At 39.6% G+C, this 72,089-nt stretch overlaps 2 protein-coding genes across 2 annotated transcripts; both read left to right on the top strand.

The window, feature by feature from the left end:
* The first annotated feature begins 23,593 nt into the window (after window positions 1-23,593).
* LOC132223246 (small ribosomal subunit protein eS1-like) lies at window positions 23,594-24,434 on the top strand. Its single transcript, XM_059678464.1, has one exon. The coding sequence runs from the start codon at window positions 23,613-23,615 to the stop codon at window positions 24,432-24,434; it is 822 nt and encodes a 273-aa protein (XP_059534447.1). The 5' UTR covers window positions 23,594-23,612.
* Window positions 24,435-34,645: 10,211 nt separating this feature from the next.
* GRPR (gastrin releasing peptide receptor) lies at window positions 34,646-71,431 on the top strand. Its single transcript, XM_059679079.1, has 3 exons — window positions 34,646-35,374; window positions 67,773-68,124; window positions 69,754-71,431. The coding sequence occupies exons 1-3, from the start codon at window positions 34,980-34,982 to the stop codon at window positions 70,141-70,143; spliced, it is 1,137 nt and encodes a 378-aa protein (XP_059535062.1). The 5' UTR covers window positions 34,646-34,979; the 3' UTR covers window positions 70,144-71,431.
* Window positions 71,432-72,089: the final 658 nt, after the last annotated feature.

Raw genomic sequence — 72,089 nt, 5'->3', positions numbered from 1 at the left:
GAGCCTGAGACCACAGAATACCTCACTTGTTATCTTGTTCCCCACATCGCTATGTGCTATAAATGTTAATTGTTAACTATCCTGTACCCACCCATGTCAAAGAAGTGTGTCTATTTTTTTACTTTTTAAACAATCTCAGAGATTTCCCAGCTTTGCTTTTTTCCACCTCCATAATCTACCACCACTGCCCCCAACTGACATCTTCTCCTTTGATTGTGATGTATAAAATAAGGAGTAAAACTGTTATTTTCTGAAGCATTGTCTCAATCTGTTGAAATTTTGCATCTGGTCAATTATTGTCAGTTTGGCTCAAATAAACTCATAAGATTTTTAAGCTGGTTGTACTTTTGTCAACAGTATGAAATGAAAAGTTAATTTTTCTTCCTGATATATAAGAGCAGGACTAGCTACATAATTTGTGAAAATGCAGGGCCTCTTGTTTTAAAGACTTTCAAGACAACAACAGTTCATTAAACCAAAGGAGAATGAAATTTGCCCCTCCAAAATATGCCCTTTTGGCATAAGGATTATCTTTAGCTGATTATTTTCAATAAAGAGTAGGCGCAAGAATACCCTTTTGTAAGACATTCACACTTATAAGGGAAACCTCCATTTGTAGGGGTGTCTCCCTCTTTATATTTTTTTAAATTTTTTTTTATAGATTTCAGAGAGAGGAAGGGAGAGGGAAAGATAGAAACATCAATGATGAGAGAGAATCCTGCATGCCCCCAACTGGGGAGCAAGCCTGCAACCTGGGGATATGTCCTAACCTGGAATTGAACTGTGACACCTTGGTTCATGGGTTGATGCTCAAATACTGAGCAACACCTGCTAGGCTCTTTGTATTTTTTGTTTGTTTGTTTTTTATTATTAAAGATAATATTTATTTTATTTTTTAAATTTATTTTTCTTGATATTAATATTTTTTTCCATTTTATTGAATTTATTGGTGACTCTGGTTAACAAAATTATAGAGGTTTCAGGTGCACAATTCCACAACACATTATCTGTATACTGTCTTGTGTGTTCACCACACCAAGTCATCTTCCATCACCATTTGTCCCCCCTTTGCCCTCTTCCACCTCCTCCCAACCCCCTTTCCTTCTGGTAATCACCATACTGTTGTCTGTGTCTATGAGTTGTGTGTTTTTGTGTGCATTGAAGGGATTAAGCAAACACTATATTTTGAAGAAAAAAAAATGACCAAATCTCTACAAACTCTTATCAATACAGATGGCAAGGACTTAAATCTGCATAACAATCTTACCCTTGCTCTTCCTGATAACCTCTCATAACCAACATCTCCTTTTGTCTTTAGCTGGGGATGGTATTTAAGGTGGTGACTTGAGCCATTTTGGAGAGTTACTCAGTTTTCCTGAGTGTCTCTCATGTCTACAGGAGCTATACTGGTACCTGCTTAAGGAGTTCAGAACAGGCCTCCTCAAGGTGGCCATTTTGGCATGTAAATTATTTTGAACTAAAGGCCATTAAGGCCAATTATTTTGAACTGCAGGCTCAAGAGAAACGTTTACCTCTCTGGGTAAAAGGGAAGATCTTTTGAAGCTAAGTCAAATCCCTGTTTACATTAGAATCTGGGAGACTAAGGAAAACCTACCATGCCCAGACTGTTGTTCTTATATTTAACATTTGCAGTATTATTTAATACTAGAGGCCTGATTCAGGGATTCATGCATTTGTCAGGGGCATGGTCTGAGGGGATCGGCCAGCTGTGGAAGTGCTGCTTGGCCCACTGTGGGAGCGCACTGACCACCAGGGGGCAGCTCCTGCATTGAGTGTCTGCCCCCTGGTGGTCAGTGTGCGACTGGTCAACTGGTCGTTCTGGTCATTCCGCCATTGTCACTGGGCTTTTATATATATATAGATTAAAAATCTTTTCCTATTCTTATTTGGTTTTTAACAACTGCAATGTCATTATAAGCTCCTTTCCTCTAATTAGTTAATGTGATTCTGACAGCATGCCTCAGTTTTAGGGATTCTAGTTCATGGAGGTTAAAACAGGGTTAGATTTTTAACACCCTGTTATGTATATATCAAGTTTGTTTGTTATTCTTGCTTTTGTTTTGTTTTATTTATTTTTTTTAATTCACTAAGTCTTTAAAATAGTATCTATTTCTATTGCAGAGGGAAAAGGTATGATTCTTTTAAGTATCTTTTAATTTTTCCACTATATTTTTATTTTATTTATTAGATCTACTAAGTAAACACATCCAAGCAAGTTTGAGTTGAACCAAACTTAATTTCACTTGCTTATTTCTTAAAAGCTTTCAGGACACACCTTGAGGCAGGTGGAGAAAAATAGAAAGATTTGAATATCTAGGATTAAGAATCATTGAGTTAAGTCGACATATCAGATATTACAAAAGTTCCAAGTTAGAAAGTTTTATAGACCATTTGCTTTTTCTTGAATACAGCAAATGGACACAGCCTACTCTTCTGACATTAACTAGCTAACAGGCACATCTGTATATCTTTATCACAAATGGAGACATGTAGGTATTTGACAGGATGATACCAATACATGGTGAATCAACAGCATGATATAAAAAACGAAGAATTATATCTTTTGTATGGGTTATAGTTATAGTCTTGGATATTTATGGCATAATATTAAGAAGGGACTTAGCAGCCAAATAACATCACATAGGGTAATTTTGGTAAAACATAAGTATAAATATTCCCTTAATAAAAGACAAGCAACACCTGATGTTTATTAGTAGTAATGCTATCATCATAATTAGCTTGTTTATTAATATTTTTTGTGTTTATTAATATTAATAATAGGAAGACAGCAAAGGGGAGGCCAGACATTATAATCATGGTCTTCTGGGCAGCTTCACCAGGGACCTACAGCTTTATGTTCTTAAGGGAACCACCAGTTCATTCCCTGCAAATCACAGGGGGAAGGGATCAAACAAAGGGGGAGATGGGCACATGCACGACATAAGGAAGATGCTTGCCTGTCAGTCTAGCCTGGGTAAAAGATCATTAGCTAGAAATGAACAAAATCTTGGAAAGTTAAAATCCCCAAACGAAGAGTTCCCTCTCCCCTTTTCTATCTTGCTCTGATACCCGCACTCACCCGTGCATTCACCTGTTCTCTCTCCATAGTCATGTGGGCTTAGCAGCCACATGTCCCATGGCCATGCAGACCCCACACACATTGGACTGCACCTGAGAACACAAGCTAAGCTAGCCTGGTGATGGACTGGGCTGTGCTTTAGTATGGAGCAGAAACTATAGGCAGTGTCCTTAATTCTGGCCCTGCTAAAGACAAAATTGGATTTCTTCCATGGCAAGATGGACAGAGATGAGACCTTGGAGGGGAATCCCCTCAATTTTATATCATCAATAAATCTTTCCATGAAACCCCATCCTCCAATGAGGGCCTCAGGAAATTCTTTTCCCCACAGAACCCCAGGTACTCCACTTCCACCAATAACAGTAACATGAAATTTTGCATAATTTCCTATTGGGATTCTTTGCTTATACTCAAATTTGGAACCTCAGTGTTTTGTGTATGTTCAGGGAAAGTAAGGGCCATTGGCAAGGAGGGTTTTTTATGGAAATACTCCAGCTATGAATGGAAAGGGGAAAGAAAGCTAGGGAAAAACACATCCTGGGGAAGAAGTAGATGCATTTCTAATAGGTAACCAGTCTGAAAAAATGAATCTGCCTTCATTTGCCAGTTGATACATTTTAAAATTAAGATATCTGAAGATGATTTGAGCCCTAAGGTAAGAATATCATATTGAAAGATATAGAAAATATTCTTAACAGCAAAATCTGTGTTTTAAGAAAAAAAAGAGCAACTTGATAAAGTGTTGCTAATATTTCTATAAGTTTCAAATTTTGCTAAAATATTTTGCTTGTTTGGCACAACAATTATTTTGATAAAACTATTCAATTGAATCTAGCCCTGGCCAATGTGGCTCAGTTCATTGGGTGTCGTCCAGTGCATTGATATAGGTAGCCTGTTTGATTCCAGGTCAGGGCCCATGCCTGGGTTGCTGGCTCAGTCCCTGGTAGGGGGCATGCAGGAGACAGCTATCAGTATTTCATTTCTCTCTCTCTCTCTCTCTCTCTCTCTCTCTCTCTCTCTCTCTCTCTCTCTTTCTCTCTTTCTCTCTCTTTCTCCCTTCCCCTCTCTCTAACAATCAATACAATATTTTAATGTTAAACGGAATCTAATCAAATTTCATGGAAGTAAAATTTAATTTGGCTTCTATTAACCTACTTTCCCCAGCATTCTAAAACTACTATATCTGTTAGAACCTATTTCGTTGCATGAGGTAGAAGTGTTGGTTTTTAGCAATGATCTGGGAAGAAAGGAATTGATGATGAAAAGCAGTTGAAGCAGTCATTGGAGATGAAATAAAAGATAAATAATAGAAGTGGAGCACCAGAGTGACTCTACAGGGTGACTGAGGACACGTGCTTTTATCACACACAGTTATGGTCACATGTGTCAAGTCTGTTCTGGGATAAAATGATGCTGTGAGGCTTATGGGGAAAAAAAGGTGAGGGTACTAAAATGGAAAGGGCAGAATCTAGCTGGTAAAGGCAAACATCTTCAGGAGAAAAAAAATAGGAGGATCTGGATAAGCTGGCAAGACTCAGCCCACCAATCTTGTCCCTGTCCAATTATTTAATAAAATATATACAATCTGGCAATTTTATGACTTCTACTACATCGTTTTTGTGGGATGTTATCCAAATAGGGATAATTCCCATTCCTAAGAAATATTATCTGATGTAGCAGACTAGCCATTTTCAGTCAGTACAATGAATGGATCACCCACTAGGAAAATTGAATTACTTTAGGGAGATACTCATCTGTCTTTATTGAACACTTGCACTCAGAAGCTTTTCTGTTATTGAACTTTAAAGACATGCACTATGATACATGTCAATGCTGCCACACTAGAACCAAAGCAAGTTAATTATGTCTCCCCCAACACATGCCAATTGTTACCCTTGGTGTAGTTTTGCAAACAAAGCTTTTGAAACCTTATCTACTTGCCTGTATAGGAGGTGCTAATCTAGTCTTGTATTTGTTTCTCTATTTTATATGTTTTTAAATATTTCAGTGTGATTCTAGCCATGAACAAGAAGTATGATTTGCTCACCTGCAATTTCCCTGATTCAGTTTATTTATTTATTATATACCTAATATATGCTGGGCACTGTTGCACATGCTTTACAAATAATCACTCATTTAATCCTAAGAACCTCCAGGTGGGGTTATCATTAACCCCCTTTTACAGAGGGTGAAACAAAAGTTCTGAGAGTTTAAGTAACTTGCTTAGTGTCATACAACTAGCAAGTCAAGGAGCCACGTTTTAAACTCAGGAAGTGTCGTTTCAGAATTTGAGCCTAAACACTGTGTCCACTGCCCTTTTCTGGTCTCTTCTTCCTTGACTCTGTTTCACCACCACACTTGATTGTGATGTTCTGACATTTGTAATGCTGTTGTTAGCCCATTATTTTAGCTAGAGCAATTTTATCATAATGTTGGTTCTTGGCTTTTGGTCAGACTGGGAGGGTGGAGGTAAGATGGTGTAAGATTGCAGTGAGAGAGGTACACATTAGACTACAAGTCCTGGAAGAGCCACAGTTATCATGTAGTCATGGAAGCATGTTTTATTTCATAGATTGCTCTTTAATGTGGAATGCAGAGGCCTGGAATCCGGTCCTAGGGGCACCACTTACCACTCTGTGACCTTGCCTTTGTTGCTTATCTCATTTCGCATGCCCCTTTCCTACAAAATGGAAATTAATCTTAGTGCTTACCTCATGGGGATTGAAGGGGACAATGCATGTAAACTAATTAGAATATGTCTGGCGTGTAATAATTGCTCAGTAAACATTAGCTGGGTTGTGATTATTGTGATAGCTCTATCAATTTTAGGCATAATTTGTCATGTAAGACCCAAGCACCAGAGAATAAGCTGTGTTTAGTTTTCAGCTGAGGCCATTATGAGGCCAAATGATCTAAACAGTTGGTATGTGGTAGTAGTTTATTGATAAAGGAAATGGAAGGCACATAACCCTAAGAACAGAAATACGCTGCTTCTCTATTTTAATCATGAAAGGTCTCTCTCTAACATGTTGATTTGAAGAATAGGGAATAATATTTTCAGTTGGTATTGCAAAATGAGTCTCAAAAGTGCCTCACACATAGTAGATATTCAACAAATATCACCTACTTATGTCATATAACCCACACCCCTGCTTGTCATTCTTAATTTTCACATCCTAAAACCTGGATTTTAGTCAAATCACAGTCACTGCATTCTTGGTCTCGCTTTATGCCTTTGTTCACCTTATTATTCCTGCATGGAATACCCTCAATTCTTCCCATGCTCGCAAGACCTACACCTACTTCTAGGGCTAGATTAAGTATGGTGTTCTTCATGAGGCATTTCTGAGCCATACAAGCTGGCTTAGGGGTGAAGGTGAATTGAGAGAAGGCACTGTGTGAGCAGGAACTGAATGCACAGCCTTCTAGAGCCCCCAAGGTCAATTGTCCTTCCAGAAAGAACAGATGACAAGACATCAACAGGGAACACAGAGGAACTTAAGATTGTATCCTCCCCCTGAAGATGCTTGGCTGTAGTTCTCTACTGTATCCTTCAGGCTTTGGAATTAGTGCCAGAAAAGAGAAAGAGGGAGGTTGGAAGTAGGCTGAGATTCCGCTAATAATAACAAATTTGATGATGGAGTCACAGGATTGGAGTGAATTTACCTGAGACCATTCTAGAATAAGCTGATTGCCAGGGGTCGGACTGAAAGTCCAGAGTCATAAATCAAAGTCAGTCTTTAAAAGAATGCTTTTGCTTGAAGGAATTTTGAAGATTGAAACTGAAAGTCTATGCCTATTACTAATCAAATAATTTTAAACATAAAATTTGTTCAGAAAAATTATCTAAAACTTGGCAATAAGACTAAAGGATGACTCCATGTCCTTTCAATGACATATGGGAGCTTTTCCTACCAGGCCCATCCACGGATTATTTAATCGTAGAGAGAAATGTACCTTTGTTGGATTTACTATTTGCTCTTGAGTAGGGCCCATCCTCTGAGAGGTTAAATTATAACTTGAACCTTTTTTGGTTTGGTTGAGATGTACATAATTTCCTAAAGTAAAACAGATAACCCCAAAGGTCGCATTTTTGTTGCTCTGTAGGATGTTACTTTTGTATCTAATTTAGTCATCTTATTCCTGCATTCCTTCTTTCAGTTCCTCAAATTTTCCTTTGAACCAGCTTTACTACCTTGCTTTTCTCTTATTAATGAGATAAATAAATCTGTGATATGTACTCACTGTATATTTGTATGAAACTCACGTTTTTAACATTCAAAGTATTATACTTTGATAAACCCTGATCTGAAAGTCAGAATCTTTATGGAGAGGTATTGGTGTGAACTCAGTGTGAAAACTGAATGTGAAAGTCTTTCTTATTCTTTTTCTTTAAATTTTTTGTTGTATATATTTATTATTATTATTACATATGTGTTCTCATCCCCCCTTTCCCCCCCAACCCCCCTCCACTTATGCCCTTACCACCGCCCCCCCTGTTGTCTGTGTCCATTGGTTATGCTTACATGCATGCATACAAGTCCTTTGGTTGATCTCTCCCCCTTACCCCCACCCTCCCCTACCTTCCTACCTTCCTTCTGAGGTTTGACAGTCTGATCAATGCTTCTCTGTCTCTAGATCTGTTTTTGTTCATCAGTTTATATTGTTCATTATATTCCATAAATGATTGAGACCATGTGATATTTATCTTTCTCTGACTGGCTTATTTCACTTAGCATAATGCTCTCCAGTTCCATCCATGCTGTTGCTAATGGTAAGAATTCCTTTTTTTTTTTACCGCAGCATAGTATTCCATTGTGTAGTTTGAAAGAACCAGAGATAAATAGCCGGAGTTGCTAATGATAGTGAGTCCAGACAGGGCCATTGTGAATGATGCAAATGTGATAGTCAGAAAGATGAACTAGGAATGAAATAATGCATAACAAAGAGCTGATGTGAGTGATTCATCAGCCAGGTGCTCCCCCCCCCCAATTTGGGTTCATTTAACATTAAAATCTTTGTTAGTTTTGGATTTAAAATAAACTATTACTTGACAATTTTTCTAACCTAATAGAAACCCAGAAAAATGGATTAAGATGAAAATGCTACAGCTTTTTTTATTTTGCTTTCAGTAGAACTTTTAATTTTCAACAATCTTCTTGATTTCTTTCATTGTTTGCCATGTATTCATGAGTACGTGTTACAGTTTACAATTTACTTTGAGATACTACTTTCTTTTGCTCTGAGAGATTTGACAGTTTTGGGTGGTATTTTTCCTTGCAAATCTTTGGAAGAGACATTGGCGGTTCCCCATAGTGGAGATGTGTTGGAATTTAGGGCCTAGGCAGTAGTCGGCAAACTGCGGCTCGCGAGCCGCATGCGGCTCTTTGGCCCCTAGAGTGTGGCTCTTCCACAAAATACCGACTTCTGCGCATGGGCCACAAAGTTTCAATCGCACTGTATGTGCGTGCCCGCACATGGTATTTTGTGGAAGAGCCACACTCAAGGGGCCAAAGAGCCGCATGTGCCTCGCGAGCCGCAGTTTGCCGACCACTGGCTAGGGAGAGTATTATATGTTTGTGAAAAGTTCAGGCTCACTGGGTAAACTGGCTGGGTTCAAATTGCAGCCCTGCCCTACTATTCTCTACATATATTTCAATTTTTTAAACCTCGCTAAGCTTCAGTTTCCTCACCTGTAAAATGGGAATAATAGCAGAACTTATCAAACAGAGCTCTTCTGAGTTACTTGACAAATAGTAAGCATTTAATAAGTGGGTGCTGTTATTATTGTATGTGTGTGTGAAACACATAAACCTTTCCCATTTGTATGTGGTTCACCTTTTGGGTATCTCTTCAACCATTTCCTCTCTTTCTCTTCCTTACCCAGACGGGCCATAGTGAGAAATTAATAGAATTTGAATATTTATTTGTATGTATCCAGTAAAGTTTTTGCCCTATCTTATTTGAAAACAAAACAAAAATTAGAAAAGTTAAACATTTCATATTTCTGAAGGAGATGATTGATTACATTGTATTATTTCCCAGGAGTACATTCGTATTTTTTTCCTTGTGGACAATAATGCTCCCTCCACCCCCTTCATGGGATTGTTAGTCTTTTCCTGGACCTTCAAGTCCAGTCGTGGAGAAGAAGTCATTGCTCTCTCTTATTCCTACAGCAGCAGTCTGGATGTAACCTAATGCTGTAACCTTGCATGAGGAAGGAAACATCCACATCAGTCACCAATTGATCTCTGCTCCCAGCCCTGGTTTCATCAAATATGACAGCCTAATTATAAGGCTTCCTACATGAGTTACATAGGTAACCAAGATCCTCAGCCTGCTTTTGTGTCCTGATGCATGTCTCTTGTGTTGTAATGCAGTTTTTCCCCCCGGCATATTCAGAGAACATCTACACTAATAAAAGAGAAACATGGTAATTGGCGTACGACCACTACCCTTTTCATTGGCTAATCAGCGAGATATGCAAATTAACTATCAGCCAAGATGGCGGCTGGCAGCCAGGCAGCTTGAAACTAACATGAGGCTTGCTTGCCTCAGTGACGGAGGATCGTTGGAGGAAACCAACGTTACCCGCCTGCGGCTGCAGGCCTCTGAGCGGGCAGTTTAAGAAACATTGTAACAAATACCACCGGACTTCAGCCAGCAGATTCGCAACATTGTAAGCAAAGGCCAGAAACCTACTTTCAGCCGCGAAGGCCTAAGAGCTGGAGCCAAGCCTCAAGGTAAAGCTGGCCCAGAATAAAAAAGAAAAAAAGGAGCTGTTGGGAACTTCAGTCACTCCCAGCCTGAAAACAGCCCTCAGCCCCTCACCCAGACTGGCCAGGCACCCCAGTGGGGACCCCCACCCTGATCCAGGACACCCCTCAGGGCAAACCAGCCAGCCCCACCCATGCACCAGGCCTCTACCCTATATAGTAAAAGGGTAATATGCCTCCCGGCACCGGGATCAGCGTGACAGGGGGCAGCGCCCAAACCCCCTGATCGCCCTGCGGCTCTGTGTGTGACAGGGGGCGGGGCCCCAACCCCCTGAGCAGCCCTGCTCTGTGCCTGATAGGGGGGAGCTCCCCAACCCCCCCCCACGGGCCCTGCTCTGTGTGTGATGGGGTAGAGCCATAACCTCCCCATCGGCCCTGCCCTGAGTGTGAGAGTGGCGGCACCCCAACCCCCTGATCAGCCCTGCTCTGTGGGTGATAGAGGGCGGTGCCCCAACCCCCTGATGGGCCCTGCTCTGTGTGTGACGGGGGCAGTGCCCCAACCCCCTGATTGGCCCTGCTCTGTGCGTGACAGGGGTTGGCACTGCAACCTCCCCATCGACCCTGCCTTGAGTGTGACAGGGGGCGGTGCCCCAACCTCCCAAACAGCCCTACCCTGAGCGTGACTGAGGGTGGCATCACAACCTCCCAATCTGCCCTGCTCTGTGCATGACAGGGCAGCACCCCAACTCCCCAATCGGCCCTGCTCTGAGCCTGACCAGGGGCTGCACCTAGGGATTGGGCCTGCCCTCTGCCACCCGGGAGCAGGCCTAAGCCAGCAGGTCGTTATCTCCCGAGGGGTCCCAGACTGCGAGAGGGCACAGGCCGGGCTGGGGGACCCCTCCCTCCCCCCCGAGTGCACAAATTTTTGTGCACTGGGCCTCTAGTGTCTATATAAGACTAATCTTTCAAAGGTCTCTGGGTGATTTTACCCCAAATTTCCTAAAGTTGTCTATGATAATCTACTTACAATGGCAATTGCAGGAGCCATGAGTGGTTTATAGAGGAGGAATTCTAAAGACGCTAGAGGAAGTGTTGATGCTAAATGTAAAGATTAACTATGCTAACATGAGCAACAGGATGAGAGCATTCAGGGTTGATAGGAATTCATGAGAAAATCCTGCCTGGTAGGGGCAAAACATTTTGTTAATTGCAAGCCCAACCTGAGCCAGCCGTGTGATTCAACCTAATGATGAAATAGACTAGACTATAATTTGGTGTTTCCCCTAGCTGAAGCTTAGTGGTCATCCACTGTTGTATGGAATTTTCTGTCATCGAAATAGAGGAGATTAAGATAAAATGAACTTCAAGTTCCTTTACAGGTGTAAATTTGGATGCTATTATGTTTTTTCTCTCAATATTCTTGTTTAAAGTAAAGAATAATTTACTTCTAATGACGCAGATATTAAGTGTATGGTGTTTGATTAATTTTGACAAAGATATACACTTATGTAATTCCCTCCCCATTCAATACATAGAACATTTTCATCGCCCCATAACGTATTTTTAAAAAAATATATTTTATTGATTTTTTAACAGAGAGGACTGGAGAGGGATAGAGAATTAGAAACATCGATGAGAGAGAAACATCGATCAGCTGCCTCCTGCACGCCCCCCACTGGGGATGTTCCCACTACCGAGGTACATGCCCTTGACCAGAATTGAACCTGGGACCCCTTAGTCTGCAGGCCGACGCTCTATCCACTAAACCAAACCAGTTAGGGCCCCCATAATGTTTTTTGTAATCCTTTACTACCCATATACCCTCTCTATAGAAAATCACTGCTCTGATTTCTATTAACACACAGTCTAGAACTGCATATAAATGAAACTATATAATATGTGCTCTGGCTTCTTTCACTTAATGTAATATTTTGAGATTCATCCATGTTGTTGTGTGTATCAGTGGTTTGTCTTTTTTTTTTTTATTGCTGAGTTGTATTCCATTGTACGCATATAAAACAATTTGTTTATCCATTCTTCTGTTGATAGACATTTGAGTTGTTGGCTATTGTGGATAAAGCAGAATAAATATTTTATATGAATCTTTCAGTGGGTATGGTTTTGTTCCTCTTGAGTAAATATCTAGAAGTGGAATTGCCTGGTCACAAGATAGGTGCTTGTTTTAGCAACTGTAAATTGAGTTTCATGATATTTACAGTTGGATGCATTCCCAATTGATACCTCCTCCATGGCATAAGCTTCCCTCTCCCCCATAATGTTTTAATATGATTGCGTGATGAACCAAAGAAAAAAATATTGAACCTGTCAGAAAAGTGATAGAAAGTAAAGCCTTGTAATAATTGAATCAGCTTTGTAAATTGTGAAACAAGCTTTTGTCTATAGCAGCATATGCATAATAATGTATAGAAACAGACAAAAAGAAAAGTTACAGCATTGCTTGCAGTGTAGACTATTGTTTAGCATATATTAACTCCTTCCTACCTCACCTCTTCAGAACTTCAAGGGTATATTTCCCTCCCCTAAGCTTGGCCATATGACTTGCTTTAGCCAATTGGATGTGGGCAGAAGTGATAGTGTGCTAGTTCTGAGTCTAAGCCTTAAGAGATATCATGTGTTTCTGTTCTACACTCTTACACATCTGCCATAATATGAAAATAATATGCTTTGAGTAAATTGCTGGCCTAAGGAGGATGAGGGACATGTGATATAGAGATTAACTCAATCCATATCCAGGAGCCAAGCCCAGCCAAGATCAGACAAACTCTAGCTGACCCCAGGATGCATGAGTAAGAAATAAATATCTGTAACTATACATCATTGGGTTTCTTGTGCAGTGTTAGTCTGACAATAGCTAACTGTTACAAAACCCTGACAGCATGATCTCACAAAATAACAGGTTATTTAAAATTTAGCATTTTGTTTCCTACAATGACATTCTAAGTGGACCTCAATTTATTTAATATAAATAAAAAACCAAGATTTGTAAAGATAAGGTGTTTTTACCCATTAATTATCTATTTGCCTAATTCCATTATTTCAGGAATTAGGCATTCTCCTAAATGAGGCAGTTAAAGTAGGCTTTCTGTTCCTTCTGAGCAAAAACTCTAGATTTATTCTTTTGATATGCTTCTAGCCTTCTGCTAGTTATGCTATGATCAATAGTACTCGACTCTTTTTTAAAGTTTATCTTTATTGTTGAAAGTATTACAGATGTCCCCCTTATTTTCCCATTGACTACTTCTAGTCCACCCCAGACCCACCCCCCTCCACCCCAGGCCTTCACCATACTAGGGCTGTAGTCATCTCATGGCTGCACAGGGGCTGAAGGATCCACTTCCAAGGTGGCTTACTCATAAGACTCTTGCCATGTGCACCTTTCCATAGGGCTATTGAGTGTCCTCATGACATGGTGGCCAGTTTCCCAAGAGTAAGTAATCTAAGGAAGCAATGTCTCTTATGACCTAGCTTTAAAATATCACACTCTGTCAGTTCACAGTTTCACATTGTTTGCATAGATAAGCTCTACTTAGTGTGGGGTAGGACTATCTAAGGTCATGAATAGCAAAAACTGAACCATTGGGAGCCATCTTGGAGGCTGGCTAACACACTTTCTAATGTACCTTTTCAACACAATCTTCTCAGACTGCTCTCAAATGGATTTACAGTTTAAATTTGTGGTTGTCAACCCTTCCCACCCCAGAAATTGGGCAATGTCAATTTTTGGTTGTTCCAAATGGGGAGGGGCTGCTACTGGCAACTAGTGAGTAGAAACCTAGGGGTGCTGCTAACATTCTGTAACATATAGGATATTCTTCCCACAACAGGGACTTATCCAGTTCAAAATGTCAATGGTGATAAGGCAAAGAAACCCTGCATTTAAACTATTAAAGTCTGCTAAAATTTTAAAGTTTTCCCTTACAAAGTTTTCAACATATTATTTTTAGTCAAGTATAAGAAAAATTGAGTTATATAGTGCATGATTAAATTGCAGGTGCACAATCAAAAGGGAGTAAGCAAGAGAAATTAATTTGATCAAGCACACACACACACAGAGCTGTGTTGGAAAGGGTTTCCCTTTTGTGACATACTTGCTGAATTTGCAAAAGCAGCACCAAATAATTTGTATTTCATTGAGAACTCTGCCAACAACTAGAAATAGCCCTATCTGGGTGCCACTGTGAATTTGGGGAAAAATCAATTGGGAATTTTAAAGACAAGCAGAAGAAGAATGAGAAAGTGAATTCAGTAGAATTTTATTGACAACTTACAGCTTATAGAACTTTTTCTCTAACCCTTGACAAATCTTTTTTTTTTTTGTATCTTAGGGTTGGTTGAGTGCTTAGAAGGGACTAAGATAACAAATCAATAGCACAGTAATTAGTTATGTTAGAGACTGATATTTTCCTTCCTCAGAAGTGCTCAGAAGCAGGGGAGGCATGATTATGAAGCAGACTGCTAGATTTGGGGACAGCCTCAGGACTCCTTGTGCTCTCCAACAATTAGGGAGATAAAGGAGATCAGCCTAAACTCTAATCTTCCTTGAACAAACCATGCAGAACTGAACTGACTTCTGGGCAATGTTCACAGCCACTGGGACAATGGGAAAAAACAGATTATGCTAGATCTCCTGAATGTCTTTAGGCTAGGACATGAGTATTGGGTCTTCAAAAAAGAAAAGTGTAAATGTATCTTTGCATAAAAATTCCACTAGTTGATAAGCATATATGCCTATATTATCAAATTTTTTTAGAAAATATGACTTGAATATGACTTAATAAATATCTAGAATATATATATATATATATATATATATATATATATATATATATATATATATATATACAAGCTACATGAAATGTGAAAGGGAGGAATAAAATAATTTCTAAGGTTGGGGAACGTACACTGAGGAGAAACCATTATCTCATTCCCCAGTTTGGTATGTGTTTTGGTATCAGACAAGAGAGAGAAAAATGTTACCTTATGTAGAAGCAGGATCTTTACAGATATTATCGGGCTAAGGATCTTGATAGTATCACCAGGCTGAAATCAAGGTGTCAGTGGGGCTGGATTTCCTTAGGAAACAATAGGGATGGTCCATTCCTTGCCTCTTTCAGCTGCTGGTGGCTACTGGCTTTCTTGGTTTGTGACCATATTATTTCAGTATCTGCTTCTGTGGTCACATTGCCTTCTCCTCTTTCATCTATCAAATTTTCCTCTACATTCCTCTCATAAGGATACATATGGTTTCATTTAGTATCCACCTGAAAATCCTGGATAATCTATTTTATGATCCTTAATATCTACAAAGATCTTGTTTTTATATATGGTAATATTTAAGGGTCCAGAGATTGGGATCAAATCTATTTGGGGAGCATTTTAAAGCCTACCACGCTCCATATCTTGTTCCACCCCTAGTCCTTCCAGGATTCAGCCCTACACCTTGTTTACCTACACACACACACACACACACACACACACACACACACACACACACACACACTTCTCTCCCTCTTTGTCTGTCTCCTCTTTTCTCCTTTTCTTTCTCAATAGATCTTGATGATCCCAATCTTTAGCCTGGAGGGCTCAGCTCTGTCTTTGCCTTCCACCTGTAGTAGCAATGCTGTTGATGAAGTAGGTTTTTGTAGAACCTTTCAATACAGCAAAGAAAATGAAGAAAATCAAAAGACAAAGTTAACTTTCCATATTGAAAGAGGTTGAATAATGTAATTTTGCTTTGTGAAGAAATCATGATATATCCAAGAAGTTGATATAAAAAATGACTACCAAAAATACCACATGATCTCACTCATTTATGGATAATAAAGACCATTATAAACTGATGAGCAAAAATAGATACAGAGGCAGAGCAGCATCGAACAGACCGTCAAACTACAGCGGGAAGGCCAAGGAGGGTTGGGGGCAGGGTAAGAGATCAACCGAAGGACTTGTATGCATGTATATAAGCAAAACCAATGAACACAAGACACTGGGGGTAGAGGAGGCCTGGGGAAGGTCAAGGGGGAAAAAAAGAGACATATGTAATACTCTTTGTAATACTTTAAGCAATAAAACAAAATTAAAAAAAAATGACTACCAAGTTACCGTACCAGGGAGGAAGCTAATGATAGCTGGTCTCCAAAGGTAAAACTTGATTTAACCCTTTTGGCTAGAATTCTGTAAGCCAAAAATATAAATGCTTCCTGGGAGTCTAGGAGATGCTGACCCTTCTTTCCCTCATGATCGTCTGTCCAGGAGACATACTTATTTTTAGTCAATAAAGAAACAAAGGTCTCTTTCTGAAACTTTTACTTGGTAGGTCAAAAATTAAATGTATACTGTGTATCTGAGGCTCAATTTCTGCACAGTTCATGTGGCTCTTTAGCTTTGGTTGAAAAACTTTATATTGCCCAGTGAATGTCATTAAGTACAGATTTGACATAGCCACTCACAGGAGCAGCACTTCCCAAAATCATTGTGCTTTAAAAGTACAAGAAAAAATAAAGAAAAATATTTAGCTACATAGAAATGAATAAAAGTTTATTTTAGAAAAAATAGGTTAAATCTAGAAGAGATTTGAGGTTATATAGTAAACTTATTCAGCTTATAGATAAGGAAACTTAGATCCAAAAAGAGAACAAGATACATTGGTCAGCTATTGCTGCATAACAAACATCTACAGAATCTTAGGAGCTCATCATAAGCATGTGTTTAGCTAATGCATCTCCGGGCATTTGCTGATTTGGGTTTGGCTGATCTAGGTTTTTGTGACTAGGGAAGTTCTATTTCACCTTTTAGTTCCTTGGGTTTGCTCCAAATGCCTCTTATCTTCCTTCAACCAGTGAGCCAACTAGAGTAGATTGTACTTATGGTGATGGTAGAGCAACAAGGAAGCAAGTAGTTGTATAGAAGACCTTTAAGGCCTATGATTAGAACTAAAACAATGTTATTTCCACCCACATGTCATTGGCCAAAGTAAATTATATTGCCAAAGTCAAGGGACAGGGAAATACTCTCTGCCCACAATGAGGCCCTTCCAAAGGTATGAATTGAGGATGAGATGAAGACTGGGGCCAATAAATTAATCATTCATACAGAATTTGTCTAAGGTCAAAAAGCTACATGATGGCTCAATTAGGATACTAAATCCTGATCCCTCCCACCCCACCCCTAGCATCCACAGCTTTCCTCATTAAAGAAGCAAGGCGCTTCATACAATAGATATATTTAAAATATCACTCTGGAAGATTTCACTGGTTTTGCAAAATTCCGTTTTGGGGCTCATGAGAACTCTTCTCATCTTATTCCCCTTGAACATCTCAAGAATATCTGCTACTTGGTGCTGTTCATTACCACAAGCAACCCCTCTGGGAGAGTGCTAATGTCTCAGGTGCCCCAGAACTGTGAACTCTCCGGTTGCCAAAGTGACATTGTGTTCCTTGCAGCCTTCATTCATAGTCCTCAGCAGAGCTATAGTACAATGCAGCCTGGACCTGCAGATTCAGAATTTCTCATGAAAATGGGTTTCTAAGTTTACCTATCTTTCCAGATATTTCATATATAAGTATATAGGGCCAGGCCAGGGACCTATATTCAAAAGACCATTTTTACTCTTCCCTAGGTGATAAAGAAAATTTCTCTTCCTTCAGCCAAAGAATGTTTATGTAAACCAGTTTGTAGATATAGGTTCACCAGACATATTTGAACCACGTTTGAAGGATGAACTTTCAGATTAGCATAAAAAAATACTGTTACCCAAAAGGAATTCAGCAAAGGTGTGAGTCAGTCATTTCCATTAGGAAAAAGAAATTAATGATGAATAACTGATTTTAGTGACTTGATTTGTACTTCTCTTATTTCCCCTTAGAAATTATTACTTGACATTTTCAATAGTTTCTAAAATGCAATTTATAGGAAACTTCTCAGTTTCATGGGGCATAGCTAAGTTGAATTGGAGCATGGAAAACCCATTTAAATTTGCTGAGAATGCATTTAGAACTTGAATATTTCTGCTAAATGCTTGTGCATATCCCCAAAGGTCATTTTTCTCTGCTGAGATAAACTCTCAACATGGCCCTAAAGATGTAGATGTAATTTCAGCTTTCTTTTTCAGTTGAGAGATCTGCACCTTGCTTCCCTTTGGCTAGAAAAACAAAATGGAAAGATCATATTAGCAAATGCTTTCCTCCTTAGATACCACTTTGTCATGAAGGATCTGGCTTGGCCCTTCTTGGATATCTTAAACTGCAAGACTCTTCTGAGATTTCATCTGTTCCAATACTGTATTCTTATGCTGAACTCTCCTGAAAATTACTATCTTCTCTTTATATTCACCAACCAAAGAGATAAAAACAAAAAAATTGTTATTTTCAAACTATAAAATTATATTCTGTTAAGCATGGTTTTACAAACTATATATGCCTCCCAGATATTCTGATTCACCCTTGTAGAAAAGCATTGCTCTCCCCCAATCATTTTTATAAGCATTGTCCTAGACCCTACCAGTGAAGCAATTATTGTGTATGCCTACCCATATCTAGGTGGGCCTTACTATTTCAGTGGACAGATATGACTTGTAGATGTCAAAATCTCATTTCTTTTCCATGGGATATTCTCTAGCCACCGAAGCCCTATCTGCCCATGGACAAGACAGGCCAAGAAATTAATACCCTCCCTGCCCCCAGCAGTCTTCAACCAATGTGAGATAGGAATTGGTGTGTAAATACCCCAGCTCCCTTGCCCTTCTAGTAGGAGTATTCTGAGCCATTGATCCTGTACTGGTTCCCAGACTTCTTGGTATGATTGAGCTCTAGTTGCTCATTGTGGAAAGTGTATTGGAAATGCACCCTTTGTTTGCTCCTTCCCTGCCCTGACACCCTTCATCACTCATCTGACAGAACTTCCTATATTACCTCAAAACAACTTATTGACACAAAAATTTGTGTCTCAGAGTCTGCTTCTGGTGAAATTAAACCAATTAGAAACAAGACATACATCACATCCTGATAACAGCATCAAGTAGTATACTCTGAACACTGGGAATACAAAGATATGTAGGATACAGTCCCTATTCTTATGTTCTTCAGAATCGAGTAGGGGAAGATGGTTTGAAGCATGAGAGCACATTGTCCTTTGATATATATTAATAGAGGTGCTGCATAGGGTCTCTGGCCAGTTCCATCACTTTCCAGGCCTGTAACTTAAGTTTCATCATCTGAAAAATGGGGAAAATAATAGTAATTACTCCCATTGTGAGGATTAAATGAAACAATATATTTTAAAAATGCTTATAACCAATGGACATAAGTCACTGGGGCGTAGGGGAGGCCAGGGCATTGTCAAGGGCGGGGGGGGAAAAAAGGGAGACATATGTAATACTCTTTGTAATACTTTAAGCAACAAAAAAATGCTTATATAGTACCTGGCAAATAGTAATGGTTTAATACTGAGTTCCCAATTCATGTATCCTGAGGTAACCTGGGACACTGCAGTAAATTCACAAGGGTGCAGCAGGATATTTTATCTATCTATCTATCTATCTATCTATCTATCTATCTATCTATTTCCAACTTTATTAAGGAATAATTGTCAAAATTGTATATATTGAAAGTGTACAACATGATGACTTGATATACAGATGCATTGTAGAATGATTACCAAGATCAAGATAATTAAGAAATTCATCACTTTCTTGACTCTTTTGTGTATGTTTGTGTGTGTGTGGGGGGGTGAGAATGCTTACTATCCACTTTCTGCAAATTTCAAGTATACAATGCCACTTTATTAACTATAGTCACCATGTCGTATTCATCTTCTAACTGAAAGTTTATAACCTTTGACTAACACATCTCCCTTTCCCCTCCACCTCAGTCCCTAGTAACCACCATTCTACTCTCTGCTCCTAAGAAACCAGCCTTTAAAAAATATTCTAAAAAAAAAAATTAAAGATCTTTTTTATTTGAGAAAAAAAATAAAATAAAAAATAAAAAATATTCTATATATAAGTGATACCATACAGTTTGTCTTTGATTTATTTCATTTGGCATAATCACTCCAGGTTCATCCATGTCACAAATAGCAGAATTTCCTTTTGTTTTATGGCTGAATAATATTTCATTGTGCATGTATACCACGTTTTCTTTATCCATTCATCCATCAAAGGACATTTAGATTGCTTTTGTAGCTTGACTATTATGAATAATGCTGCAATGAACATTAGAGTGCAGATGTCTCTTTGAGATTGATTTCTTTTTCTTTAGATATATAATCAGGAGTGGGATCCGTAGGATATTTTTAATTTTTGAGGGAGAAACAGGGCTATGCAACATATTTTGGACACTATGCAAACTACTAGTTTGATGTAGTTCATAGTTTCAGCATTAGATATGGTGATATTATTTTGATTACATGATATCTTTGTGAAGCTGGGTATTCAGCAGCTGCTGTGGTAAAAAAGCAAATACCAAGTGAAAAATCAATGTAGAACAGGAAATGAGGGTGGTGGTTTAAGAAATTGATTCCAAGGTTTGAGAAATTGTACAATGCCCAGCAGGTGCACACATCCCATTGGGAAGTAATTGTGGTTAATTAATGAAATTTAAAAATATATGCTTTTATTTATATGCATTATTTTATTCAAATGGCTACTAAGTTTTTAGGATATAAATATTTAATAAGTTGTTTGGACTTAACCACTTATTAAGTGGAATTGTTGGGTGTTCCATTTGGCCTAGGGATCCAATGAAAGAATTACAGAGACACAGAGTATTGTGAACTTAGGAAGTTTTGGAGCCTCTGATTCATTATATTGTAGCTATTAAATAGCTAACTGAAAGTTTAAATTAATTAAAAATATTTGGCATGTATCAGTCTACTACTTAAAAATCTGTGTCTTCACATGTCTACCAAAAAACCGCTAAATTTCCCAGACCATTATTGCAGACCTTCCATGATCCACCAACCTCCAACCTACCTTTTAGATTTAATCTTCTATCATCATAATCTAGCTAACCAAAATAGTCACCATTCCCGGAGTTACCACTTCCCCCCTTTTCCAACTTCATAGCATAAAATGCACTCTCTTTTGTTTATGGTATCCTGCCAATTCTTCATGAATCTTCAAAATCCAAAGTAATTCTGTCTCTTCTATTAAAGAAATGTGTCTTTCTCTTCGATCAGAGAAAGATTTTTCTGTCTGATTTCACATGCTTTGGAAACCTGTAGGCATATTATACAACTTTAAGGAGCATTTATCTCGTATTTCTTCTTATTTTAGTTTTTCCCCTACTACATGCAAAGTTCCCACATGATAAAGATAATTTCTTATATATGTTTCTACGTACTGCAATGTTACTATCTTGAGTGGATCAGTGGAATGGATTGGTGAATGAAAGAATTTTCAGTAATATATAGTCATAAATTAATATAGTCAATTATATAGTCAATAACTTATAGTCATAAATTACCCAGGAGTTCCATTCAATTAACAGTCCTTTTACCATTCCATGCCTTTTTAGAACTCTAACATCTCTTGTCATCATATCATGAATTACAACAAAATGTCTCCCACTCAAAATTTACTTCTCCCAGTAAAATTTATACCAGCTTCCTTATCAAATAAATTTGTCCAAATATATAAGTATATTGATTATGACATACAACTTTATTTTATATGTTATATATGGTATTATAAAGTCACATAAGGCAGTGTGCTTATAGAAAAAAATCAAGTCTTTCATCAAAAGGTGGAAATTCGCTAATTTTATACAAATAATAGGGGCTCAGTGCACGAATTTGTACACCTTGAAAGGAACTGTGGGCCACGAGGCTGTGGTGGGCACAGGTGCAGGTATCAGCCCATCCTCCGCGCCCCCGTCTGGCCCCTCCTGCCACGACCCCCAGTCCCCTCTCTGCCAGCAGCCCCGCTCTCGCCGCCACTGCTCCTATGCACTGATGGCACTGGCCCCACTAGCACCCATATCAGCACGGAGCGATTGGGGCCGGCACCAGCAGTGGGTGCAAGCAGGGCTGGTGCTGTCAGCAGGTGTGAGCAGCGGCTGCTGCCCCAATCATCCCTCAGGAGCAGGGGAAGATGAAGAAGCCCTCAGGGGCCATCAGGGCTGGCAACTGCCACTCACACTCGCTGATGGCGCTGAGCAATCAGGACTGGCACCAGGTGCCAGCAGTGGGTATGAGCAGTGGCTCTGGCGCTGGCTGCAGGTGCAAGCAGGGCCAATGCTGGAAGTAGGTACAAGCAGTGGCTCTGACACCAGCAGCAGGTGCAAGTGGGACTGTCGCTGGCAGTGGTTGTGAGAGGCAGCTGCTGCCCTGATCATCCCTCAGGAGCAGGGGGAGGTGGAGAAGCCGTGAGGGGCGATCGGGGCTGGCAGCCACCACTTGCACCTGCTGACGGTGCTGAGTGATCAGGGCTGGTGCTGGGCGCTGGCAGCAGGTACAAGCGGTGGCTCCAGTGCTGGCAGCAGGTGTGAGCGGGGCTGGTACTGGCAGCAGGTGAAAGCGCCGAGTGGGAAAGTGGTGCACGAGAGCAAAGAATGTTCAGTAACCACCAGATGCTGGTCCTGATGACAGTGACTGGTGGCCCCATCTTGGTCTGGCGTCAACTGCTCCACCATCCCACTGCGGCCAACGCCTGCCATGTTCCGTGCACACCCCTTGGTGGTCAGCGCACGTCCTAGCAACTGGTTGTTCGGTTGTTCCACTGTTCAGTCTATTTGCATATTAGGGTTTTATATACATAGATGGTACAAGAGACTATAGTGGAGCTGACTGTGAATATCAAGCACAAAATTTGACTATGATCTTGGGAAAGGGAACCACTATTTATTGAGCATAATTTAATTCTCACAACTACCTTGTGAGTTAGAGATTATTCTTATTTTATAAATGATAAGATAGAAATACATAGAGGCTGTGAATCTTGCCCTACATTGCATGTCTCATATATGGGGGAGACAGTATTGACAGTTGCACTGTTTTGATCAATTTACCAATGTTTTTACATTGCTCAGACCCATGTTCTTTGCTCCTTGCCATGTTGGGATGCATACATGGACACCCAGCAATGAAAACTAGGAAGAAATCATATTCCTATACCATTGGGCAAAAACGACCCTAGTGTTCCCACCATGCTGAATCTTTGGCTGGGGACTGCTGAGAAAGAGTATGGCCTCAGCTCGAAAGTTAAGGTAGATCTTGAAGGCACTTAACAACTGCAGGTTTTCAACTAAACATACTCCTTGTAGCTGAACAACACATTTTTCCTAGAAGGCAGATCTGAAAAGTGCATCTCCATGTTGCCATGGTTCCTCTGATGAAATATCTCCTAAAAGAGTGCCATTGATGAAAGATGGAAGAAGAGAATAGATAAGCTCACAGGAGACTGGTTTCTGACCCCCATGCAACATTAGTTTACTGTGACAGTCTCAACCTCTCTGGGTCTCAGCTTTCTCAGCTAAGAAGGTATGTGTGGTCGTGGGGGTGTGGGTCTAATGAAATCTGAGAACTATTTGAATCTAGATAGCAAGAATTCTTATTTATAAATCCCATGGAACTACAGTGGTATTAAGAGCACGGGCTCTGGGCCAGATTGCCTGAGTTTGCAATCTGAGTTTGCTTCAGTACTAATTGTGTAATCTTGTGAGAATTACAAAATCTCTCTGGACCATGGTTTCCTTATCTTTAAAATGAGATGGCTACTAGTACTTACCTAATAGGGTTAAAAATGGAAAGAGAAGCCTTTTGGCTTTCTGAGCAGCCCCATGGCAGTTGGCAAGAACAAGCGCCTTACGAAAGGTGGCAAAAAGGGAGCCAAGAAGAAAGTGGTTGATCCATTTTCTAAGAAAGATTGGTATGATGTGAAAGCACCAGCTATGTTCAATATAAGAAATATTGGAAAAACACTGGTTATGAGAACTCAAAGAACCAAAATTGCATCTGATGGTCTCAAGGGTAGTGTTTTTGAAGTGAGCCTAGCTGATCTGCAGAATGATGAAGTTGCATTTAGAAAATTCAAGCTAATTACTGAGGATGTTCAGGGCAAAAACTGCCTGACTAATTTCCATGGCATGGATCTTATCCGTGACAAAATGTGCTCAATGGTTAAGAAGTGGCAGACCATGACTGAAGCTCATGTTGATGTCAAGACTACCGATGGTTATTTGCTTCGTCTCTTCTGTGTTGATTTTACTAAAAAGCGCAACAATCAGATTCGGAAGACCTCTTATGCTCAGCATCAGCAAGTTTGCCAAATCCGGAAGAAGATGAAGGAAATCATGACCCAAGAGGTGCAGACAAATGACTTGAAAGAAGTGGTCAATAAATTGATTCCAGACAGCATTGGAAAGGACATAGAAAAGGCTTGCCAATCTATTTATCCGCTCCATGATGTCTTTGTTAGAAAAGTCAAAATGCTGAAGAAGCCCAAGTTTGAATTGGGAAAACTCATGGAGCTTCATGGTGAAGGTAGCAGTTCTGGAAAAGCTACTGGGGATGAGACAGGTGCTAAAGTTGAACGAGCGGATGGATATGAGCCTCCAGCCCAGAACCTGTTTAAAATTCAGACATGTAATGGTAACAAATAAAAAAACCTATTTGTGATTTTAAAAAAAATGGAAAGAGAAGATAGCATTTAGAATAGTGTCTGCTACATAGTGAATACTCAGCAAATGCTAGTTAAAACTCCTATCCCCTACCTACGCACGTTCCCACGTATTAATACTCCTGAAAGCTGAGAGTGAGAATTTAAGGGGCCAGTGGGTCCAGGTTAGGCTCAGCAGCAGTTGTATCTAAAGAAAAACATTAGCCCTACTTTTTGTATATCCTTGTTTCTGAGAAAGGGTAAAAAGATTTTTCTCTAGAGTACAGTTGGCATTGCTTCTGAATTGCCTAGTGACAGGAGCCTCTCCTCATTCTTTTTATAATCTGATTGTTTTCACCTCAACAGTTTTTTTTAATTGAAGGTTTTTTAAAATTGTTAATTGAGTTCTGCTCCCCTGACCATTTGAAGTCACCGAATCTCAAACAAAATGCTTCAGAAGTTCATAAACATCATTATCTGTCACAGCCTGCTCAGAGTTATTAACTTCCCTACTTTTATTTATTTATTTTGGATGTTTGACAACTAGGCTTTCTTTGCTATAGCCATAATTAGGTGTCATCCTTAAGTGAGCCTCCCAGCTAGGAAGGCATGAGGAGAGTCTAACTAATCTCTTCTCAAATTCAGGGTTTCCACATTTTCAAGCCTTTGGCTAAGGAAAGAGAATGCGTTTCGGAAATTGATGCCAATGGTACAAAACCCAAAGAGCAGTGGATGTTTTTGAATGACTGGAGTGAGGTCTTTCTAATTCCAACAGAAGAATTTAGCTGCTCATTTTGAAAGGTGGCATCCTCACTGTTGGAAAAGGGATACAGAAGTGGAATTAGGACAGGGAATAAGGAGTACATGAGGGAAATGAAATATAATGCATCAAGCCTTGCTCTGATTCTATGAGTTGCCTCTTCGCTATGAGATCAGAAACAGGGGCATGTTCATTGTTTTTAAGAGTCACACTGAAGCCTAGCAGTGTTTTCAGCAAAACAACACATAATTTGCCTCATGTTTTCATAAGGATGTTTCATCTTGTTTATTAAAAAAGGAAGCACAGTTGAGCTCTTGTCACCACTGGGAACCAGTGAGTTCTCTCTATTCTGCATCTTAAATTACTTTGATATTAAAGAAATGTGACTGTAGACATGAAATAGGAACTGAGCATCCTGTTTACTTCCCTAGAGGCAAAAAACAAATAAAAACCCAGAAAAACAAAAAACACAGGACACCATTGCCAAGGAAGAAATAGAAATCACAGCTGCTGGGTTCCCCATGATTTTTTCCCACTCGTTTTTCAGCCCCCTAATTACTTATCCCTACTTTCTACTTACTTGTGTTTCAACACGTTTTTTTTTTCTTCTTTCCTATTTGTCCATTTCACCTCCCAGGAAAACGCCAAGGTATGAGTATCTCTCTACTTCTACCATTTTTTCCCTGAGAAGAGTGTGGGCTAATGGTTAAGCACCCACTTACCAGAACACACTATTAACTGTGTAAATTCAGGCCAGTTGCTTCCTTGCCCTATACCTAATTTCTTCATCTGTAAAAGAGATGAAATAGTTCTATATCATAGGGTGGTTGTAAGGACCCCATGAGGGAAAACATATAAAACATCTAAACCAACATAGACTCTTTCTATTATTATATCATTTGCCTTCACCCCTTCCCCTGGATTCTGTACTACTTATCTGGCAATTTAAGGAAAAGAAAGAAAAATTGGCTAAGAGAAACAGAATGGTGAGTGCTAATAGTAGCTTTCTGACGCGTGGGGGAACATTTAGCTGTTGTTGAGGTATAAGAAGGCCCTCTCTAGAATTTTTGTGTAAGGCTCTAGAACCATTATTTGAGCCTATATAATACATACAGAAAACTAAGGATATAAGCATAGCTGTTTCTAATTTTTCTGACACCTGTGATAAAGGACCTCGTTTAGCACACATAGTCTTAAAAATGAACTTAGACTAAAAATTGACCTCAGATGTTTTAGCTTCTGTAGGACAGAAGCAGAACTTAAAATATACTAGTATGGCCATGGAGAGAAATAAGAATGGATGAGAGAGAGGGTAGTAAAAAAAAATAAAGCAAATTAGTTCATTTCCCTACTGAATCTAAGAGACATTTTGCTACACTGACAGTCCAATGACCAGTGTGAAATCGGTTCCATCCCAACTCATTTGGGCTCCATGGCACTTTAACTTGGGCCTCCGATTAACGTGGAGAAGAGGAAATGCATATTTGAATGGCTAGAATGATGGTGCCACCATTCTGGAAAGCTCCACTTTATGCCAGCCAGTCAAGGCCTTAAAGATACACATGTATCTTGGTTGGCATTATTAATTCTGTTAATAATAAATTAAGCTTTTAATAGTGGAGGATTTAAAACATACAAAATAGATGAATAACATGAACCCCTACATACCCTTTACCTATCTTCAACAGTTATCAACTTAGGACCAAGCTTGGTTCATTTGTCCCTACCTACTTCTCTATCATATCATTTTATCCATAAGTACTTCAATACGTCTCTCTGACACAGAGGTTGGCAAACTCTGGTCTAGGAATCAACCTCCTGTTTTATAAACAAAGCTTATTGCAATGCAGCCATGCCCAATTGTTTACCTATTGTCTATTGGCTGCTTCCCACAGAAACCCTATGGTCCACAAGGCCTGAAATATTTACTATTTGCCTTATAAGAAAAAGTTTGCTGACCCTTGCTCTAAAGGATAAGGACTTTTAAAAATGTAACTACAAATAGCATTATTACACCTCCAAAATTAACAATATTTTACTATATAGTAACTTAAAATTGTTTAGGACTTCATAGCTTTTAATATAGCTTCTTATTTGTTATCTCACTTGAATCTCAATGTCATTAAGGAAAACCTTAATGTCATTTAAATACCTGTTATAGTAGAAAGAAAAATGTAAGCATAGAAAGTTTTAAAGTGATTTCATCAAAGACAGGCAACTAATAAGCAATTTGAATAAAATTCTGTCTCTACTATATTGTGGCAGGATAAGGAGAAGCTTGAATTCTACAGTATGTGAACAACAAATTCCCTGTATATTTCTCAGTTGTTCCATTTCAAGAGTATTTGACTTGAAGAACCTGGTTTGGGATCTATATTTCAGACATGGCTTGGAGTTAATTTAGGGTGAGCCTTGTTCAGGCAGTAAAAATAAGAGTTTTTATATTGAGTGAGAGTTCCCGTGGAACCACTCAGAGTTTGAAGTGCTCTAGTGGCATCTGGAGAAAAATCTACTTACTGGTAAACCAGTTTCCTAGAATCTTCCTTAGAGAAGAACATGGTGTATTATTTTATAGGCTGAAAAGAAGGGTGAAATGTGGGGTGTGGAGATGCACTTCAGTTACACAAGTGCCCAGAGTCTGGAAGTGCATCCTAGCTTTTTCTGTGTCCCATAAAGCTGTCTGGAAACAAAATAAAAGCCAGACTTTCTCATGAGAAACCTGATGGCACTTTTATTGGTCTACCCGAGAGATGATACTCCACCTTTGGGGAGAAAAATCCAAGAGAGCATATAAAAGTGAGAAATAGTCACAGAAAATCCAATTGTATTTCAGAAGCTATGAGAAAATTAGTTTCCATTTTCACATGACCTGAAAGTCTGCACAATCAAAGGTCGTTTCTGAAGTAGCATCCAGATTGTTTAAAAGGAAAGCTTGTTTATGTTTATAAACTGGCTTTCTTTAAACTGGTTTCCTAGTTAGGCAATTAATTCCTTGAGGATGGTACCATTGCTTGTTAATTTTTGTATTCCCAGAGCCTAAAACTGGGTCTGGCAGGTAGTGGCGCTTAATATACGTAAGTGGTGTTAAATGGTCATTACATAATGTTAACATCATTACTTGCGGTGTGAGCACAGTCATATCTCTAGTAATTAAAAAGGAAGCTTTCCCCTCAAATAACAACATTACAGTGGAGAATCCTGGCAGACACCACCTTAACCAAGTGATCGAAGTAACATCACTACTGATAAACCATGTGGATATCATGCAGCCTGCATTTGGCTAAATAATAGCTCCCAATGATATCCACGTCCTGATCTCTGGGACCTGTGACTATGTTATATGGCAAACCTTATGTGGCGAAAGGGACGTCACAGATGCAGTTGAGATTGGGCCCAGTGTACTCCAAGAGTCCACATGAGAGGGAGGCAGAGAGATATTTGACTTTGGAAGAAGAGAGCACAATGTGATGACAATAGCAGAGATTAGAGTAATGTGGTCACTAGCCAGGGAATGGTGGGAGCTTCCAGGAGCTGGAAGAAGCAAGGAACAATTTTCCCTGGAGCCTCCAGAAGGAACAAGGCCTGCCAGCACCTTGGTTTTAGCCCTGTAAGACTCATTTCAGACTTCTGGCCTTCAGAATTGTAAGAGAATAAATTTCTGTTGTTGTGAGCCACTAAATTTATGGCAATTTATTACAGAAGCAAGTAATACATTCCCCTTGATATGTGATGAGAAGAGCACCTCACCTCTATGGTTTTTCCTCCCCCAAATTCAGGTATATGGTGGCTGGGCAAGAAAATTCAGCTCATTTATAATATTTTAAAAATACATATATTTTATTTCAGTCTCTATAACTGTTCTAGACTTGGCCACACTTTCCTTTCTCTCACATCCTGTCTGACCACTTAAGGTTCAACTCTGGTTTATAACACTTTTCTATTACTTCTTTTTTGTTTTATATGTCTTTTGGTGGTTTTCTCGTCTTCCCCTCTCCATCATTCTACTTGCCAGATGTTATCTATTGCTGCATAACAAATTACCATAAAATAGTAGATTAAGACAAAAAAACATTTATTAACTCACAGTCTCTGTGGGTCAGCAGCTTGGGTATGAATTGACTGGTGGTTCTGTCTCTTGAGGTTATACTCAAGATGTCAACTGGCGCTTCAGGCATCTGAAAGCTTGACTGAGGCTGGAGGATCCATTTCCAAAATGACATACTAGCTGTGGACAGGAGGAGGCCTCAGTTTCTCACCATGTGGACCTGTCCTAGAGTCACGTGAGTGTTTGACTTTCCTCAAAGCAAGTGATCTAAGGGAGAATGCATGGGGGAAGTTGCAATGTCCGTTGTCATCTAATCTTGAAAGTTACACATTGTCACTGAGTCTCATTGTATTTGTTAGGAGCCAGTCACTCAGTGCAGCTCACATCCAAGGGACGGGAAATTTATGTCCACCTCTTGAAGGAAAGAATATCAAGAGCTCAGGGATATATTTAAAAACCACCATACCAGGTGTTTTCTTAATCTTTGGTCTGACAGAGTTTGTCTTTCACTCTAGGCTATTTCTGAGCATCTATGTTTACTCCTGCAGCTGGGCGAGGCTCAAAATGAAACATGACTCTCTCAGTAGACTCCCCCATCTTTTTCCTAAGTTCCCAAGCCCATAAAAAGCCACAGTGTTAAGAAAAGAGAAGGGAATTTGAAATGATCCCAGCATTATACTAGTAGGATCTGGATAGAGTCATCCATCTCCTTTGTTCCTGCTGCAGCACTAAAATTTAACATCTGTGATTCTTCTCAAGCAAGAGATGCTGCAATGTTTTCAGCAGCTTCTCCATGGTGCTGTCACAAATATAATACTGAAATCATGCTCAGTACCCACTGATTCTCACCATATGAGCTTCTCCTCAAAGGCTAACATCACGTGATCCTTGGTTAGCCTTTCCCTGTACATTTAAACATTTAGCCTTCTGGTTCTCAGGCACTCCTCTTAAGTATTTACCTCACTGCCTTCAGATTTCAGCTCTCATTTCCATTGACTTCTTTGCCTTGTTCATTTAGTGAACTCAATATGCCTAACACCAGATTCGTCATTTCCCTCCAGAGTGGCTTGCCTCTTGCCCTTGCTCTTGATTCTGTGTGTCATGAGCCTAAAAAAGGAATTCACCATCTTGGTTTTCTCCATTGCTTATATTCCCCACACTTGCAATGGGATTCTTGCACCGGTATTATGGCAAAAACCGGTATTATGCCACGCTGTCTGGGACAATTCCCAGCCATTATCAGGGATATCAAAAAACCCCAAGTGGCTCTTCATTCCGTTTCATGTTGGTCCAGTTGCTGGTTCCATTCTGAACTTGAGATTCCAGTCTCTTATCTGTTCCCAGTTCCTGCCCTGGTTTCTTAACCTTTTCTGCCAGATCTCCCTAATGTGTACACCAGCACTTCTCAAACTTTAATGTGCATGTAAATTCCTGGGGATATTGTTAAAATGCAGATTATGATTTAGGAGGTGTAGGGTGGGGTCTGAGGTTCTGTATTTCTAACAAGCTCTCAGGTGATGCCCAAGCTGCTGACTCAAGGACCATACTTTGGGTAGAAAGGGGTCATAGCAGCAATCTTATAGATGTGCTTCCTTACTCACTCTCTTCCTCTGTAGAAGGAAAAGCACAGGCACTATCATGTTGTCATGATCTCTGGATCGCATACTGTCTACATCACTGGTCCCCACTGTACAAGAGTGAGGGAATCCCCTGGGGACCTCTTGAAAAATACTGATTCTTGGGTGCCATCCCTGAGGATTCTGATTCAGTAGGTCTGGGATAGGGCCTCCGGGTCTGTATTTTAAAGAAGCACCCAGGCAATCTTAATGATTTTTTAAAAGTCAGTGTCATACAGGCTAAAAAGTTCAACTCAAACCTTGATGTAAAGTCTTCCCCAGCTGACTCAATCTCATTTGTTACTCCCCTTCAAACCCTTGTTCAAGGCAGACTGTCTCTCAAACAGGCACAGAGCATCCCCTTCTGTTTACTCTGGTTCCACTTACAAATTCTACCCACTCTATAATAATTTGTGATGTCTACATACACTCATTGTCGCTCTACCAAGTACACTAACTACTGGAAGCTACAGTGCTGTGCACATAGCTGGTGGGAAGAGACTTTATCTCCACTGTCTTTGGTCCCGTTGAGTCTGCCTATCCTCCCAAATTCTACCAAGTCATTGCCCCTCATAATCAAGTCCCACAGAAAATCCACTTTTCTGAAGAATGGAAAATGTGACTTGCTTGACGGAAATAGAACAAGAAGTGACACCCCTGCCCTGACACATGAGAAAGGATGCTGAGTCACACTCCAATTCTATTCGGAAAATGGAATCCCTGAGGACAGGGACTTTGTATTATATTTGTTCTATGTTATTTTCATAAGTCAAAGGCATCTCATGATCACCATTAAATAAAAAGCTAAGTAAATGTCTAAATATTTTTTGTGATCTGCTGGAAGGTGACACATAATAGTGGGGAGGGAAAGAGCCATTACAGCCAATTAGTTGAAATGACATAAAAATTCTCTAATTAGTTTTTTTGAAACATCCTTGCTCCCAGAAAATATTAGGTGTTGAACCTCAATATATCTTCACTCCTAAAATACCATTAGAACGAGTCTCTAGGGCTGTGGAACACATAAGGCTAACACCAGCCCTGACAAATTAATATGTATCAGTATCAGTTTAACTTACATGGGAAGAAACACGAATGGCCTAGTTGGATTTAAGAAGTGAGATTGACTCAACGTAGAGGGGTATCCAAAGAAATAACAGAAAGAACACCAGAAGTCGTCTTTGTGAAGCAAAAATATGCTCTCTGGACCAAACTTCTTAACACAAAAACAAGATCCATCACAATCTCACCCAAACCTGCCTCTAGCTGCATTTCACACTGCTCTTTCCCCACCCCCTCTCTTCCAATCTGGACGGCCTTTCTGGACTTATAGCTGTTCCCTGCTCAATGCCATGCTCTTTCCTTTATGCCTGTGCCCTAGGAACATTCTATTTCTCTGTTCAAAAGGTTCTGCCAAACACATAACCTTTAAGATCAAATGTCACCTTCTCTGGAGAAAAGGTAGTTGCTTTGTCCTAGAGAGGGGATGGGGTCTAAGTCGTGACTTTTTTTAAAAAAAAGCCCCATTTATTTCTATTTAAATAATACTCAAGGAGCTTTCAGAAGGTTAAAAGGCTCAAAGCTATCAGGTTTAATATAATATCACAGCCAGGTGCTTGCTGTTGCTGCCGCTGATTCAAAATTCGCAGGATGACCCTGGGCAGTTCAATGCCTCGCTAATTCTTCTAGTTCGAGTGGAACTCCTTTGAGTTTTGGCATGATTCATATAAGGCTATCCCTCCAGTAATGACGACAAAAAAACAATGCCAGAAGCAATCATAGTCATTGAGAGGAAGAAAGGTAAATGATCAGAGAAGAAAGCCACCGCAGCCATTTTGAGAAGCAAAATTGTTAATCCAGTATAGAACAAACAGAATCGTTTGCAGAATCTATGTGAGAACCCTTTTTGTGTTATTTTTTGAGACCGAGTCCTCTGACTATGAGCTGAGTAGTTGGGATCATGATGGATCTTATAATAAAATGTATCTTTGGGTTATTTTTCTCAAGCTTTTGCAGTACCTGAAAACTGGTAGATGTTTGATAAATGTGTTTCTAGTAAATGTGGGAGTTGCTGATTCACCTGTGTGAGTAGGCCCTTTTGCCTATTGATCCAAGGTCAATTGCTCTTCTGACTTTATTGGGCTTTCCTAAAGTAAAATCACAATAAAATTAAAATTTCTCTCAGTCGCAACAATAATAGTTATAGCAATACCAGCTAATACTAATTGAGCACTTACTATGTGCCAAATATTATGAAGTCTTAACATGAATAATTTTGTTTAACTTCACAAATTATTCCCACTTTACAGATAAAGAGCTTGAAGCTTAAGACACCAAATAACTTGCCAAGATAATAAATGAGGAAGCCAGGATTTAATCACAGAGTCCATATACTGCATTAATATATACTGTTATCAACGAATCAACACCACTAGGTTCATGGTTATTGACTCATTACTGGTGATGCTGATCTCCCCTGAGAAGCTCTTCCCCTCCAGGAGTGCAACATCAAACTCTCTACTGCTGACTGAGAGGAGCACAGGTCCTTTGGACTTATGGAAGAAGCATATCGACCATTTCAGTATTGTAACCTCCCACTGGAAATTTCCATGACAACGCAGTTGGAGGCTTTCTTGCTGAGCCCTGGCATGGTGATAAGTGCAAGTTCTTTTATTCCTATGGAACCTGAAAAAAAAACAAACAAACCTTCAACAGCAACATCTGCTAGTAACTGCTTCCTGTGATGTTCCTGTGATGGAGCTGGTTCCACATAAGTCTTGAAGATACACCCTTGTAATGTATTTATAAATTGTTGGCTAAAGGTCTAAGCTCCAATCTAATAGTACCTCCTCAATAAAGCCTTTCCTGGCACCCTGTCCACTCTGTTATTTTTTCCACACCTTAATTCCTCAGTATTCTGACAGTACATTTCTCACTCGAGACTTCAGAGGAAATTTGCTATAAAACGTGGCAAGCATTCAGTAAATAATTGCATCAAAATGGCAATTCATGTCATTTTTAGGTCCAAGGGGAAAAGGTCCATTTTTCTGGAAAAGGTCTCAGAGTTAAGAATACATCTGGCTCCTGATTTAATTTCTCCCGGTAGAGGGAACGAGGATGGCCTGGCAAAGCCACAGGAAAGAACATGTGTGTGTGTCTGCTTCTGGTTTTTCCCAGAGGCAGTTACTGAAGGTTTAAGGCATGAGTCCCTTGCCTATTTTTCCTCACTGGTATCCCCGTTCAAAAAGGCAGTGGGAAGGCTGAGTGGGACAGCTCACACATACACACCCTGTGCATCTGTGTGCATTTCATTTAGAGACAGACCTCATTTTAGAACAACCTTATTTAACATGTCATTCTAATGTATTGGAAAAGATGAGAAAATAGATGTGAGTTCCATCTGGATTCGTGAGAATAGCATCAGAAAGATTCGCAGTGCCGCTTCAAACTGCTAGCAACACATTAAATACCTACCAAAGGTGCTGCATCTTAAGTGAGAAGCCAAAGGTATCTGTTAAAGCCCCGTGGGCCTTGGAACTGCAGTCTGCTGGTGGAGAGTAGGGGACTGGGCAGTGATTGAAGTGTCCAGCAGGGGGCTGGCATTCTCTGTCTATAAGTAGCCCCGGTTCCTCTTCAGAGCCTCAGCTCAGCAGAGCTGCCGTTTGCTAGTGAAGCCAGTGACGTGCAAAGCATCCTGCCTATAGGATGTGAGGCTTTCTCAGTGCCGTTTTTTTCTACCCACTTTAAACCTTCAGGGTCTAAGTATCAGGAAAGACAGGAAATGCCGTGTGAAAATAGCAGACCAAAAGTTCTTAGTTAACTGCAGCGAGGGAGACTCAGATTGGAATGGAGGTAGAAAGAGTTGATACAGACTGGGTTTAATTCTGAGCCCTTTTTGGACTGAATTTAGAACTGCATTGCATTGTTCATGTGAAGATGAGAGCAGTACCAGCATCAAAATAGTGACAGAGTTTTGATGCCATAGTCTATATGTACTCAGAGTATTTTTATTAAAGAAAATAAAGAGCCTAGCAGAGATTTTGTCCTCATCTGCACCCAACTGCAAAAGCAAAAGTTAAGGAACAGCATCATCTGAGGACACTTTGTAGGTGGGAGAGAATCTAGAGGATGGCTCTCAATGATTGCTGGCTTCAGAGCATGTCCTGCAACTTCTCTAATCACAGTATGGATCTCCCCATGAATGAGGACTGGTTCCACCCAGGGATCCTCTATGTCATCCCTGCAATTTATGGGGTCATCATTCTGATAGGCCTCATTGGCAACATCACCCTGATCAAGATCTTTTGTACCGTGAAGTCCATGCGAAATGTGCCAAACCTCTTCATCTCCAGTCTGGCTTTGGGAGATCTGCTCCTCCTGGTAACCTGTGCTCCCGTGGATGCCAGCCGGTACCTGGCTGACAGATGGCTGTTTGGCAGGATTGGCTGCAAACTGATCCCCTTTATACAGCTCACCTCGGTGGGGGTGTCTGTCTTCACACTCACGGCTCTCTCCGCAGACAGGTAAGTACAGGAGGACAGTTACATTCTCTCTGAGGGTGGTGGATACCTCAGTAAACGAGCTACCACATTGGGACAGACAGAGCTGTTTGCAGAAAAGGAAGTTTTACTCAAACTCAGATTCCCTTCCGGGCATGTTTTTTTGTTCTGGGGATTACTTCTGGAGTTTTACCTGTTGGTTTAAGAAAGAAAAGGGAAAAAGGGGGGGGGGCAAGAAAGAAAAATAATTAGCATAAGATGGAGGTGCATTTTCTGGACACAAATCAATTTAGCATGGCTTTTCCCTAACTTCTCCCCCCTGCAAAATTAATTGACTACTAATAAAAAAGATCACAACTAATAGGGTTTAAACCCCAGGCAAATGTTTCTTAGAAGCATTTTAAAATCTTTAGAAAAGCCCCACTGCATTGCTAATGCAAAATATTCTTTCAGAAATGACCAACAGGAGAAAATAAGTGGCATTTCCTTGAAATTCATTTTCCTCAGTTGAACTTTTCTCACAGCTGATTTTGTATTTGGCTCTCTGTAAATGAACAGCTTGTGTGCTGTTTTTTCTAACAATCTCTTAAGTGAAATGAAGCATTATTGGATTTTTTTTTCTTGAGAAAGCTCCATTCAAGTCAGATTTGGGGGAATTTTAATATCTTTGATGATGTACTTCCATATACATTGCGTTTAGAGTGTTTGGGGCGGGGAGTCAGTACAATGTTTTATTCTGGGAAATATACATATTTGTGAACTGCATTGCTTGTGTGAACCTACTGCTTAACAATTTCTATTTATTCATTCTTAAAAGTTCATACTCACTCTTTGAATACCTGCTTGAATTAAGCAGTCAGGAAATACCTGCAGGATGCTCACATAAATTGCTGAATGTATCTTATGTATTTCTGAGCTCTAGAAACTGGACACACTAATGAATAGACTCCAGACACATCGTAGACCAGATTGTCAAATTAAGAAAAATTGGTAGAGTGAACCAAAGACTAGAACTTTCTATTTTAAAATCAACTGTATGTTATAGTGTTAAAGATACCTAAGGATTTGAAAGCGTACCAGGAAAGGCATAGAAACAGCTCTTGCAAATTTATGCTCTAAAGAAAATGTCCCACATTTTAATACATGTGGTGCTGGATTCTCATTTCGCAGAGGAACAAATAGTCCTCAGGTGATCTGGCTTTGAGTAATGGACAAATAAGATAATGTTATCAGTATTTGTAGACATGAGTTTATACTTAGCTGCCTGAAGTACACTGCTCAGCACACACGGCATTTTCAAAGATTGAAAACTAACAGCCCAGAAATGAGGTTTGCACATCGCACCGGCTGGACAGGGTCTCTCCATTCCCGCTCCTCACCTCCAGCCTTCTGTGACCCTGAACATTTGCCCACAAGGTACTAATGACCACAGGTAGTTTCAAGTATTGATTCAGGGCAGGCAAACTTTGGAGCAGGCAGAAGGTCTGGGGCTCATTACCAATGGCCGAGGACACCTCACGATGAGGGGAATTTTCTTGATGGGAAGTTGAGATTTTTGTTTCCGAGTTGTGAGTGCAGTGGTACAGATGATGTTTACTGTCTTCTTGGGGTGGGGGTTGGGGGGGTAGGGAGGAAAGTGAGGGCATGGGATGTAAAGATGTAGCTGCACAGAATCCCTCCCCAGAGTTTCAAAGCAGACCAAATTCACCATCAGCAAAAGAGCGCTTTCAAAGCTGGGTTGCACACTTTGTCAGCTCTATTGTGTTTTCAGTGAGTCTATAGTTAGTTACTGTGCGTCCTTCCCAAATCCAGAAATTACTATGAGCATTCATATAACTAACTTTTTGTGTTTTGCTAAGGCTTTAAAAGGTTGATGGATCATCTGAATCACAGGTAGTGCATCTAACCTAATTCAGCAAGAATAGGGATTGAGCTACTTAAATAATATAAGAGAGTACTTATCTATTGATTTCATTTTTGTTGTTGTTGTTGTTAATGCTCACCAAGGATATTTTTCCATTGATTTTTGGAGAGAGTGAAAGGGAGGGAGAGAGACAGAGAAAGAAACATCGATGTAAGAGACACACATCGATTGGTTGCCTCCTGAACACAACCTGACCAGGGCTGGAATTGAGCTTGCAACTGAGGTGAGATATGTGCCCTTGACCTAAATCGAACCCGGGACCCTTTGGTCTGAGGGCCAATGTTCTATCCATTGAGCCAAACCTGCTAGGGCTATTGATTTCATTTTTAAAAGATGTTGGAGCTTTATAACAACCTCATGAGGTTAGTAGGGTAAATATATATATCCACACATACACAATATCTATTTTTTCTCAATAAGGTATAATTTACATACAGTAAATTGAATAAGTGTACAGTTCGATATATTTTTACACATGCCTACTAATATATAACAACATAACCACCACCCAGATGAAGATATGGGACAGTCCCAGCACCCTAGGAGTTTCTTTTATGCTCCTTTCCAGGTAATACCCATCCCTATAAAGAGACAATCACTATTCTGAGTTTAATTATCATAGATTTTTTTAAAAAATATATTTTATTGATTTTTTACAGAGAGGAAGGGAGAGAGATAGAGAGTTAGAAACATCGATGAGAGAGAAACATCGATCAGCCGCCTCCCGCACATCTCCCACTGGGGATATGCCCGCAACCCAGGTACATGCCCTCGACCGGAATCGAACCTGGAACCCTTCAGTCCGCAGGCTGACACTCTATCCACTGAGCCAAACCGGTTTCAGCTATCATAGATTATTTTTGCCAGTTCTTTAATCTGATGTAAATGGAATCATACTTCTTATGCTTATCATTATGTTTGTGATAGTCATCAATCTTGGTGCACATAGCAGTGGTTTATTCTTTTTAATCATCATGTAGTATTCCATTGTATGAATATATCTCAATTTATTTATCCGTTCTAATGTTGATGGACATTGGGCTGTTTCCAGTTTGGGGTTGATGATAACCTGCTCTGGATATTCGTATCCATGCCTTTTGAGGTACATCAGTGTTTATTTCTCTTGAGTATATGCCTGGGAGTGAAATAGATCATAAGAGTCATATACTTAGTACATATTGTCAGAGTTTTCTAAAGTGGTAGTCTGTAGTGGATAGATTGGTAAAATGGGTGAACCAGAAGACCCTCCAAACCTTATGATCATCACAGTCATTGGGGAGCTTAAAAATGTACAGGTTCTTATCCCCCATCCTAAATCTACTGAATCAGACCTTCTGAGTTGTGAACAGACACGGCAATAATCATCCATCCCTGCTTCCTGTAGGTTGACCAGCAATGTCATTACTTTTATCCCAACCTCCCTTCTGCAGTCCTCCAGATGAACTTGAGTCTTTGTTAATATGAAAAGAGTAACATTTTTCTAGAAAAGTTTATACTGCTGCCACTGTGTCAAAGAGAGACTTCAAAGCAGTCCCAGAAACCAGAATTCTGGCTTTTGTATGGCCAACCAATCGCAGATTTGCACTCAGACTCCTTCATATTAGTTCCTGCCTTCTCTTGCCTTCCACGCTTTCCTTCCTTTACATACACACTGATGTCCTCATACACGGTGGTTATACTGAATTCTTGGCTCTGCTTCCTAGCTTATGCTGTGTCTCACCCACTCTCCAGAATGTGTTCTCCTTTCCTAAATAGAAGACTCCACTCCCCATCCCATGTAAATTATGGCTTGGAATGGGCATTGATAGTCCTGCACTTTAGGCCTTTTTCTGCCACTATTTCCTGTAAGAGGGAGTCAGACCAAGTCATTTAACTCTCTGACTTTAGTTGAATTATCCATAAAATAGTAGAGTTGAGCTAGATTACTTCAAAGATCCCTCCAAGTTTTAAAATCTTATGAGGTTTTTTAATCTTTCATTTTGCCTATCATTTGGAATCTGGCAAAAGCCTCCTCCTTAAAGCCCTAAGTTGGACAATTCTAGCCCAGATTTCCTAACCCTCTTCTAAATGTGAGACTTATTATCTGAGACATAAATTATCTTGTGACATCTTTCACCTTGCTGTTTTGAAATATTTCACTAATTTGTCTTTTTTTAGCCTCATATATTCATTGCTTTAATTTTTCAAGTAGATTAAGAATGTTGAGGACAGGGATTTCTTATATATCTTGTATATATCTTGTACAGTTTCTTGTACTAAATGGATGGTCAATAAATATTTATCAATTAAAGTTATGGTTCATTAATGCATACTCTTTCTTCTCATTCTTATTATTCTTCTCCATTTTTAGGAATTTATCTGAAAGCATACTCTTAAACATGCATCATGCAGTCACCTGCTTCTTATTTGTTCCTCACTATTAAGCTCTCATTATTTGGGTAAATGAGAGAAAAGCTATTCTTTGTGAGTCAGTGAATAGATTCTGGGGATAAATAGATAATTGGATAGATAGAATGATAAGTAGATGGGTGAGAAGATGGATGGATGGATGGATGAGTGGATGAGTGGATAAGTGGATGGGCAGGTGGTGGACAGATGGTTGGATAGATAGGTGAATGGTTGGATGGATGGATATATTTTTTACATAACGATCTTTCCTACTAGATACCCAACTCTGTACTAGGTGCCTTAGTATTGTGTAATGGAATTTAAGATCTGAATTGGACCCTCAGCAGGAAAAGGGTAAGTAGAGTTTGTGTTTTCTTTTCCAGTAAGTGTAAAGGTTAAAGCTGGATGTAAGGTTGGCAGCATATAATGCCTAAGTTATGTTGTGCCTGCTTCAGTATTATTATGCAGTGTTATTTCTGCTAGAATGGAGCTGGCAGAATGAATCCTAAGGAGATACAGATGTAGCAGTTCCATTGGGATGTGGTCCTTATTCAATCCCATGGAAGACTATTCATAAGCTCCCCCTTTGCTGTGATTTGGAATGTGTAAAGGAATAGGAAAATGTTACATTTATGCAGACTTCTTGAAGTACAGATTCTTTGAATTTATTGCCAGGGATTTATGAGGTAATGTAGTTTTCAGCCTTTCCTGACACCTAGAACTGGATGGCCCAACATGCTAGCCACTAACTACATGTGGTTATTTTTTTAAAATATATTTTTATTGATTTCAGAGGAATGGAGAGGGAGAAAGAGAGAGAAACATCAATGATGAGAGAGAATTGTTGACCAGCTGCCTCCTGCACGCCCCCTATTGGGGATTGAGCCTGAAACCCAGGCATGTGACCTTGACCAGAATTGAACCTGGGACCCTTCAATCCACAGGCTGATGCTCTATTCACTGAGCTAAACCAGCTAGGACTGTAGTTATTTAAATTTCACTTAAATAAAACTAAAAAGCCAGTTCTCTAGTCACACAAAGCACATGTTAAGTGCTCAGTAGCAATATGTGACTCTATTGGACAGTGCAGATACAGAGCATTTCCATCACTGCAGAAAGTTCTATTGGACACTACAGAAGAGAGTTTGCTATATGCCTTTGGGTCCAAATATCTTAAGATCCATGTTAGCTACTCTCACTCATGAGGATATCAGGAATTCCTCAAATAAGCAAATATCAAATGCCTCCCAGATGCACAGGCTCTTCCAGTCTTTAAAAATATTTTCTATTGGAAGATACCCAAAAACGAAGAGAGAAGAAACCAGGCAGCCCAATACAATCACCAGCCACAAGCTTGGAGAATTTAGGCATCCCATTGATGAGTTTGGAGACCTTTTGAATAATACATGTGGAGTTCATTTTCTGGGTCTGCATTATGAACTTCTGTCTGATCCTTCCATTCTCTTTGGCCAGGTCCTCTTCCACCTCCCAGTCTGTCTTTCTATCTTCCTATACTAAGACTCACCAGAACAAACACTGCTCTAGCTAAAGTCTGCTTCTCATTGTCTCACATATGTGCCACCTGACTTCTTCCCTCTCTGACTTCATTTTCCCCTCCCTGATGGCCAGGCTCTGTCGTAAATGTTTCCTTCCACGTCCCGCGTGATTCAGGGTTCAATATCTGGAAGAGGAGCCGCACACAAATGAAAGAAAAGACAAGAGATAATTTGGAAATATTGGGGGACCAGGCGGGTAAGTCCAACTCAAGAGGAAGGACTTCCACCCGTGCTCAGTCTGCACCGACCTTTTATAGTCTGAGGTAAACAATGCAGTGGTTACCATAGCTACAGTTCTTGTGAGTTTCACCTGTTTTGATCATGTTTACACTCCCTGCACTTCCCTCAGCCCATTAGCTTCCCAGGTAAGATCTGGGGAGTGTTATAAGGTCAAGCCTAATTATGCTAAGAGGACTGAGCCCTCTAAGCTGGGACTTGTTTGTGACTTTGCCAGCAGGTCAGTCCGAGGCTCAACCCTATATCAGTTTCCCACAAGGCTCTATTTCCCCCATCTATCCAAATTCTAGCAATCCTTCAAGGCTTACTCCAAATCCCTTCCCTTCTATGAAGCATTCCCTGATCTTTTCTTTAACTGATTTCCCCCCATCCCAAGATGTTTTTGCCTGTTCATTAAATACCAAAATACCCTATCTTGTATTACTAGGTCCCTTTTATAGATGTGTTTTCTACTTCCTTAATCATATGGGAAGCTCCATGGGATCTCTGTCTTCTATGACACCCAGGCCCACTTTACATCTAGTAAGAGGATAATAAACAGCTTGGTTTATGCTTGAGCAGTAACTAAATGATAAAGTCCAATGGCTACAAATAAAGTTCAAACCCTTGAAAATGTTGTTCTGAGACTCAATTTCCAATTGGGGGCGGGGGGCCTCCCAACATCTCAAAACACCAGCTGGTTGCCTGGCCGGTGTGATTCAGTGGTTGAGCCTATGAACCAAAAGGTCATGACACAGGCTCAGTCCCCAGTGGTGGTCATGCAGGAGGCAGCCAATCAATAATTCTCTCTCATCATTGATGTTTCTATCTCTCTTTCCCTCTCCCTTCCTCTCTGAAATCAATAAAAATATATTTTTTAAAACCACCAGCTGGTTATCTGAGAATTCAACTTAATTCTGACACAATCTGGCCAGAGATAGCATCAGATACTATAGGTTGAAGGCTCAGTCCTATAAGGCTGTAACACCCATCCATCCCCTCCCCCTGACATCAGACACCAGTCACAAGTCCAGGTTGTTACCTATACTTCTGAGCAACTGGCTATAAATCAAAGGGTCCCCTAATCCTCACTCCTTGGGTTCGATTCATGTGCTAGAATGGCTCACGGAACTCAGAGAAACATTTTACTTACTAGATTACCAGTTTATTATAAAAGGATATAACTCAGAAACAGTCAGATGGGAGAGAAGACAATTTAAGTTCTTGTCCCTCTGTTGAAGAGATTATATGCGCTGCCGATTCATACTTTCTCTATATTATGATTTTTCTGAAGCATATGTTGCCTCTCTGGAAGGAAAGTCAACTCCTGTCTCCCCATAGTGATGGATCTGTCACAGCTGCTGGCAGACTCTGAGAGTGTTCAGAGGGCAGGTGCAATGGAAGTGGGGTTTCCCAGAAAGGCTCTTTTAATTGGAGCCTTTTCAATTTTTCTGTAGAGAGAAGGGCAGCAAAGAACTTTGACCTTGTTTCTCACACATTATCTTATAAAGTGTTAGACTTTTATGTGATTAATTATCATTTCTGGTAACTTAATATGTATAGAAGAAAACAAACCAAAAAAAAATACAAACTTGATCATGAGGCATAGACCATAGCCTGAAAGGGCTCCCTGGTGAGGTTTTTTTGAACTGTGCTTGTCAATAGCATCCTTTGAAAAGAGACTAAATTTGCATATTTGCACTTGTAAATCCTCCTGGTATGTGGGGTTTGCAGAAATTCTCTCTTAAAACATGTTTTGGAAAATAAGAGAAAAAAATTCTCCATTCCTCTTTTTCTACCTCCCAAGATATTTTTTTTATTACAGTCATCTTTTAAAATGATTTGATTTTCCTCAAAACTGCTAAGAAGCTGCTGGTTCACTTTACACATTAAAGGTCACCTTGTTTAGGAAGTCTTTATTGGCTACTCAATCCAAAGGAATGACCAACACTATTTTATCACCCAATTTCTTTTTTTAGGTTGATTGAAGTGTAATTTTCATTCAGTAAATTTTTGGGTCTTCATTTCTATGAATTTTGATAAACTTATTCAGTCATAAAACCACTACCACCACAATCAGAACATTTTCATTGTCCCCCAAATTCTTTCATGTCCTTGGTTGTCTATCCCCTTCCTCCACCCACAGCTTCTAATAATTTCTAGAATATCCTATCTAATAAAATAGTAATATGCAAATTAACCATCACTCCATCACTCTATCACAAAGATGGCGGCGCCCATAGCCACAAGATGGCAGCGCCCAGTCCCCTAAGCCCCGCTGCTGAAGTGTCCAGGCTTGTTGGCCGGGCAGGTGGTGGGGGAGGCAGAGAGGGGGTCCAAGGGGCATAGCCAGTGATCGGAGGGGGCTGAGGGTCTCCTGCCCAGGCCAGAGGCCTCAGGCCTGAGCAGGGGCAGAGCCGGCGATCAGAGGGGGCAGGGGTGGAGCTGGCTCCAAGGGGAGCAGGAAGCGGGCTTAAGCCATTAGTAGAACATCCCCTGAGGGCTCCCAGTATGTGAGAGGGGGCAGGCTGGGTTGAGGGACACCCCCCCCCCCAGTGCACGAATTTCATGTACCGGGCCCCTAGTTATATGAATAACATCATACAGTATGTAGTTATTTGAGTTTGGCTTCTTTTAACTCATGTTGTTGCATATATAAGTAGTTCTTTTTTTAAATTTCTTTATTGATTAAGTTATTACATATGTGTCCTTATCCCCACATTACCCCCCATACCCTCCACTCATGCCCTCATGCCCCTGTTGTCTATATCCATTGGTTAGGCCTATAGGCATGCATATAAGTCCTTTGGTTGATCTCTCCCCCTAACTCCCACCCTCCCCTACCTTCCCTCTGAGGTTTGACGGTCTGATCAATGCTTCTCTGTCTCTGGATCTGTTTTTGTTCATCAGATTATGTTGTTCATTATATTCCATAAATGAGTGAGATCATGTGATATTTGTCTTTCTCTGACTGGCTTATTTCACTTAGCATAATGCTCTCCAGTTCCATCCATACTGTTGCAAATGGTAAGAACTCCTTCTTTTTTACTGCAGTGTAGTATTCCATTGTGTAGATGTACCATAGTTTTTAATCCACTCATCTACTGATGGGCACTTAGGCTGTTTCCAAATCTTAGCTATGATGAATTGTGCTGCTATGAACAGAGAGGCGCATCTATCCTTTCTAATTTGTGTTTCTAGTTTCTTGGGATATATTCCTAGAAGTGGGATCACTGGGTCAAATGGGAGTTCCATTTTTAGTTTTTTGAGGAAACTCCATACTGTTCTCCACAGTGGCTGCAGTAGTCTGCATTCCCACCAACAGTGCACGATGGTTCCTTTTTCTCCACATCCTCACCAGCACTTGTAGTTTGTTGATTTGTTGATGATAGCCATTCTGACAGGTGTGAGATGGTACCGCATTGTCATTTTGATTTGCATCTCTCGGATGATTAGTGACTTTGAGCATGTTTCCATATGTCTCTTGGCCTTCTGTCTTCTTTCGAAAAGTATCTACTTAGGTCTGTTGCCCATTTTTTGATTGGGTTGTTTATCTTCCTTTTCTTAAGTTGTATGAGTTCCTTGTAAATGTTGGAGATTAAACCCTTATCGGTGATAACATTGGCAAATATGTTCTCCCATGCAGTGGGCTTTCTTGTTGTTTTGTTAATGGTTTCTTTTGCTCTGCAAAAGCTTTTTATTTTGATGTAGTTCCATTTGTTTATTTTCTCTTTAGTTTCCCTTGCCCTAGGAGCAGTATCATTTACTAATGACAGTATCAGTGAAGAAATTGCTTCGCCATATGTCTGAGATTTTGCTGCCTGTGGATTCCTCTAGTATTTTTATGGTTTCTCGTCTTATGTTTAAGTCCTTTATCCATTTTGAGTTTATTTTTGTGTATGGTATAAGTTGGTGGTCTAGTTTCATTTTTTTTTCATGTATCTGTCCAATTTTCCCAGCACCATTTATTGAAGAGGCTGTCTTGACTCCATTGTATGTTCATGCCTCCTTTGTCGAAAGTAGTTCTTTTTTTAATACGGGGTAGTATTCCATTGAATGGCTACACCACAGTTTGTTTGTCTATTCTTCAGGTAATGGACGTTAGGGTTTGTTTCAGTTTTGTATGATTATGAATAAAGCTGTCATAAGTATTCACATACAATTTTATATGGATATTTATCTTTTATTTCTCTAGGTAAATATCCAGTATTATTTTCTTGATAATTATTTTATTTTGTTCATTTGTTTGTTCACTTGTTTACTGTCTGTTTTCCACCACTAGAATACAAGCTCTCCCCAAATAGGAGGGTATGTCATTCATTATCACTTATCTGGCACTAGAAGAGTTTCTAACCTGTAATAGGTGCTTGGTTAGTGTTCATGGAATACATGAATGTGTTACCAGTGATGTGAGTTCTTGGTTCTTGAGTTTGGCAAAGAAAGGATTCAGAACCACAAATTCTAGCACAAGGAAGTTTATTTAACATGCAAAGCAAAAGAAGAGAATAATCCAGTGGGCTGTCCAGAGAGCTGCCTTGGTCTTTTAGAAGGAAAGTCGCAAGGCAGAAGAAGTGAGCCAGCTGGGCTGCGTGGACTCGGGAAACAAAAGAAGGACCCTTGGAGACAGGTTCAGGGGGTTAGTCCAGGACCAGTTGCTACTGTCTGCTGTTTCCCTGGTTGCAAGTCTTATGGAGACCTTTAGAGCTTAGGAGAAAGAAAACAAAGATACATGCCTGAAGAAAGAAGGCATGGATATGCTCCAGAGAGTGTGTGTACTGGGTCCTTTGTCTTAGAGTTCTTATCTGTTTTCTAAAGGCAAAAATTTTAGGGGAGGATCTCAATAGAGCAATCATCAGCTTCCCAGGTGTTTCTTTTAATATGTTGATTCACCAAAATGAGCATATAGGGTGAGGTTTGTGATCTCTACTAATTGGTCAGTGCTAGGGTAAGGGGTTATTGGTCATTGCATCTGGTCCTGATGCCAACATGGCGTTGCTTCATCTGGTTTTGCTGCTTTTCTGGGCCTGGAGCTGAAACACAACTAAAGCCTTCATGTTATTTCTAGTTTGACCAAAACTCTGTCTCTGTGGTCAATAAACCTGAGGCTTTGTTCCTAAGATTATTTGATGCTGATCAGAACATTATTGTCCTGCAGCCTTTATACATAAGCAAGTTGTCATGCAAGGAAGAAGGAGGCAGGCGAGTCAGGGTGCTGGATGAGGCCAGTCTGAATCAGCTGTCTGTCTGAGTTTCATCATCACTTGCCAAGGAATTTTCCTAGCTTCTTACTATTCTGCCTCAAATGGATGGATACATGAAAGAAGGAATAAAAAAATGAATGAATTCTGGTAGGCCTTATTGTGCAAACCTATAATATTGGGTTAAGGTCTGTAAATCATATTTATTTCTTTTGACAGTTAACAGAGTGACTACAGTAAGAACATCGATTTCAACTTTTTAAAAAATATATATTTATTGATTTCAAAGAGGAAGGGAGAAGGAGAGAGAGATGGAAACATCAATGATGAGAATCATTGACCGGCTGCCTCCTGCACGCCCCCTACTGAGATCAAGCCTGCATCCCAGGCATGTGCCCTTGGCTGGAATCAAACTTGGGGCCCTTCAGTCCGCAGGCTGATGCTCTATCCACTGAGCCAAGTCGGCTAGGGCTGATTTCAACTCTTGATGATAAGACCTTATCCAGGTTTCATGGGGACGGTCTGGGGAGTGCTTTTTTTGGAAACAGCCTAAGTGCCCATCAGCAGATGAGTGGATTAAAAAACTATGGTACATCTGCACAATGGAATACTATGCAGCTGGAAAAAAAGAAAGAACTTTTACCATTTGCAACAGCATGGATGGACCTAGAGAGAGCATTATACTAAGCGAAATAAGCCAGTCAGAGAAAGATAAGTATCACTTGATCTCACTCATATGTGGACAAAAATAAACTGATGAACAAAAATAGACCCAGAGACATAGAAACATAGAACAGACTGTTAAACCTCAGAAGGAAGGCAGAGGAGGTTGGAGCGGGGAAGAGATCAACCAATGAAGTCATATGCATATATGTATAACCCAAGGACACAGACAGTGGGTGGTGAAGGCTTGGAGAGAGAGGGGTGGGAGAGGACAATGGGGGTAAAAAGGGACATATGTAATACTTTCAACAATAAAGATTTAGTTTTTAAAAAAGAAGACAAAAAATAAAAAGAAATTATTTTCAGAAAAAATAAAATTATGAATGCAAAGTTAGGTAGAGAAGTGAACGTATTAAAATGCTTAGAAATCATATATTGGATTTATAAATCACAATAAATTACAAATTTAAATAATTTGATAAATTCCACAAACATCGCAAAATCCAGAAAAATAACATAATATCTATTAACTGCCTAATATATATCTATCATACTTCTTTTCATAAACATTTTTGGTTTCATACTTGTCTCCTCTTAAAATGACAATGGTTTGGAAATATCCTTTTTTATAAAGAAATTAGAAAGATAAGCCAGTTTTTATCATGCTTGATTAAGATTAGCTTTTTACTAATGACAGGTTAGAAAAGTTTCTTTCAGTTTCATAACTCATTATTAGTAATGTCATATACTAATAAATGTTTAGGATTATTATCAAATGTTTAGGATTATTTTAGAAAGTCATTATCTAGTTTCTTTCTTTTTTGTTTTTTAGTATGTTTTTATGTTAATCCTCACCCAAGGATATTTTTTCCATTGATTTTTAGAGAAAGTGAAAGGGAAGAAGGGAAGGGGGGAAGAGAGAGAGAAAGGAAGAGAGATAAAGAGAGAAACATCAATGTGCCCTTGACTGGGAATCGAACCTGAGACCCTTCGGTGCATGGGCCGACATTCTAATCACTGAGCCATGCCTGCCAGGGCTCAAGTTTCTTTCTTATATGAGCTGTAAAATTTCACAGCATTTCAAGTTTTCTTGTGCCTTGAGTAATCTTAAAAACTCATTTAATTGATGATGCTCTTAACCTATTTGCCACGAATGTCACCACATTGAGTTTTAATTTATCTTTATCAGTGTTGGTATTTTTGCAGGTATACAAAACATAAGTGACTTTACACAAATGTATTTGCTATTTGTAATTTGGCTACAGGTTCTTGGCCTGTAACACAGACATAATAAACTCAATTTTGCTGATATATTTGGATTTAAATCTACCATCTTTTTATTTGGTTTTTATTGTTATCACCTATTTCATATCCCTTTTTCCCCTCCCTTCTTTTAAATTAATTAAATATTTTAATTATTTTATTTCCCATCCCTTCCAGAGATTGTTAATTATACAAGTTCTTATTAGTATTCTTTTAGGAGCTTCCCTGGAGTTTACAACATGTATCCTTGATTAATTGGAATTTACTATAAATTGGAATGCTCCTAATTCCCAGACAATCCTATATAATAAAAGGGTAATATGCAAATTGACCCTAATGGCAGAATGACCAGAACAACCACTCAACCAGTCACTATGAGGCACACTGACCATCTCTTGGTTCCTTTCCCCGGCTGGCAGGCTCTGATCGCCTGATAGTGAATGGGGAACCAGGGGTGGGTGGTGGGGGACATGAGTGGCGCCAGGCCAAGTCACCCCACACACAAAGGGCAACCCGCGGTGGGGATGGGGCCAGCGAGCAGGCGGGAAAGGCCAATCTCTCAGTTCCTTCCCTTGGCCATCAGGCTCCGATTGCCTAATGGCGAATAGGGAACCAGGAATGGGTGGGGCGGGGAGCGGGGCTGGTTGTGGGAAGCCAGGGAAAATGGCCCTGATCACAGGCCAAGCCTAAGGACCATACCCACACACGAATTTCGTGTGTGGGGCCTCTAGTGTAAGGATAATGGGACATTTTAATTTCATTTTCATTCTCTTCTGCTCTTTTTTTGGTTATTGCTATTCTATATTTTAATTCTCTCTATATTTTAAAACCCACAGGATATAATCTTTATTGTTTTTATATACTTTACATTTACATATTTACATTTAGATTTAGACTCATTCCTGTACTTACCTTTTCTGTTGTTTTCCATTCCTTTCTGCTTCTCAGGCTCCATCTGAGATCATTTTACTTCTGCCCAAAGAATGCCCTTCAGTATTTCATTTAGTGTACATCTAAGGGAGATACATTTTCTGTTTTTGTCTGAAAATGTCTTTATTTCGTGTAATTTAGGGGAAGATATTTTCACTGAGCATAGAATTCTAAGCTGGCATTCTTATCTTTCACACTTTGAAGTATTGTCCTCTGACTTCCACTGTGAAGTCAGATGTCAGTTTTATTGTTGCTCCTTTAAAATTACTGATTTTTTTCTCTTTGACTGACTTTAAATTTTTTCTATTTTATTTTGGCTTTCAGCAGCATCACTATAATGCATTTAGGTATGGTTTTCTTTATATTTCCTGCTTGAGATTAATGGTGGGTTTTTTTTAAAATCTGTGGCTTGAAGATTTAGTCAATTTTGGAAAATTCTCAACCATACAACTTCAAATATTGTTTCTGCCCTATTCTTTTTTTCTTCTCCTTCTTTATTCTGTCTACATATAAATAGGTTAACTTTCAGCTTTTCAAGCTTTTCCCCCATGTGGTTGTTTTGCTTTATTGAGGCAGGAAATTTCATACTAAGGTCAGGCCTCTGTTACAGAAAACTATTTTAAGCACAATTTCACTTCACCATTTCACTGTAGCCCACAAATTTCCTGCTCCCTTTCTGTATTTTCCATTCTTTTTCCTTACTGTATTCAGTCTGGCCATTTTCAGATCTCTAATCCTCTCTTTAGCTGCGTCTACTCTGCTTCTGAAGCTTCCATTTACTTCTTATTTTCAGTTATAGTATACTGCAATTCTAGAATTTCCATTTGATTCCATCTTGTCTTCTAATTTCTCTTTTTTCAATAATTTCTTTTCTTTACTGATTAAGGTATTACATATGTGTCCTTATTGCCCCATTGTCCCCCCAAACCCCATAATTTCTTGAATTGGTTCTAATATACTATAAAATTCCTCTCTGGTACAGAGAGGCATTGATTGGACTGTCGGGCCTTGGAGGGAAGGTAGGGGAGGGTGGAGGTAAGGGGGAGAGATCAACCAAAGGACTTATATGCAAGCATATAGGCCTAACCAATGGACACGGACAACGGGGAGTGAGGGCATGAACGGGGGGGGGGGTAACATGAGGATAAGGACACATATGTAATATCTTAATCAATAAAACATATATTAAAAAAATTCCTCTCTGGTAACCTTAATATGGAACTTCTCTAAGTCTGTTTCTATTACATATTTTCTTCCCTTGTTTTTTGGTCATTTAGTTTTGTCTCTTGGTATCAGAGGCAATTTTTGTTTGACTACCTGATTTTGAATACGAAGAACTGTAAATAATTTGAGGCTCTGTATAATATTATCTTCCAGAAAAGATTAGCTTTTGCTTTTTTCAGGCAGTTGGGAGGTGACCGTATATCTAAACCAATCAGGGATGGAGCAGATTGGAGGCTGGGCTTGGGTCTTTGTGAGAATGGGTCTATTTCTGCACCCTTACTACCAGGATGTGCCTCTTTGTGCATTTCAACTGAAAGCCCGGATTGTTTACCTGGATTCCTCTCCTTGGTGGGCTCTGACCTCCATTTATTGTCCTACTTTTTCCTAAAACTGCTAGAAGCTGTGCTCAGCTCTTACTTTCTATGCTGCTGCTTGAAATTTGGGAAATGCCTTGAGGGGAAAATGATGCTAAATAACAACTTCACCTCTGTGCACTTCCCTTTGCTCCAGGATTTTGGCCCCTCAAATCCTTACTGCCTTGGTATTTCTCTGATGTTTTCAAAGAGGTTTTCAAGCTTTTCATTTCAGGAGAGTTGATCGGCAACAGGCTAGTTTGCCATTATCAGAACTGGAAAATCCTATACCACCTCTCTTATAGACCTGACCTGCTGCCCTCGGAGCTATCCACATCACAGCTCCTTTAAAGAGGACAGAACTACCTGGTCAGACCTGTGGGATCAGCATTCAAAGCCTCAAATTATCTCAGCAATTTAGATTCAGAGAATTGAGCTCTGGCTAACCTCAAAGTGAGTAAGTCAGGAATCTCAGCTGAGGCCTGTAGCAGTGGACACTGCCAAGTGTTATAGGTACATCAACGCTCTGGGATCTTTCAACTAGGCCAGGTCTCTTAGCCTCAATAAGCAGGAGCTAGAGCTGACACTTAGTTATGCAGTTATTGATAGCAGCTGAAATTTCATGGGTTGGGAAGAGTTAAAATGCTTCTAAGGTACCCTTCTTTAAACGTCGCTTCTTTATGACTCTTTTTGTATTGTATTGTCAATTGGTCTGAACCGCGGTGATAGTTAAAAGTTACATGGGCAAGCAATAGAGGGAAATGAGAAATGCAACACATAAAAAAAATGTACTTTCTGTTTAAGAAGAATTTGCTGTGATAATACTATGTCCACGTGACTCACTTATTTCTTTATGCTGTCTATATATAAGTAGAATAACTACAGGCAAGTTTAAGCTTTTCAAGGTTTCTTTTTTCCCTTTGGTGGTGGTTTTATTGTCAGGCAATTTCATACCACGGTCAGGCCTCTGTTATGAGAAATACTTTAAACACAATTTAAGAACAATATAAAATAAAAACAAAATTACAGTAGTTTCTCCATGAGAACATATGGGAAAATACTTATTTCTTTTTAAATAAATGGTTATCAAAATAGATTTTAAGATTTTCATTATCTTTTCTTTTCTGCTTCCACTTTAAATGATTGGAAACATCACAGAAGAGCAGGACAATCAGAAGTTGGTATCTTTTCTTTACTAGACTGTCAACAGAGGAGAAATGGAAGGTTCAAAGATGGCTTAAATGTAGCAAATATTTAGTTTTCAGCATTATTTACTTGTTCTTTTAAAAGACCTGAGGATCTGAAGTGATAGAGTCAAATATAACTGAGGTGAGGATCCAGGGACCTAGGTTCTAGTCTTGGTTCTCAGCTAACCAGCTATGGGACCTCTATGGGCACCAGTTTCCCTTTTTTTAAGTGAAAGAAATGGGACTTGATGACTTCTAAGTTTTATATTCCATAGTTATATATAAAGTAGGTTCATCATTAAACATGTACTCATATGTTTGTACCATGCTAACAACCATTCATATACTGGCCTAGCATCATTTATTCTAAGAGTACTTCACAAAGGGGAACATACACATGTAAGTATCATTTTATGGTTCTTTAAGGGATATACCTGGGCATATCTCACCTCCACAATCAGATTTTAAACCCTTAATGGCCAGGGCCTTTTATATTTATACTGTCAAGCAAAGCCTGAGATACTAAATTAGAACTGTACTTTAATGTGCTGATAAATTGGCTAAGGATCCTGAACAAATTAGTGTTTAGTACTGGAAGTCCAGTGGCAGATGTCAGTGGCCTAGTATCTTCATTATCACAAATTAATAAGACTAACAGGTGGAACTGTGTGAAATGGCAGATGGGCTTTCCTCCACTTAAAGGAGGAATCAACAGCTTTGGTGTGGACAGGCAGAGGATAACAGAAATGTTAGCCATGCTCACACAGTCAGTGCACATAGGTCTGAGGCTAATAAACTTTTTCTTTAAAAGGACATATAGGAAATATTTTTGATTTTATAGTCCTTAAGGTCTCTATTGCAGCCACTTATCTCTACCATTATAGGGTGAAAGCAGCCGTAAACTTCATATAAGCAAATGGGAATGGCTGTGTTCCAGTAAAACCTTATTTATGGGCACTGAAATGCGAAAATTTCATATAATTTCTACATGGCACAAAATATTATTATTCTTTTGATTCCCCCCTCCCCCAACCATTTAAAGTAAAAATGATTCTTAGCTGATAGGTCATATGAAAACAAGCAGAGGGCCAGGTCTGGCCAGTGGGCCTTAGTTTGCTGTCCCTGATGTAGAGACGTGTGCTGAGATGGTCATTCAGCAGCGAGAGTTTCCTGTTTTAATTAAGTGGGACCTAGGGAAATCCATGAGCACTGTCCAGTTAGCCTAGAGCAAGCATGTCAAACTTGAGGGCCGCAGGCCACATACGGCCCAGGGGCCACATGCGGCCCACAACAAGTATTTTTGCAGCCCAGCCAATATAACGGTATGTAAGAAACATCTTAATAAAAATTTCATAACTTAATTTTTACAATATCCTGTTATACATTCTTATTAATAACGAACTACAACGTTCACTAATTGCCGGGGTCCAACCCCAGCAGGTCCAGGGGTTCCCCAAAGGTGTGGACGGAGTCGGCGAAGAAGGAACGATACAGAGATAGCGTTCAGTTGATCATCATAGCCGGGTTCACTTGTCAGGGTCTCCAGCCAGGTTCTGTACAGGTACTCCAGTCAGGTTCAGTCACCAGGTTCTAGTCAGGCTGTCCTGCCAATCTCCACAGTCAGGTTCAGTCCAGGATCCCCTGCCATGCTCTCTCGCCAGGCTCCGCCTCCAGGCTCCGAGGCCAGTCCCTCTCCAGGATCCTCTGGCATGCTCTCTCCAGCGAAGTTCTTCTGTCTCTAGGATCCGTGTAGGTTCTGTCTTCTTGATTCTCTTCTAAGTTCTGAGTGTTTCTGTCTTGTTACAACTGTATTTATACCAGTTGATTCAATCCTATCAATCTCTATTACAAAGGTTAGGGCGTTTCTTATCTCCATTCCAGGGAGAAAAGATTATGTAGTTTAAGCATGATTGTTCATAGTTAAAGGGATTAATTACCCGCCTGGCACTTAGTTGAGGGGTTTTATTCCCTCCCTAACTTCAGGGGAAAATCCCTACCTGGGGATTCAACCTTTCTCGGAGAGGTGACTTTGGTTAAAACACAGCACCAAGAAGGTGAGCAAACATATTAAAAACCGTATGCCATATATGCCAGGTCCCTTGAAACAGCAAGGATGGACCGGCTCCCGGCAAATTCCCCCTTTTTTATTTTTTAAAAGCAAGCATTAAAAAGAAAAACCTGAAACGCTCTCTTGTATCCATTTTAAGAGTAGGATTGGAGCTTTCTGCTATTACCTGAGTCCTGATCTATCACCCCAGGGAGAGCTTGCCAATCCTGCACTTTCCCGGGGTGGAAAGGCTGCAGTGGGGTTAAGGATAAGGCTCCTTGGGCCTACCTTCTCCCATGCCTCTACATTTACCTTTCCGGCACCTTTCCTTCCTCAGAAAAGCATGGATGTATTTCTTGTATAAAATGTTCTGTCTGACTGGGAGTAACCTTAATTCCTCTGCTAGCAAGCATATGTGTTAAAAGATCAATACAGAGTCTTATTTCTTTAGACTCAGTATGGCACATCTTCTTAATCTAAAGATCAATACAGAGTCTTCTTTCTTTGGACTCAGTATGGCACATCCTCTCAATCTAAGAATCAATACAGAGTCTTCTTCCTTTGGACTCAGTATGGCACATCTTCTCAATCTAAGTTCTGTACTATCCACCTTCTTACCCTACTTATCCTCTATAGGGGGGTCTGTAGCACCCTGGTGGAGTCCTATCCATCCCGAGTGTGGGGTTCTCAATGGGGGGGGCTTACCTAAGTGAATCCTGTTCCAGGGGTTCCCAAAGGTGTGGACGGAGTCGGCGAAGACTATCCACCCTCTTCCTACGGTGGAGTCCGATCCGTCCCGAGTGCAGGGCGCTTACCTAGGGGTCCCTGTTCGGGCGCCAGATGCCGGGGTCCAACCCCAGCAGGTCCAGGGGTTCCCCAAAGGTGTGGACGGAGTCGGCGAAGAAGGAACGATACAGAGATAGCGTTCAGTTGATCATCATAGCCGGGTTCGCTTGTCAGGGTCTCCAGCCAGGTTCTGTACAGGTACTCCAGTCAGGTTCAGTGTCCAGGTTCCAGTCAGGTTCTCCTGCCAATCTCTGTAGTCAGGTTCAGTCCAGGATCCCTTGCCATGTTCTCCCGCTAGGCTCTGTCTCTAGGCTCCGAGGCCAGTCCCTCTCCAGGATCCTCTGGCATGCTCTCTCCAGCGAAGTTCTTCTGTCTCTAGGATCCGTGTAGGTTCTGTCTTCTTGATTCTCTTCTAAGTTCTGAGTGTTTCTGTCTTGTTACAACTGTATTTATACCAGTTGATTCAATCCTATCAATCTCTATTACAAAGGTTAGGGCGTTTCTTATCTCCATTCCAGGGAGAAAAGATTATGTAGTTTAAGCATGATTGTTCATAGTTAAAGGGATTAATTACCCGCCTGGCACTTAGTTGAGGGGTTTTATTCCCTCCCTAACTTCAGGGGAAAATCCCTACCTGGGGATTCAACCTTTCTCGGAGAGGTGACTTTGGTTAAAACACAGCACCAAGAAGGTGAGCAAACATATTAAAAACCGTATGCCATATATGCCAGGTCCCTTGAAACAGCAAGGATGGACCGGCTCCCGGCAACTAATGACTGATGACTATCATCGTGTTGCATTCATGTCCCTTACGTGCCTTATGTGCAGATGCACCATTTCTCTCCACTAATACCAGCAGCGAATACTTTAGAGCCGATGACCACATCATTAGTCTTGGGCTGACTTATTTGGTGTGCGCAACTGGAGAGCATTATGCTAAGTGAAATAAGCCAGTCAATGAAGGAAAAATACCACATGATCTCACTCATTCATGGATAATAGAGACCATTATAAACTTTTGAACAATAATAGATACAGAGGCAGAGCAGCCTCAAACAGATTGTCAAACTGTAGCGGGAAGGCCGGGGAGGGGTGGGGGGCAGGAGGGAGGGGTGTAAGAGATCAACCAAAGGACTTGTATGCATGCATATAAGCATAACCAATGGACATAAGACACTGGGGGGTAGGGGAGGCCAGGGGATTGTCAAGGGCGGGGGGAAAAAAAGGGACACATATGTAATACCCTTTGTAAGACTATAAGCAATAAAATAAAATAAAAAATAAAATAAGAAAAAAAAAGAAAAAATATTTCGCTTTCAGAGAAAAAGAAAAATAGGTTTATTTGTGTGACACATTCATTTGTGCAGTTATTCAGTGTCTGGTAAGTTAATGTTCAAGAAAAATGTTAATTTTTATTAAAATGTTCTATTATTTTATGTTAATGATGACTCATTTATTTCAGCCCTTTGTATTCAGCATGCCTCTATAGAAATAAACCCACGTTTCTATGAAAATTGAAGCTTTGGGGGGTTTTTTGCAGCCACATACACATAAACCTTGTTTATTTGGCTCATGTTAGCCTTTGAGTTTGACATGCTTGGCCTAGAGAGACTTCCTAGGGGATATGATCAATGCAAATCATTCAGCTGTATGATCCTTTAGGATATGAGGCACTGTCATATCATGCACATTAACTTTAGGATCATCCAAAAATTGAGAGTCAAGTCCTCATCTTTAAGCAATACGTTCTTCCAGAATTCCCTGGGTCCTCTATGATACTAACAGTTGTTTAGATGGGAAAAAAAATGAGAGAGTTTTAAATCAAGGCTTAGCCGGATTCCAGCTCCCATGGGTGGTGGGCATGGGAACAGATCCTTCCTGTTGCTCTTGGGCAATAAAGATATAAACAGACACTGCACTTTTCATTACCTCCTCCCCATGTCTCACCATCACACATAATGCTGCCTCTTCTCAGGTCTTTTCATCGTAGGTTCATGTAAGCAATTTACCTTCAAATTGTTAAAATGGGTAATTATGCTCAGGAAGAATCATTTCCTCAGGACCCCCAAGAATTATTCTGGCTTGAAATGGTTAGAGAAATAGAAAGTGTTTAGGCCATAGAACATCTCTTAGGAAAAGGCCAAATACTGATGTCCAGAGTGATTTGGGGTAAGTAGGCATGAGAGCAGTATTTGGCTAGGAGGGTGGCAGGGGAGGAATGGGTTATCTTGAGCATCTTGAGCCCTTTTCCTTATCTGAAAGTAAGACACTACAGGCCAAATTGGGTGCACAGTTCTAGATTCCTAGTTTTATTATATGTTTGTTCAATAAAGGAAATAGGCGTAAAATGAATAAGCCATAGACACAACTTTTAGGAAACTCAGAGTTCTGTGACCCAGGACGCAGGAACCTTTTTAATTTCCAGGATGATGGAATGTTGCTGAGTGTCCAGGGCTTAAGGCATGCTTTTGGTTGTTAGATGTGCTAGTTTTTGAGGGGTTGGGGTGCTTTGCTCCATTTAGGCATAATGTGTTGTTTGGAGCTAATCCTAGGAAGAATCTGTAAACGCACGGACGTTGCCCTCTAGTGACCACCGGGGCTCTTTGGAGCTGAATGGACATGGTGCCTAGAGAGGCCGGCTGGCATCTGCAGAGCACTGCCTGCCGCCGCCTGCTGGCTAGAAGGTCATGGGCATCTGTGTGAGATGGAAATGTTTAGACTACAGGTCCTATAAAAAAGATACAAAACATTAAAAAGACACAAAAGACAAAGGAAAGTTGGAAAGAAACATATCAAAACATCACATGTAAGACATGGATGATTTGCTTCTTTTGTTTTTAGAATTTTCTGTCTACATTTTTACAGTGAGCTGTTAGCACCTTTTTTTTAAATTACAAGATATTTTTAATAAATATTATTTTTGTTTAAATTAACTCCATATTATGCTTCAGTTGTTTTAAACTAAAAATAAAAACAAAAACAAAAAACACAAACAAAAAAAAAAAAACAACCAAACAAACCAACAAATAAAAACTCACTAAAGTCCTAGCCAGTTTTGCTCAGTGGATAGAGCATCAGCCTGCAGACTAAAGGGTCCCAGGTTCGATTCCAATCAGGGGCACATGCCCAGTTGCAGGCTCAATCCCAAGTAGGGGGTGTGTAGGAGGCAGCCGATCAATGATTCTCTCGTTATGTTGATGTTTCTACCTCTCTTTCTTCCTCTCCTTTTCTCTCTGAAATAAATAAAAATATATTTTAAAAAAACACACTAAAATACTGACATATACTAGTAAATGTAGTAAGTCTGAGCATAGTTTCCTTATATTATGTCAGTTGTCTACCATTTCTATGCATTTCTTCTGATTTTTTTCAATTATAGTTTGCATTCAATATTATTTTGTATTAGTTTCAGGTGTATGCATAGTGGTTAGACAATCATACACTTTACAAAATGTTCTCCCTGATATTTCCAGTATTCACCTGACATCATACATAGTTATTACCACATTATTTACTATATTCCCTATGCTGTACTTTATATCCCCATGACTATTTTGTAACTACCCATCTGTACTTCTCAATCCCTTCATCTTTTTCACCCAGCCTCCCAACTCCCTTCTCTCTGGCAACCATAAGTCTGTTCTCTGTATCTGTGAGTCTGTTTCTGTTTTGTTTGTTTATATTGTTCTTTAGATTTCACATAGAACTTTTATACTAAATTTTTCAACTGGAAAAAAAAATTCAAAATAATTAACTGCCTTCCTTGTGGATGACTTTGCTGACTCAAAGCAAACTTTTTTAGTTGGTTCTTAAGATACCCTCAGAGTTGCATGGTGACAAAATTACAAACTATTCCTTCCTTCTTTTCTCTCTCTCTCTCTCTCTCTCTCTCTCTCTCTCTCTCTCTCTCTCTCTCAATTTTATTCTGGTAAGATATACATAACATAAAATTTATCATTTTAATCATTTTTAAGTTTATAGTTCAGTGGCATTTAAGTACATTCATATTGTTGCACAGTAATCACCCAACATCCATCTCAAAATACTTTTCATCTTCCCAATCTGAACAATAACTTTTCTTTCTTCCTTTCTTTCTTTCTTTCTTTCTTTCTTTCTTTCTTTCTTTCTTTCTTTCTTTCATCAATTTTTGGAGGTGACAATTAATAGATCACTATTTATAATGAGGCATTTAATTTGAAGGGATTCAATTTGAAGGGGTACCTGATTTGAGCCTTATTCTTCTAATTATCAACTGTGTGACTTTGGGCAAATCACCCTACAAGCCTTAGTTTTCTGCTCTGTAAAATGGGAATAAGGGTATTTACATTTAATATATCATAATGCTGTTGTAATTTTTGTAATGATGAAATGAAATAATGTGTTACATTCTTTTTTTGCATTTTGAAAATCATTTTAATTTCTTAGAATATAATGGCATTAACCACTTTTTTCCCACTTATTTATTTTTATTTATTGTTTAAAGTATTACATATGTCTCCTTTTTCCCCGATTGCCACCCCCAGGCCACTCCCACTCCTGAGGGCAAGCCCCCACTGCCCCAGTGTCTGTGTCCATTGGTTATGCTAATATGCATGCATATAAGTCCTTTGGTTGAGATCTAACACCCCCCTCCCCTGCCATTTGTCTCTGGATCTATTTTTGTTCATCAGTTTATATTGATCATTATATTCCACATATGAGTGAGATCATGTGATATTTATCTTTCTCCGGCTGGCTTATTTCGCTTAGCATAATGCTCTCCAGTTCCATCCATGCTGTTGCAAATGGTAAAAGTTCCTTCTTTTTTATAATGGCGTAGTATTCCACTGTGTAGATGTACCACAGTATTTTAATTGACTCATCTGCTGATGGGCACTTACGTTGTTTCCAAATCTTAGCTATGGTAAATTGTGCTGCTATGAACATAGGGGTGCATATATCCTTTCTGATTGGTGTCTCTGGTTTCTTGGGATATATTCCTAGAAGTGGAATCACTGGGTGGAATGGGAGTTCCATTTTTAGTTTTTTGAGGAAACTCCATACTGTTCTCCACAGTGGCTGCACCAGTTTGCATTCCCACCAGCAGTGCACGAGGGTTCCTTTTTCTCCACATCTTCCAAACTTGTAGTTTGTTGATTTGTTGATGATAGCCATTCTGACAGGTGTGAGATGGTACCTCATTGTTGTTTTGATTTGCATCTCTCAGATGCTTAGTGACTTTGAGCATGTTTTCATATGTCTCTCGGCCTTCTGTATGTCCTCTTTCAAAAAGTGTCTATTTAGGTCCTTTGCCCATTTTTTTATTGGATTGTTTATCTTCCTTTTGTTAAGTTGTATGAGTTCTCTGTAAATTTTGGAGATTAAACTCTTATCTGAAATAGCATTGGTAAATATGTTCTCCCATGCAGTGGACTTTCTTTGTGTGTTACATTCTTTATGAAATGTTAGAATTCCTGGTCAAAGAGTGGGTACACCATTAGCATAATTGTTATTTATGTTCATAAGGGAATTGAAAGGCTACTGTTGAAATCTTGACCACTTGACATTCTAGTGGACAGTCATTCCTTTTCAAGAAAAGCAATAATAACCTTTTATTTAAATAGGGTTTCCTAGATTTTGAAAAACTTTTGAAACACCTCATTTAGCTTGTCTTCATAGCAAGTAAGGTTAATATCATTAGTTCTGATTCACAGATGAAGAAAATTAAGGCATTAAAGTCTTGTGGTTTAACTTTGGACAACAGGAGCCAGGCCACCTCTGTTCAAACCCTAGCTCTGCCACTTGGTAGCTGTGTGACCTTGGGAAAGTTATGCAACCTCTTTGTGCCTGTTTCTTCATCTGTAAGAACAGGATGACAACAGTAGTACCAACTTCATAGTATTGTTCTAAAGGATTAAAAAAATTATTTCTTGAAAAGTGTTGAGAGAGCTGTACTAGGCACTTAGTTAAGTGCTATATAAGTTTTTGTTAAATATAAAATAAAAAGAAATCAAGACAGCATGCTTATGCAAAAATAGCTAATTATGGAAATAGGAGCAGAATGCATGGCTCCCAGTCTCCATTCAGTCAGTGATACCTCCCCAACACTGTCAGGATGAACCTCCTGCACTAGAGGACCCAATAAGCTACAAAGTTGAGTCATGATTTCACCACGTATTAAGCCTCTCACAAAAGGTTATTTAAATACAGGCTGTTACGTTTTTATAATTACACACAGTGATTCATATGCCATAATGGCATTTTTGAGCTTTAATGATTCTTATTTTTTTAAAAAAATGCATTTCATTGAGATAATTCAGAAATTCTATTTTTATCCCCAATCATTTGAAATACATTTAAAAAATAAAATTATCTCTGATATTTCATTTTCTATAGATATGTTTGGTTAACTGACTGGACTGGGAGAAGAATTTACATAGTTGGTGCTGTTGGTTCATATCCCTTGCACATCGGGGGTCACTAATGCACCTGGGCTTCCTGTGTTTTTCTTACCTGAGTTCATACCTGGCCAAGGGAAGTTTGGGGCCAAAGCAATGGGAGTTGATAGGTAAACAGCCCGGCCTCCTCACCCCCTGATGGCACAGTTCTGGAATGTGCTTACCACAGTCTCTCAGAGGGGTGCCCAACAGGCCTGTGTTCAAGTTACACAGATTGGTAACCCTTATTGCCTTCTATTTTCTTGCTGTGCTTTCTGGGATTCCCTCCCCCAAAAAACTACTTGCACCCAAATCTTGTCTCAGGGTCTGTTTGGGGTTGAATGACAATTTATAAAGACAGTTTATGACTCAGAGGCTATTATGCCTTCCACCCCAAAGCATGAGTGATTTTTCCCCATTCTGTGTATCTTTTATGCTATGTAATAGAGTAAATGCAGGCCATGTCTAACTACAATTTGGAAATGAGTTTTGTAAACCTTCTTCAAACTTTTTGGCTCATAAGTTGCTATAAAAGTCCAGCAAGTTATAAATATATGTTCTTCCCTTCATAACATTTTTGAGGAATGGCCTAGGAACAACTTGTGCCAGGTTGTTTGCACATCTACTGAAATTTAACTGGGTGACTGCTCTCCTTTGTCATCTTAAATATACCCACTGGCAACTGTAATATTTCACCCTGATTAGATCCTTCCTGATGGCTCCCTTACAAGATTAACACTGAGCTTTAGAATTAGATCATCCTGCTGAAACTCATTTTGGGCCCAAGGTTCAATAGCTGCCATCTTCTGCCAAAGCACCATCAGATGTCCAACAATTGCTTGCATCTCTCTTCCCATTTTATACCTCAGCTTCTATATGCCTCATATCCCAGGACCAGCACCTGCATTTCTGATACCTTCCCCATGTCAATGGCTCTTTCCTTAGCCTCGGTACAGTCTCTGGTTTCTAGCCCTTGCAAGAAGCCATTTTTCACTTTGGCTCTAAGGTCTCACTCATGGCCTCATTAGGCCCTGAGGCCTCTGAATATATGAAAGAGTCCAGACCTCACTCTAGGCCTGAGGCCACATTTGAACTTCAGTGTGCATATATGGGGATGAAAGAGACAGGAGATTTAGTATAACATACTCCAGGAAGAACAGGAATTCTGTGTTTGCCTAGAAACACACTACTTTCACCATGGCCAATGCAGGTGAAAAACAAGCATCCTGATTATTTATTTGGTTTTCTTTCTTAACCCCGATATCAGTAAAGGGGAGCACAATTTGCCACCCCAAAATGTATCTATTTGGCACATTGTAATTAGAGGTAGGACTTTACATACAGGAAGGTGATCACATTGACTTCGATCCATACTAAAGAGCAAATGGCTGATATGCACTCACCTTCCCAAAGCAGGGTTGCTCTCACAGAGAAAATGGGTGCCTACAGGGAGAGAACACAATGGAAGGGAAATTGCAATTTACAAGAAGGTGAATTTTATTCTTGTGCTTTTTCTAAAAAGCATGTGTGTGTGTGTGTGTGTGTGTGTGTGTTTCTTTTGTTTTGCTCAACTATGGAAAATAAGGAGCAAACACTCTGACCTTTTACTCCTAAGTATTTATTTCAGTGTGTATTTCCTAAGAACAAGGACACTCTTCTACATAATCCCAATGCCATTATCATACCTAATGAAATTAACAATAATTCCTTAATGCCATCTAATAGGCAACTATAATCAAATTTCCCCCATTGTCCCAGAAAATGTCTTTTATAGCTTTTTAAAAAAATCTAGGATCAAATCAAAGCACATGCATTGCATTTGGTTGTTATATCTCTCTTTTTTCCCCAGTAACATTGGATAAGTTTAAGGTATACAACATAATGATTTAATATAAGTATATATTGGCAAAAGGATTGCTTGTTATATTATTTAAATCTTTTTAAGATAAAACAATAGCTCCCTTGAATTCTTCTAAAATAATGATGTTGACTGCCCTGGCCTGGTGACTCAATTGGTGGGAGCATCGTCCCGTAGCCTAGGTTGTGGGTTCCATCCCCGGTCAGGATGCCTATGGGAGGCAACCAATTGATGTTTCTCTCTCTCTCTCTCTCTCTCTCTCTCTCTCTCTCTCTTCTAAAACTCAATGAAAACATATCCTCAGGTGATGTTTAAATTTTTTTAAATGATATTGACTTGCTTTGATGAATACAAGTGAGTTATTTTGTAGAATGTGCCAGGATTGGATTTGTCTGTTTCCTCATTAGTTAAATTAAAGTTAAAAAAATTGGGGACAACAAGTATCCATCAGTAGATGAGTGGATAAAAAAGATGTGGTACATTTACACAATGGAATACTACTCTACCATAAAAAAAGAAAATTTTACCCTTTGTGACAACATGGATAGACCTGGAGAACATTATGCTAAGTGAAATAAGCCAGTCAGAGAAAGACAAATACCATGTGATTTCACTCATATGTGGAATTTAATGAACAAACTGAACTACCAAACAAAATAGAGACAGACTCATAGAGAGCAGGCAGACAGCTCTGTTGTGGGGCAGGGGGAGTGGGGTGTTGGGGTGTGTGGAGAGTGATGGAGGGAGGTAGAGGAAAGGGGGGAGGTAGAAGAGGGCACAGAGAAGATAAATGGTGATGGAAAAATAAATTAAATTTAAAAATAAATACAATAAAAATTTTAAAGTTGGGAGCAAGAATACTGTATAGGCAATGTTATGTTCTTCCTATTGCATTGCATCAGGAGGTACAAGATCTTAGATTGTCCCACTATTGATGATGCTCAATTTTATCAGGGCCATTTTATGAATTTCATGGGTCATTGGCACTTTACCTTTATGAGAGCCTTTCTTCATAAAAATATTAGGAATTATATTTTATAATTGTATTGGCATAGGGATTAATATAATTCATTTTTCTCCTTATTTTTCAAAATATATTTTTATTTATTTCAGAGAGGAAAGGAGAGGGAGAGAGAGGTAGAAACATCAATGATGAGAGAGAATCATTGATTAATTGCCTCCTGCACACCCCCTTCTGGGGATTGAGCCCGCAACTTGAAGATGTGCCCTTGACCGGAATTGAACCTATGACCCTTTAGTCTGCAGGCTGATGCTCTATCCACTGAGCAAAACCAGCTAGTGCTCTTCTGGTTTTAAAAGAAATTAAAACATTTTCCTGAGCTCCTAAAGATGTCATGGGCCCCAGACTTTAAGCCTACTCTGGTTTATGGAGAAGTTCACCCTGGGTTTGACCATTTGATTAAAAGAGATGACCTCCAGATTTCCCCATCATGAAGGTACATTTTCCCCTTTGCAATTAGATAGTAATCTACAGGGAGACTCTTTGAGATTATGTGAATATTGTGTTCCCTAAAATCTCTCCCTTGCTGGTTTCATGATTTTTGCCTGAATCAGTTATTAAGTGTACTGAAGGTTCAGGGATAAAAATATTGAGGTGCAAAGCGTATGTGATTTGTTCAAGACCATAAAGCTAGTTGGTAGCATCACCATTAAGAATCAGATCTGTGTGGTCCCAAGTTCATATTAGAGCCCATAGGGATCTGGAGTATTTTAAAAAGGAGTAACACAAGAAACAACATTGGAGTTATTTGATCTGGAGTGAAGAACAGAAAAGGATGACTGTAATATGTTACATGCTTAAAGATAATGATTTCATGGGTACCTGTGATCATCAAGCTCTCCATTTGGAGAGTAATGGCACAAGGGGAGATAAGATTACATTGCTCTAGCCCGGCCAGCATGGCTCAGTAGCTGTGTCGACCTATGAACTAGGAGGTTGCTCTTCAATTCCCAGTCAGGGCACATGCCTGGGTTGTGGGCTCAATCCCTAATGTGGGGCATACAGGAGGCAGCAGGTCAGTGATTTTCTCTCATCATTGATATTTCTATCTCTCTCTCTCCCTCTCCCTTCCTCTCCAAAACCAATAAAAATATATTTTTTAAAAAAGATTCCATTGCTCTGGATTATAGTCATTTTATAAGCCAGCTAATAATTGCTTCACATTTCTTCAGAAACATTATTGGTGTTATCCTCAGGAGAAAATAAAGCCAATGTTTAATAGTTTCATCTATTGTTATATTATTATTAGGTATTAAAATTCTAATTTAAAGGTTGACAATTTGTCATTTACTCTAGAGATTCATTTAGTTCATTTGGTTTTCTCTTCACCTCAGTCTTCTCTAGGTAGTGTGCATTAGAATTGTAAGGGACATTTAAAAAGGATTCTTGTTCTACAATTCCTACGGACTTCAGAAGGTGATTATGGACAAATAAGGGCTGAAATACTGGATCCTTAAAAATAGACAAACTGCCCATATTTGAATAAAAGACAAACCTTTCTGTGGACAAAGGTTTCCTTCCAACTGTGGGTGTGGGAGCCAGCTACTGCTACTTGCCAAAAATAGCTTTCACACATTAATCTTGTTGCAAAGAACATTTTTGACCTTTTCAATGTTTGCATTTAAAAAATGAAGCACAGATGTTTTCAAAAGTGGGAAACAATTGTCATGAGCCCCAAATTATCACAGGAGTGAATTTGTCACTCTATGGAAGAATGATGCTTACTAAATATGTAAAACTGGATCTGTTCTCTCTCATTTGTGAGGAGTTGAAATAAGAGATGCATCTGCAAGTCACATATTATTGATCAATTAGTAAGTATTTGCTGCACATCTACTTTGAAATAAGTGGTATGCAGGACAAGGGACCTGGAGTATTTTTAGAATTATAGACAGAAGAGAAGAGAAGAGGAGAAGATATAAGTTTCTGACTTCAGGAAAGTTATGAGAAAGTCAAGTAAAAAAAGTCAAGTAGATCCATGGAAATCTAGAAAACAATTCAAGATAGTGCATAGTAAGCATAAAATGAGGAGTCAATAATCCTGTCATAAAATTAAACAGGTTAGGAGAAAGAACAGGAATGATTGAGGTGCAGATTGGCTGGCAAAAGCTTTATCAAGTTGATACTTATAAGCTGGAATTTGGAAGGGTAGAATTCAGATGAATGGAAACTCTGGGATTGGGCATGAAGAAAAGAGGGAGACAGGAAAGGAATGGAGAATTTAGAAACAGGACATAGACTGGTTAAAAGAAATTAAACCTGGGCCCACTTACGCTTTCAAGCTATAGTCATGTTCTTCTTAGACAGTTCCTACCCAGTGACTGAACCAGATAGTAACTGATGTCACACTCTTTTGGGGTGGCCAAAAGCGTGTGACCTCAGCTAAGCAAGGTGGTGATACAAAGGGCCTGGCGATTCTATCCAAGATAGGACTCCTTCATTGGACAATCTTTGCTCCTGCGCTTCCCACTGAACTGGTGTTGGGTAACCAACAGTTTCAATTTACTGGGACTCAGAGATTTTCCAGGATGTAGGACTTTCAGTGCTAAAACTGGGAAATTTTCAGGCAAGCTAAGATGGTTAGTCACCTTGACTGGTGTAGACCTTGTCAGGTCTGTATCAGAGTCTGACAGCTCCCTCTGCCCAATCCTGTTTCCTTCCCTTTTTCCTTTCACAGGTATTACTCCCCAATAAACTCTTTGTCCTCCTGACTTCATCCTAGTGTCAAGTCAAAGACACTTGATCTAAGAAAGGGACACATGTGGCACAGGAACCAGGAAGGACTAAATACTACAAGAGAAGATGAGGCTGAAAGTAGGAGGGCTGGGGAAAGATTACTTTGATAATTATAGGGATGCTCCTGTGTGTAATGTTTTCAGCAGACTATTCATTCTATATACTTTGAAAAAGAAAAAAATATATATGTAATTACTCAATGACTTAAGGTTCCCTACACTGCATTTGAATACTCAAAATGAAGGCTTTGTTAAAAAAAAAAAAAAAAGTGAACCTTCTTGTCCCTGTGTCCTTTAAACATGCTTTGTTATTAATTCTTATAATTTAAGAAGAAAAATGAAAGAAACTTTATCTTTCCTTAGAATTAATCTTAAAATCAAGAGAGAATGTGGGCAGAACATTACTGCTGGAGAAAGGGGAAGGCATCTTTCAGGGCCTGGACTAGAATAAGGTGAGTGAGGTACTTGGGGTGCAACATTAAAGTAGCCACTCACTGTCACGGTTGTGTACCAAGTGGGCACTTGCATGAACCTGAGAGTGAGCACCTCCTTAGATATTGCACCCAAGTGCCTCGTTTGCCTCACCCTAGTCCTGGCCCTAGTATCCATAGTAATATTGTGCAACTTACACAGAACATTTCCTCTTTCCTGCCCCAGGTACAAAGCCATCGTCCGGCCAATGGATATCCAGGCCTCTCATGCCCTGATGAAGATCTGCCTCAAAGCCGCATTGATCTGGATCATCTCCATGCTACTGGCCATTCCAGAAGCTGTGTTTTCTGATCTACATCCTTTCCATGAGGAAAGCACCAATCAGACCTTCATCAGCTGTGCCCCATACCCACACTCTAATGAGCTGCATCCCAAAATCCACTCCATGGCTTCCTTTCTGATCTTCTACATCATCCCACTGTCGATTATTTCTGTCTACTACTACTTCATTGCCAAAAATCTGATCCAGAGTGCTTACAATTTGCCTGTGGAAGGGAATATACATGTCAAGAAGCAGGTAGGTGCTTAGGATTGATTAATTTCCTACTTGGAGGTTTGATCCCTTGCATTTCTTTTGGACTCCACTGACAAGTACAGTATTGTCATGGTCATGTCACCTGATTCTGCCATTAGAGAAGATGGGTGATCAAGTTTCCAGATGGTAAATGGAAACTCCTAGCCACAAAAGCCCCAGGAATTCAGGTGCCCTTTATAATCTTGTTGTCTTATTAAAGACCTAAGCTAGGGAAGTGTTGAAACCCCGCAGGATTTGGAGTATGGGTTTCTTTTTGAGAAATATCTGAAAAAGTGTTGTTTTATCATTTTAAAAAAATAGAATATTGAGGCTCACAGGAATGTGACTTATTTAAATTCCGATCACATTGTTTGGATAGGAAGAAGATTTCTATGTGGGGGAAAAGCAGAGGGGGCAGGAAGATGAGGCTCATTAAATAAAAAGAAATAGTTTGATTAAGACAGGCTCACACTGATTTAGGTTCAAATCCAGGTTTTATGAATTATCTGAGCCTCAATTCCTTTATGCATGGCATAGGGTAATAACCTCTATATTGTAAGGCTGTTGGAGGATTGCAAAAGAGAGCATATGTACACCTTAGACTGCCCCGAATTCAGGATGCCCTCTATATATGTTAGACTCCCTTGCCCATACATGTAAACCCCTATAATTTCATCCTTGAGGTAAGAATTGTAGAAACCAGGGGCTCTCACTTTCTCCTCTTTGCCAGTTCTTGCCTCCCACTCCAAATGTAGACTATGTATGAATGATGGAGAAACGTAAAGATGCCCCATTCATTTCAATGTATAGCTGACTCAGTTGGAGGCTTCACCCTTTATAGTTTCTTTCTGGGGGAGGGGGAGGCCTTAATTGTAAGAGGAGGGTGAGTTCTTAGTGAAACTGTCTCTCTACTTGAAAGACCCCTCAATAGCGAACGTATATTGTATCCCAAATTCTTTAATGAGAAAGATGCTTCCCCTTGCAGTAGCAGAGGGAGTAGGGAGCCAAAGGAGATGCTCAGCCCATTTTACCTAAGACCCTTTCTGTATAGTATAGTCCAGAAATGTAATAATAATAATAATAATAATAATAATAATAATAATAATAATATAGCTAATTATCTTGGTTTGGCCATTGAGGAAGAACAAAGCTAATTGCTTCTTTGAGCATCAGAGGAGTTAGAAGGTTTTAACTGTGGAGAAAGACATGAAGTCATATGACTGATAAACTGTACCAATGCCGTCCTGAGAAGAAGCAGAGCATTTACTAGAATTTCAGTATGCAATCCATTCAAGCATACAATCAACTTTGGTTAAAAATCTGTTCTTAGTGGCACGGTCTAACTGTATTCTACTTCATGGATTTCTGCTTCCTGGCATTTCCATTTCTGTGTTTCTGACTTTTTTTTCTTTTTCTTTTTCTGTCTGTTTCTGTTGCTTTTCTCTCATTTATCTGATTCTCTCTTGTCCCCTTTCTCCTATTAAACTCTTTTTCTATGGCTTTATGAGCTTGTCTCTTTCCCTAATTCTTTTTCCCTGTCTTTTTTTTTCCCTCTGAATCTCTGTTTCTCTGAAATCCTCCCACACTGTTCCTTGGTCCCTCTGTCCCCTCTGTGTGTGACTCTCTCCTCAGATTGAATCCCGGAAGCGCCTTGCCAAGACAGTGCTAGTGTTTGTGGGCCTCTTTGCCTTCTGCTGGCTCCCCAACCATGTCATCTACCTGTACCGCTCCTACCACTACTCCAAGGTGGACACCTCCATGCTTCACTTTGTCACCAGTATCTGCGCCCGCCTCCTGGCCTTCACCAACTCCTGTGTCAACCCTTTTGCCCTCTACCTGCTGAGCAAGAGTTTTAGGAAGCAGTTCAACACCCAGCTCCTCTGTTGCCAGCCTGGCCTATTAACCCGGTCTCACAGCACTGGCAGAAGTACCACCTGCATGACCTCCCTCAAGAGTACCAACCCCTCTGCAGCCACCTTCAGTCTTATCAATGGAAACATCTGTCATGAGGGGTATGTCTAGACTGACCATTGACCCTGCCCGGCTGTGGCCCCTTGGTTTTGCTCTATGGCTGGTAAAGAACCCTCACATCTGTTGTTATCTCTGTACCCTCTAAAGACCCTTTGTAAGGCTGAGGAGTGATACAGGCAGGTTGGGGAGAGGCCTAAATGGATCTCTGTTATGTTTGAAAGGCCCATCAAGGCGTACCTTTTCCATTTTAATTTGTGAATACTTCTTCTGATATAGAGCAAACTACCTTTTTTAAGAAAAGATACCAAATAGAAAATTATTATTTTAAGCAGCAAACCCTGATATACAGGTGTGGCCAATTAAGTCATAGAAACTATATGAAGAACCAAATTTATATAGTAGAGAAATTATACATTGAATGTCCACTCCGTGGAAGACTTCACTTTGTCATTTCTTTAAGCAGGAGCTAGTGCTTTAAAACTATGATTTGAGTCATATTTCAGGAATATTTATAATCACAAAGCAAGAAAAAAAATTTTGAAACTAATATGAAAAGTTGGCCATATGAAAGAGTTCCATATATGAAGGACAGTCCCCAAATTGATAACACTAGAAACTGGTTCGAGACAAATCTAAGTGTTGGACATCACCGAGGACATAGGAGAAATACCTAAGGCAAAAACACAACCAAACACATAGACACATATGTAAAGATCCATGTATGACTGTGGAGTAATATCTCACATTCCGAATTCTAAATTGATGGAAGTTCTTTTTGTGGTTGCCCAATTATAATCAGTTCCACTATAGAAGAGAAATCCTTTTGGGGTAGGAGGAATTGATCATGCTATCAATTCACCAAACATTGTAAGTGCATAAACTATAGTGTTTATTTTTGGTATATAGGATTTTCAGTCAAATGTACTTACCTAGATTATATCGAAGCGGTAGCTTCATAGGAGAAAAAAGGATCATATCTGAGTGAAAGTAGAAACATGTTTACATTTAACAAGTGATTCACCTGTAGTCTGCGGGAAGAAATTAATACAAGTTCAATAATATTTATTTCTACCTGAATATGTACAACAAAGTTACAGAGGACTTCTCTTTAAGAACTGATTAAAAACAGCTACATTAGATATATTGTTTCTACTTAAGAGTATTCACAAAACAGCACATGTGCATAAAAATAGTGGCTTTAAGTATTTCTCTTTTTCTAAGTGAGTAAAATGATTTGACCATCTTACTCTAGAAACCCGAATCAAGTTTTTTTTGTTGTTTTTGTTTTGTTTTGTTTTGTTTTGTTGTTTTTATTCAAGGACAGGCCATTTTGACAGATTGCAAATTCTGCAAATGTGCCCTAATGTATATCCCTTGCATCCCAAGATCATTTTAGTTCTAGTTTTCTCCATCCAGGTGAGATAGAACAATCAGCTCTCTTTTGCACATGATACATATTAAAAGATTTTTGTCTCTTGATACAAGGAAGCCCTCACTGTCTGTGGATCTTTAGAAGTTAGGACCAAGGCAGTTGCAAAGATGTGTGTTTACAGTTATATTAGCTGGAGTAAAACTGCTTCACTTCTGTTTGCTGCATGAACTTTTATGCTGGACATGCCTGCTTTTCTGGTAGTCCACAATTACATTGAACAATTTCAAAATCAAGACAGGTAGTGTAGCTGAAAGAACCAAGATTTTTAGTTGACATTCCAATTTTGTCTCTAGCTAAATGACCTTAGCTATCAATATCCCTTCTCTAGACTCATTTTTTCATCCCTAGAATGAGAGGATAATGTTAAGTTCCCTTCTATGGCTAAAAGCCTCTGAGTCTCATCATTATTTCTAGTTCTGTGTCTAAAGCATTTATGGAACACACATGCTCACAATTTCCCCACTTCTGCTACCCTTGCAACAACTTCTCTTGGCAAATCCTTGAACTGCCACTCCACATTCATGTTCACGTTCATGAAATGAAAAGAGACTCACTGTTTTATAAC

This window comes from Myotis daubentonii, chromosome X (assembly GCF_963259705.1).
Source record: "Myotis daubentonii chromosome X, mMyoDau2.1, whole genome shotgun sequence".
NCBI lineage: Eukaryota > Metazoa > Chordata > Mammalia > Chiroptera > Vespertilionidae > Myotis > Myotis daubentonii.
This window is presented reverse-complemented; position numbering and strand designations above follow the sequence as displayed.

What these genes read in the sequence shown, in the direction of transcription:
- LOC132223246 (XM_059678464.1), top strand. Translation starts at nt 23,613, where the DNA reads ATGGCAGTTGGCAAGAACAAGCGCCTTACGAAAGGTGGCAAAAAGGGA.
- GRPR (XM_059679079.1), top strand. Translation starts at nt 34,980, where the DNA reads ATGGCTCTCAATGATTGCTGGCTTCAGAGCATGTCCTGCAACTTCTCT. An exon ending in ACGGCTCTCTCCGCAGACAG is followed by an intron (nt 35,375 to 67,772) that starts GTAAGTACAGGA and finishes TTCCTGCCCCAG; the next exon opens with GTACAAAGCCATCGTCCGGC. An exon ending in ATATACATGTCAAGAAGCAG is followed by an intron (nt 68,125 to 69,753) that starts GTAGGTGCTTAG and finishes CTCTCTCCTCAG; the next exon opens with ATTGAATCCCGGAAGCGCCT.